The sequence below is a fragment of the Amphiura filiformis genome, chromosome 6 (genome assembly GCF_039555335.1).
Source record: "Amphiura filiformis chromosome 6, Afil_fr2py, whole genome shotgun sequence".
Classification (NCBI taxonomy): Eukaryota; Metazoa; Echinodermata; class Ophiuroidea; order Amphilepidida; family Amphiuridae; genus Amphiura; species Amphiura filiformis.
In genome coordinates this window covers 51,441,542-51,513,630 of record NC_092633.1, presented here as the reverse complement: position 1 = coordinate 51,513,630, position 72,089 = coordinate 51,441,542, and the positions used below count along the sequence as shown (strand labels likewise).

Sequence of the window (72,089 nt, the reverse complement as noted above, 5' to 3'; positions counted from 1 at the left end):
CATAAATTTACTTTTTCTTTTGTGAAATTCCTTATATTCCACGTGCAACTTGAATTTCAAAATTCCCGGGTCAAACGAAGGAGGTGCGTTGATGCAGCATTCATCATTACGGACACCCATTCGACGATACGCTGCAATATTAGACATCGGTGAATTGGACTAAACGGGTCATTTCGGCCCTTTTAACATCTCCGTTATCAGCTATTATTTCATTTTTGCTTTTGCACTGGGCCCCTGAGCCCTCGGGGCCCATGGACTTCGTCCATCCTGTCCACCCGCTTGCTACGCCCCTACAGAAGCCTTACCTACATAACCGCCCAAACTCAACAGAAATTTACTGTATCTTCTGTGAACAGTGGTGAAATTCCATATATCCGATACAATACAACCCCCTTTTTGCGTTCCACGTGTAACTTGAATTACAAAATTATACCCGGGTAAATGGAGTATGAGGGTGCAACATTCCTCGTTACAGATACCCATCAGACGCAGAGCTCTGCATCAGACGTAAACATTGCAATAAGTCGTTAATAGGCTTGAACTAATCGTGGGGCCACTTCAATGGCATCATTCCAATTGCATAGTTCAATAACCTCAATTAAATAATCAGAGTGCAAAATATGACCTCAAGTTGCAGGGTATGAGTTTTTGTACCCAAATTTTCAGAGGTCATTCAATGAATATACAATTAAATGTATTGGGGTTAAAGAACTGTGCCCTGATAGATGTTGTGGATCCTAGTGACTCGCTTTATCGAGAACGACCTGGCACAAATAGCTAGAATTCGAGGGGTGAGGACAGGGTTGCTGAAGGTCAATAAATTTAAATATTGTCAAATATTGTTGGTAAGTGAATAAGTTTAAAGCTGTTATCTAGGTTAAAACGTTTTAACATTAAAAGGCATTTTTGAAAACTTGCTGCAAAACATATTTATAACATAATGTTATGCACAGATCCTGGAAAGTGTTTGCAAAATATTTTGTAAAAATATTCGCCAAAGAATATTTGGAAATAATATTTTGACAACATTTTTAAAATGTTGTTGTGGTGGGATTTGTTTTCATGTAAACAGGCCTGTGTTTGTTGGGTCGGTTGTTCGGAGAATAGGTTAGTGTAGTCGTGGTAGTGGTCTTCTCACGCGCTTCTCACCACTGCGGCCCAGGTTCAATTCCCCGCGTTGCTATATGATATGAGGTTGGTTGCCGATCCATATTCGTCCTCCCAGGTTTTTCTGCGGGTGCTCCGGTTTGCTCCGGATGCATCCTGCTTCTAAAATCGAACCTCTTCCCATATCCCTGTCCGGGATACCTGTCCCGCCATATTTGTAGGCATCCCTTTAATATTAGTTTAATAGCCTCTGAGCACTCTTGGGCTTTGCCTGGCTTCGGCCGAATGTTATAAATAAATGTTCTATTGGTCATGTCATCTCTCAAACCTCATGTCCACGTAGAAATGACGTCAAATGCTCCTCCTCCGGCATGTACATGATGCGTAGTGTTCCTGTTTGTAGGGGAAGCTCTTATTCTTCATGTTCTTTAGACCAACACATGTTACGAAGTGAAGACATAATCTTTGCAGCTGTTACTATCTGAAATTTCTAGTTTGATCTATTTAAATTTTTTCGTGTATATTGTGAGCCCGGATTGTGAGGTTTTGAATTTAAACATTAAACCCACGATTAGATATCCTTATTAATATTAACCAATAAAGCATGTAAAGAGAAGTTTAATTAACCTCACCATGTTAAAATCATAATCTGAGCTTCACTGATTTGCAGTCTCTTTTTGCTTAAAGGAGTATTTCGTGATCATAGCATCCTCTTTTTATGACATTTTTCAGTACATATCCATGAAAAAAGCATATTCCCAAAATTTCAGTTGATTCCGATTTTGCGTTTGCAAGTATATATGCATGATTATGTGTATTACACTGCTCCATAGACAATACGTTGTAATTTCGTTCTGATGCACCAGAACGAAATTCAAATTTCGCGATATCTTTGCTAAACGAATTAATCTGCAAGAAATATTTTGTACATAAACATTATGTAGCCAGAGTATTCCAGTGATATAAAAATCTCAACTTTTTTTGAGAAAAGTGGGGGATGAGGCTGTGGATCACGAAATGCCCTTTTAAATAGTCATATATGTGGCATCACGTGTGTCCGAGTAAGGCGCCCGACTCACTATCCATAGGTTGCGAGTTCGAACCCCGCTTGTGTCAATGTGTTGTGTCCTTGGGCAAGGCACTTTATCCTCATTGCCTACGGTGGATGGGGTGGGGTTGGATGTTTGTACTGTTGTTTGTTTCAATGTTGCAATGGGCTATTCCAGAAAATAGATGCACACCCCCTATAGAGGAGTTCGGATATCCGGACTTTTTGTCCAGTCGTGACTGTTGGAAATCCAGACTTTTAAAGTGCCCAAAGGCAAAAAAAATCCGGCAGAAAAATAGTTTAAAATCAGAAATCCTCAATTTGAGAGCTCATTTTCAACATTTCCGTGATTTTTCCTTCATTTTATTGGATTTCCAAGCTTTTTCCAGTAACATTGGCAACTGGAAATCCAGTTGTTTTCAGAAAGCAGACTTGGAAATCCAGACATTTCTTTGATTGAAAAGTTACTCCTCTATAGGGGGTGTGCACCTATTTTCTGGAATAGCCCAATATTGGCGCTGATTAAGCTGCCGCCTGTAAATTGCATTGTGTCTGTTTAGGTGTGATTAATGTAGTTTCTAGCAATTTGACCTGAGGGTCACCATTGGTGTTTGAATTTAACCTTAATTTATTTATTTATTTATCTGTTATGCCACGGCATTAAATATGTAAAACAAAACATCCCCGGCGACTATTCTGCCATTTTTCTCGGGGCTGAGACCATTTGACTCATTTTGTTGCTCTGTTCCATTTTTACTCAACATTGAGTAATTGTTACTATTATTAAAGTGTTGCTATGGAAACATGAAGTAGATAGACTATAATAGAAAAGTAGAAACAATAGTCTATTGTCTTCTACGATTCCACTTGAAAATGCAAATAAAAGACGTTTTAGGGATTGGCGCTCAACATTCATGTACTAGACTACTCACTAGGCCTAGGTAAGTAAACATAAAGCTTTTCATGAAACCCTTTTAGGTGCACTTTCTCCCACCTCTGCCCACGCATATCATTTTGCATCTTCAAGAAAAAGTACTCATGATACTTTGACATGCTTTGACGCCCTTGCTCGATTGACCTTGAATCAATATTATATCTCTAAGATTATTTCCATATTATGGATTCCATAAATGACAAAAACGGACTGATTCTACCTGCTAAAGATCAGACAAAAATGTTTAAAGAACGTAGGATCACAGGTTGTGCATTATGTTTAAAGCACATATATTCATCAGTACAGTGTCGGCACCTTACTGAAAGTTTTGTGTGTGTAATGTTTATGTCTTTTTCAGACATCGACCCAGATGATTCTGCAAAACTTGCAGATGTAGTTTTAATGACTTCCATGTATCAATACAACAGGTAAAAGTACTTTTATAAAGTTTACAAAGTAAGTGATAACTTAAACTTACTTTCTATTTACTTCTTACTTTACTTGCATATACCTACCTACCTACCCACCTACCTACCTTCCTACCTACCCTACCCTACCTATACCCTACCCTACCATATCCTACCCCACCTAAACCCTACCCTATCCTACCCAACCTATACCCTACCGCTATCCTACCCTACCTATATCCTACCCTACCCTGTCCTACCTGCCTACCATTACTCTACCATACCCTACCTACTCTACCCTACCCTACCCACATCCTACCCTAGTACCCTACCCACCCTGATCTACCCTACTCTACCCTACCCTACCCGCCTACACTACTCTGCCCTGCCCTACCCTACCTACCTGCTCTACCCTATCCTATCCTATCGACCGAAAAATTGGGCCAAAAATATATACAATAAAAAAGAAATCCCTCGTCCGCATAACCTTTTTCGACAAAAACAAAAACGCGTATCCCTTAGGGGTTTGAGCCAAAGGAGCTAAAGCTGGTTTCATACTATCCTGCCGCTTGCCGCTGAGCGGCGTGGCGCACGCGCATTGCAGACAAACGGACACAATCAAGACTTGTCATTGGTTGGAACGCCCTGCCGCTGGCCGCAGCGGCAATCGGCAGGAAAGTATGCTGGGGGCATAAAGCAAATCGTTTTGGGGTTTTTAGCCTCATGTACGTTACCTTGTCGATGAAGCATCCATTGTTTGATCATCTTCATGATCAGTGATGATCTTAGATAATCTGATCACATGTTGCATCATCATTTACCTCGTGACATTACATAATGTAATCGATTTCCATTTTGAATTCCATGCATTTTGAAGGTATTTGGTTACACATCGGAAATTACCCTTAACATTTGACCCTAATGCCCATATTATTAATGGAAGTGTCTCGTCTGCTCACAAGAAGCATGCTTGCAGTCCAGTGACAGATAAGCAGTTGGTTCTCCCAGTTCAAGCGTTTTTCTTCGTTGATTATTGTAAAATAGGTGGTACAAAAGAAAATTCCCAGGGTGTTAAATAGTCACCCCTGGGCAATTCGAGATTTCCAAGGTCAAAGTGTATACAGGGTGAAAATTGAAAACTGGTCCAAGTTTGTCCATTATTATGCTTTGAGAATCTTCCGTCCTATACTTTATACACATTTTTAAAAACCAATTATTCTGGATATTGGCGACCAATTTCACCTGAACACGGAGGTCTCTGCATCAGCTTGCAGTCCACGATCACCATACATGTAGCGTATAGATATCATAACACCGTTTAACGACCCCACTTTTAGGGTGGTTACAGAATGTAATCGAGAAAATTAAAATTTTGACCCAAAATCAAATTTTTGACCAAAAATCACATTTTTGACCCAAAATCACATTTTTGACCAAAAATTATATTTTTGAAAAAAAAACATATTCTCAAAGCATAATAATGATAAAATTGAATGGATCCTTTCGCACGATACACAAAGATATTGGTCTCGCTGTGAGTTTAAAAGATATCGTGCTCGGCTATCGCCTCGCACGATATCTTTTAAAACTCACAGCTCGACCAATATCTTTGTGTATCATGCTCAATCCATCCAATTTTATATCAAACATTTGGCAAATATTCCTTAAAACAGAAATGATACTCCAATTTTGATGAAAATAGATCAAACTGTTCTTTCAGTGATGTCACTTACACGTACATATCGGCTTTGGCTTCTGTCTATAGGTAGCCTCTGTCTATTGGGGTGAACATAGCATTGAGGTCAAAGGTTAAGGGTCATTTCCGATATGTGACCAAATACCTTCAAAATGCATCTTCTCCGGAGGTTGAGTAAGCATGGAATTCAAAATGGAAATATATCAATTTATATTTTCTTTGTATCTTATTGATTTATTTGTACAATAATCAATCAAGTTAATGAGCTAAAATGACTGGAGAAGTTCATTAATATGTAATTTTTGCCAATATTTTGCTAAAATCCTTGCATAAATGTTCAGGATACGTTTATTTTGCATACTTTTGCCTTGAAACTTGGTCAAAGTGTTTCTAAGATGTTCTAATGTATTATATAGTGAAGCTGCCCTCTACTTTGAATATTTGCATAATTAATTAGCATTTATGCCAATTAGCTCATTAATTATGCAATTATGCAAATTAGAGGGCGGCTTCACTATATGATACATTAGAACATATTAGAAACACTTTGACAAGTTTCAAGAAAATATCAATTGATGTATTATGTCTGTTTTACTGCTGTTTTGCTTCAAACAAAAGGCATATTGATCAGTGTATTTTGCCCTACTCAATTTGAAATCTATTGAAACCATGCTCAGAGCAAATCCTGATCTCCAGAAATATCCTCATATAGACGAATCCAACGAGCCAAGTCATGGTCAGGATTTGGTCGGACATCTTTGGGTAGCCGCTAGCACCAACCTGGTGTTTTGAGCGTCCAATTGTGCAAATAAAAGCCGCCTAACACCTAGAGAAGATGCAAGGACGAGGAGGATTAATAGAATAATAGCTAATAATATATATAATGGAGATAATTCCGCAGGTAATCCCGTCGCATCTATTCACACATAGTCCTTTTGTTCGCAAGGTGTAAAACGGGTGATGGAATGCAGTTTAAAATTTCCGCCAAGGCCGAATCATTTCACATTTTGAGTGCATTCGAGCCGACGGCTACCCAACTAAAGGCTGCTAGTCAGGTGTAGGAATGCGTGAATTTGGATTCCTCTATACCACCATAGTTCGATTTATGTATAAATGTTACGGCTAGGGAAAACTATAGAGGCTATTGCAGTCCGTATAGCAGTAATACTTTATATTATAATACCACATGTGGCCAATTACTGAACATTATGTACATTTATAATAAACATATATTTTAATTATGTTTATTATATTTAATTCCGTTAATCATGCCACTGTTTTCCATATTTAAATTTATGCAAATTATAACTAAATATTAACGAAGTAAATACTCATAAATAAAAAAGTAACTGTTTCGTTTAATGCATACTATTTTGTCACTTTGTCATCTATATCATATGGATAAACTTGCTAATATAGTTCTCAAAAGTGAATCTGTCTTTACCCTTACCCAAAAACGAACAACGGCCCATGCAAATTAGCTGCTAGGCAAGAGCTCCCGGTATAGCATTCATATCTACATACTAACAAAGTATGATGTTTTGCATAACTTTTATTTTGCATAAAGAAACACCGCGCGATGTGTGTTGTAAGGGTGCATACCACCAAATTAATGTCCCTCATCATTTATTAGACATTAGTATAATCATCCCTGAAAACAGAAACATACAGTCATGCAGCGTACACTTAGGCCTAAGTGTGAAACATGTGTTTGAACCTGAGGTATACTACTCTCAGGGTTGACCAAGAACACTAATTTATGCAGGATACACCCCATGCAGCCTACGCCTATACGGTAGGTCTGACCAAACACGCAGAAGCTGAAGGTCACTCTGCCCACTCTGTTATTTATCTTCTACCTGACCAGCATGCAAATCCCTCAGAATTTAGACAACCGCAGGTCAAGGCCGTGTAGGCCCTATATGTTGTTCGGTATCGGCCGGTTTAGGGGCAGAATGGATCCATATGATACGGTCACTGTTCTAATATTCTCTACTTTCAAAGAATAATTTATATTATATGTAGCCTAATACTTTAGGATTGTGGAGACAGATACAGATATTGTATGGGCGGCCGTGAGGGCCAAAAGGGTCTCAAAACTACACAAGGGTCTCAAAAGTACAATAAGGTCTCAAAAACACACAAAGGTCTCAGAAATAAACACACAGTAATGTCTCAATAGCACAATACGGTGTCAAAAACAGAGAAAGGTCTCAGAAACAAACACACAACAATGTCTCAATAGTATAATAAGGTCTCAGAAACAGGGAAAGGTCTCAAATACAGAGAAAGGTCTCAAAAACAGAGAAAGGTCTCAAAAACAGAGAGGTCTCAAATACAGAGAAAGGTCTCAAATACAGAGAAAGGTCTCAATTACAGAGAAAGGTCTGAAATACAGAGAAAGGTATCAAAAACAGAGAAAGGTCTCAAAAACAGAGAAAGGTCTCAAAAACAGAGAAAGGTCTGAAACACAGAGAAAGGTCTCAAAAAGAGAAAGGTCTCAAAAACAGAGAAAGGTCTCAAATACAGAGAAAGGTCTCAAAAACAGAGAAAGGTCTCAAAAACAGAGAAAGGTCTCAAAAACAGAGAAAGGTCTCAAATACAGAGAAAGGTCTCAAACACAGAGAAAGGTCTCAAATACAGAGAAAGGTCTCAAACACAGAGAAAGGTCTCAAAAACAGAGAAAGGTCTCAAAAACAGAGAAAGGTCTCAAATACAGAGAAAGGTCTCAAAAACAGAGAAAGGTCTCAAAAACAGAGAAAGGTCTCAAAAACAGAGAAAGGTCTCAAAAACAGAAAAAGGTCTCAAAAACAGAAAAAGGTCTCAAAAACACGTTAAGGTCTCAAAAACACGTTATGGTCTCAAAAACACGTTATGGTCTCAAAACACGTTATGGTCTCAAAAACACGTTATGGTCTCAAAACACGTTATGGTCTCAAAAACACGTTATGGTCTCAAAAACACATTATGGTCTCAAAAACACGTTATGGTCTCAAAAACACGTTATGGTCTCAAAAACACATTATGGTCTCAAAAATACGTTATGGTCTCAAAAACACATTATGGTCTCAAAAATACGTCAAGGTCTCAAACCAGGTATTACAACCGACCGTTATATGTGCAGTACCGCATGCAGCACTATACTGCACACATCAGCAGGCGAAACTACACATTCCGTCACGCACTTCCGCATGAGGAACTACATATCCCAGTTTGCATTTCCGCATGCGGCGATGCAGGTCGGGATGTGCAGTTCCGCATGGGGAACTGCAATATTTTTGGTGTATTTCCGCATGGGGAATTTCGGTATATAGGCCTATGGATGGGTCATTTTGTTCTCAAAATTTTCTTAATTTCTTTTGGAAAATAGACCAACTTTGCATCACTGCAGCCAAAATGTTTCTCAAATTGCTTGCGGTTGTAAGTTGTAAAAACTAAGACAATTTGTGTTAGACAATTTGTGTTAGATTTGACCAAAACTTTTGTCCAAATTTCTTACAAAATTACAAGTTGGACTTAAAAAGTCTTATCATATAATGCGATTGAAAAGAAATTTTGCATATTTGAACACGTTCCTAACGTTTTCCTACACCTTTTAGGGTGTACTATAGAAACGTTGCCCAAAATATATGTGCCAAAAATTGCTTGCTCCCCCCTGCCCCACACTTTCGACCTGCCAAAAATTACTTGACCCGCCCTTTCGACCTGCCAAAAATGCTCCCCCTTAAATTTTTTGCGTCCCCCCTATAATTCACCACCCCGGCCCCGGGGGTACAATTTATTGCACCACCCCTGACAAGTTCAGGCGCCTAGAGGTGTAAATGAATTGAATAGAAATTTAGTATGAAATGGGTCTATTGAGAAGATTTATCAATTTTGTCCAGGTATTTGGAACATGGGATCACTCAGGGTCCACCCCATATCCATGTTGGTATATCACTGTGGAGGATGAATCTTATTCAAAAATTGAGTTTTATTGGAATTCAGCAGCATTGCATTCACTAATTTGGACATTTTCAAAACAACTTGCACCTCCCCTCATCAAAACAAAACTTCACTGAAACCCTCAGTTTTTGGCAAATGTAAATGTAAATGTAAATGTAGATATTTATATAGCGCTTTATGCCGTAAACAGCCTCAAAGCGCTTTACATTTATTCCGCCGTTATAAGAATATGTCGGAACCACGTTTGCTGCCTACAAATGGCGCAGGGTTCATCAGTACAACGACTGTGACTACCCCTAACAGCTTCCCATTGCACCTGGGTGGGGTAAGGCAAGCGTGACAAAGCGCCTTGCCCAAGGGCGCAACACGGTGGCGGGACGGGGACTCGAACCCACGCACGTCAAGCAAGCTCTCAGATTATGAGTCCAAGGCCGTAACCACTGAGCCACCGTGCCCTCAAAAAAATCAATGCCTTCTTTGTGCAAGGGGTAAATGTGAAAGATAAAAAGCATCACAAAGAGAATATTTTGAGGCAATTTATGAATTGTTTTCAGCTCAAAAACATTGACATATTCTGCTTAAAATTGTTTTCCTTATAAATTTGGTTTTTTTTTCTTGTTTCACCCCTTGCCAAAAAAAAAAAGCTCAACAATTAACTTGTCTAATATTGATCAGCCCTTACACCAGTCACCATGAAAACAAACACATAGATACATGTTAAATTGTATTCTTATTTATAGTCATTTTATTTTTCTAAACACACACAAGTATTCCAACATGTGGTCAGTATACATGTATGATTCAAACAAAAATACACAAAGTTGTAAAACCTAAAGCATGTGTTACATTTTTAGAATTATTAATACATCTGTTGTTTAAAATTATCAAATTTTACTAGCAGTGCCCGTATTATTTTGAATATGCATAATTAACATTAAAAGTTGGGTTGTTTGTCTGTCACTTTTTAATTGATTTAAGGAATATCAACAAGGAATTACAAGAATCATAACAAAGCAGCCATGAAAGTGAACATTTTAGCTCTTTTGACCTTGGGAACTCAGGCCTGTACATGGGGGAGTGGGGAGGGGTGCGACCACACCTTCACCCTCAAATTTGCACAAGTATACACAAAGTACCAAAATATCACATTTTTGTGAGCATAGCAAGCAAAAAAAAATCAGGGTTTTTACGCTTTTTTGGTCAAAAAGGTGAAAATTCCACTTTTCACAATATCACCCCCCTGAAAAAAGTGCACTTTCTCAAAATCAGCACCTCCAAAAAATCCTGCGTACTACGGGCCTGAGGGAACTGTGACAAGCCCTCTAAACTTACAGCTAAAGAGCATTACTTCTTGTCATTTATATAAAGCACTTATGATTTAGAGCTAATAATTCTGTTTGTACTGAATTTATTCCTAAAAATCATAGATTCTGAATCAGCACCCCAAAATTGACTAAGAACACTTCTCAAACCTTGTATAGCTCTCTGTGTAGACCCCAGTCCGAAACCCCGTCAGTCCGACACCAGCGCCTTAGACCGCTCGGCTATCAAGGCTTGATGGTGTCATGATGAAAATTTAAAAATATAATCGCAACTTCATTACTTCAACATACCACGTGACAAGCAAATACAGAAAACGTACCATATTTTGGAATTTTATTTGTTTAAAAACATTAATGTGTATTAATAGTGCTCAATTGTTGATAACTGCGTGTTTTATATACAGAAATAGGAATGAAGCTATACACGCACAATAGTATAATCGATTTTGATTCACACGTGCGCTACGAACTTGCCGTATACTAAAAGCGTAGATTATCAATGTGGCGTGGCCTACCATTTTTCTTGTAGCTTCTTTTATACACGTCGATGTTTTCATCAATTACACAATTAATCCACATTAGAACACTAATTTTATTTCAGGAAATAAAAGATTAGATTACCATAAAAACGAAACAGTTATCATTGGTTGGGTCTTACATGGAATTTTCAACGTTTTTTCTATCGCCATTCTCGCTCAATTAAAAAATATTTTGGCGTATATAAAATTGAAATAAAATTCTCTGCCTCATAAAACGACATCAAATGTGCCACAATTGGGTATCACGAATCGTTATATATGATGTGCAGTTAATATTCATATTTTCTTTTATACAGAGGATGCTTCAGTTTTGACAGGAAAAATATTTTCTTGAAAACCCTCTCACTCGGTTATTTTAAAAAGGTAACCACGCTTCCCTACAATGTACAATAATTACAATTAAATTTTTTCTTATTCTAACAGCAAGCGTTTCTAAAATGCAGTATGGCGAAATGTGGTGTAGATATTAACAAACCATCTAACCCAATAAGTATGATAGGGCCTATATTGTGACGAGCTTTAAAGTAACTTAATTTAGCATGTGATCCTAACATCCTTTTTTATGACATTTTCAGTAGATATCCACGAAAAAAGCTTATTCACAAAATTTCAATCCGATTTTGCGTTTGCGAGTTATGCATGATTATGTGTATTACACTGCTCCATAGGCCACTGTTGTAATTTCGATCTGGTATCAGAACCGGTACCAGAACAAAATTCAAATTTTTCATGTCACGATATTTTTGCTAAATGAATTAATCTGCAAGAAATATTTAGTACATAAACATTATGTAGCCAAAAGTTCCCAATGGTATAAAAATCTCAACCTTTTTTTTGAAAAAGTGGGGGGATGAGGCTGTGGATCACGAAATGCCCTTTTAACTGCATGTCAAAGCACGTAGCCATTTGACTTAAACTTTTGATTAATACATCCAATTCGGAAATGTACCACAATATTGCATTTCCCCATGCGGAAATACACCAAACATATTGCAGTTCCCCATACGGAAATACACCAAAAATATTGCAGTTCCCCATGCGGGACTGCAAGCGGATGTTGCAGTACTGTATGCGGTACTGCATATATACGGTCGGTTGTAATACCTGATTTGAGACCTAGACGTGTTTTTGAGACCAAGATGTGTTTTTGAGACCAAGACGTACTTTTGAGACCCTTTTGGCACTCACGGCGCGGCCGCCGGGGTCAAAAGGGTCAACGCCGAGGAATACTATGGGCGGCCGTGTGTGTCAAAAAGGGTGTCAAAACACGTTCATGTCTCAAACACACGTCTAGGTCTCAAATCAGGTATTACAAAGTCAACCGACCGTTATGTGCAGTCTATGTCTCTGAGGTATATGTCTCTGAGACCTTTCTCTATTTTTGAGACCTTTCTCTGTTTTTGAGACCATTCTGTGTTTGAGACCTTTCTCTGTATTTGAGACCTTTCCCTGTTTTTGAGACCTTTCTCTGTTTTTGAGACCTTTCTCTGTATTTGAGACCTTTCTCTGTTTTTGAGACCTTTCTCTGAGTTTTTGAGACATTTTTCTGTTTGTGAGACCTTTCACTGTTTTTGAGACCTTTTCTGTTTTAGAGAACTTTCTCTGTTTTTGAGACCTTTCTCTGTTTTTGTGACCTTTCTTTGATTATGAGACCTTTCTCTGTTTTTGAGACCTTTCTCTGTATTTGAGACCGGTCGGTTGTAATACCTGGTTTGAGACCTTGACGTATTTTTGAGACCATAATGTGTTTTTGAGACCATAACGTGTTTTTGAGACCATAACGCGTTTTTGAGACCATAACGTGTTTTTGAGACCATAATGTGTTTTTGAGACCATAACGTGTTTTTGAGACCATAACGTGTTTTTGAGACCATAACGTGTTTTTGAGACCATAATGTGTTTTGAGACCATAACGTGTTTTTGAGACCATAACGTGTTTTGAGACCATAACGTGTTTTGAGACCATAACGTGTTTTTGAGACCTTAACGTGTTTTTTGAGACCTTTTTCTGTTTTTGAGATCTTTCTCTGTTTTTGAGACCTTTCTCTGTTTTTGAGACCTTTCCCTGTTTTTGAGACCTTTCTCTGTTTTTGAGACCTTTCTCTGTATTTGAGACCTTTCTCTGTTTTGGAGACCTTTCTCTGTTTTGGAGACCTTTCTCTGTTTTTGAGACCTTCCTCTGTTTTTGAAACCTTTTTCTGTTTTTGAGACCTTTCTCTGTTTTTGAGACCTTTCTCTGTATTTGAGACCTTTCTCTATTTTTGAGACCTTATTGTACTATTGAGACCTTGTTGTGTGTTTGTTTCTGAGACCTTTCTCTGTTTTTAAGACCTTATTATACTTTTGAGACCTTATTGTGTGTTTATTTCTGAGACCTTTATGTGTTTTTGAGACCTTATTATACGTTTGAGACCTTATTGTGTGTTTATTTCTGAGACCTTTGTGTGTTTTTGAGACCTTATTGTACTTTTGAGACCCGTGTGTGATTTTGAGACCCTTTTGGCCCTCATGGCCGCCCATAATATTGCTAATTCATTTGTTACATACACAGTCCGCTATATTTTGCCTTTTAAAATATAAGTTACCAATCATTGTGACATGCGCCCTTATTCACAAACACGAACTGCACGGGGTTTCCCAGCAAAACTTGTATTTTTTCATAGTGGCCGTAAAGTATGATATTTTGCATATGCAAAACTACATATTTTGCCGAAGTATGTAGTTTTGCATATGCAAAACTACATAATTTTGGAAAGTATGTAATTTTGCATATGCAAAACTACATACTTTTGGAAAGTATGTAATTTTGCATATGCAAAATATCATATTTTGCAAAGGTATGTGGTTTTGCACGCAGCACCGGGGGATACTACCCGAGGAGGGAAGCTTCGCAGCTAACCGGCGGTACTCATTACAGGTCAAGCAGACGGTGGTGCAAATCCCAAAATGGACACTGCGTTGTTAGGTTCGTCAAAGGTCTGATCATATATTACACACAATTTCTAAAGATGTATGGCATGATGTTAAACAGAATAATAGCGCTATATTAACTTCAATCGTCAATTATGAATTCAACTCATAACAATTTGCATTATTCATTAATCATTTTAATAACAATAATCACAAGATTAACTAGACAAATGAATTAACTACTGAACCACTTCAAAACTAGATTTCAATTCAGATCAATTCTGCAGTTTGATAATGCTGGCCTCTGATATGTGTTACAATACTAAGTATCAAGAAATTAAACTTTGGCTATAAATTTCTTTTTGAACTATTATATTTAGGAAAGAAAAAAGCAAGGTACACCAACTTGATTTACATATTTTGGTGCAAACAATTTTATTTTGCTCACCGTATGTGTAAGATAAACGGTTAAAAACAGACCATTGCCAGAAATAATGTTCGTGTTGTTCAGGAATGGCTAAACGGTTAGTTGGTATGACGACCCTTCGGGTCTCAACCTCAAAACGGGCCTCAAACCAAGTAACATCTCGCTAGCCTGTCCTGAACAACACGCCCATTATTTCTGGTAATGGTATTCCCTTTATCTAACGTAAGAATACTTATTTACATAAAGGGTGAGAAACAGACCATTATCATAACCAATGGATGTTTTGTTCAGGACAGGCTGGTGAGATGTTAATTAGTTGGTTTGAGACCCGTTTTGAGGTTGAGACCCGAAGGGTCGTCAAACCAACTATCCAGTCCTGAACAACACACACATTATCTCTGGTAATGGTCTGTTTTGAACTGTGATCTGACATATACGGCACCAAAATATGTAAATACAATACCGTAGTTCAAAAACAAACTTAATGAATATTTTGTTAAAGATGTATCGGTTCCTAAGCCGATATGTCGTAATGGACGAGAGGCGGATTTTAAATTTTCATAAAATGAAAGTTGTACAAAGACTCACAACTCAACTATTTCCTTATTGTTAATGTTAACATAATAAAGCTGATATGTCAGTATACAGCCCTGTATGTCGTTGAAGAAGTGTACAGACGTGGTTAGTTTAGATACATCAAAAACACGTGTATCTCCTTTTAAACCTAATCTCGCTTTATAGACACATATGTCAAAAGGCACCAACTTGCTCTTGTTAATACGTAGAATTAAATTTACTCCAGATTTCGTTATTTTATTAGCTTATCAAACCTGGGATTAAGCTCGTTAGTACACGCGCGTGGCAGACACTCGGCACGGGGTTTGAATACTCCCTACATGCACACTCCAATATTCTTTAACTAACAGCCGCTCTGCCGTTATACACCTTCAGTGAGCTTGATAGCGAAACAAGCGGAACGTTCCGTATGAAACAATTACTTCTAAATTGATAGTAATCATGGTAATTGGATAGAAAATTAGACCTTACATCATCTTGTAAATACTAGGCTAACAGGGGAATCCCTGGCACATAGACCGCAGGTAATTTAGACTTTATACTGGTCGGAAGCTGAGAAAGGCGATCAATTTATGTCAATTTGGAGTGATTTTCACGACAAAATACATAATTCCGTTAGACTCTCTCCTTAAGGGGATGCTACATAGGGATCAGCCCACGGTTTAACCACTTGGTGTCAGTATTAAATTGGACGTAAAGCCATGGTAATTTATAAGGAGTTAACAAATATAGGAAATAGGACAAATACTATAAGGTCCTTATTAAGTTCAAATGAATAAGAGTTCCCACCCTTGTTTTGACTGCGTTGGCAATCTAACCCTTAATGAAATTAATGAATCACGTGGTGTTTAGGTTATCTACTGGAACTATTCAATTGAAAGGTATTAAGATAAATAAACATTCAGCTATAAATAGCAAAACTGACTTAAATGCGAAATGATGCGCATACAATCATTTTGTGACGGACGGCAGGAATAGAATTTCGAGCGAGTTGATTTAAATCAGATTCATGAGAAACAAGCGGCTACCTCTGGAATATGCAGATGCATAGCGAACTGGGCGGGATGGATGTTGCAATGATAAAATACTCGAGATGTTGCGACGTTCCTTACGCCATATCATGTACAGCGGCGAGCTCGGACCAAGCTGCGGCCCAAGCAATCAGGTGAATGCATTCCAAGAGGAGCGATTATAGGCATTATGTGATGTCTATTATCAAAATGAGACCCACACTGCAACCATGTGCATGCCGCAATATATACGCTAACCTTAACCCTAAACCCTAACCTTAAAGGAGTATTTCGTGATCCTAGCATCCTCTTTTTATGTCATTTTTCTATGTCCACGAAAAAACGGCTTATTCCCAAAATTTCAGTTGATTCCGATTTTGCGTTTGCGAGTGTGTATCATGTGTATTACACTGCTCGATAGACAATGTGTTGTAATTTCGTTCTGGTGCACCAGAACGAAATTCAAATTTCACGATATCTTTGCTAAACGAATTAATCTGCAAGAAATTTTTTGTACATAAACATTATGTAGCCAGAGGTTTCCAGTGATATAAAAATCTCAACTTTTTTTAGAAAAATGGGGGGGATGAGGCTGTGGATCACGAAATGCCCTTTTAAGGGTTAGTGTGGCCCATTTATGGTTGCAGCGGCCGATTATGGTTGCAGAAAGAATTTTTTTAAAGCGTCCCGTCGTAAAGCGCGCGGTGTAAGGGACATTGTAATTCCCGCGCAAATTCTCTAATAATCTGTCGATAAGCGTTCCATGATAAACCACATGAAAAATCATGCTAAATCACACAAAAATTAAATCCAGCTAAAATAATATGTAATGCTATTCTAAATTTGTCTTTTCAAATCAAACCATTTCACGAGTTCAGAAATTTGAATCATTGACGAACGTGAACATAGTTTGTGACGGCGGGAGCCCTTGGAAATGGAAAGCGTAATTATTTGACATTTGTATTTTGACGAGGAGCGGAGCTTAAGTTTCTGTCCTTAATCTTCGTATTATGTTTTTGTATTGGTAGTATAATTAAGAATGTTAGTGTTATCAATATACGTGTTACAGTGCAAACTTTTACAAGGAAATGAGAAATAGATATGACCTAGAAATATGCCCCCAGTTCACTCGATAGTGGCGCCAAGACATGGGAACGAACAATGCGAGGAAATGACCCATCCCTTGCTCGTTTCTTAACATCCTTCGCTCAGTCCGGTCTGACCTACTAGCTGAATGCCCCATGTAGCAATTTGAACCAATAGCTATGTAACAACGATATCGTTGGCCATACAAACCATGACTATAAATACACCGTGAAAGAACCATGTCGTTGGCCATTTAATCAAACCATGGCTATTATAAATATATAACTTGTTAAAAATTGTTCTCTTTTTCAGATGTTTTCTTTTTGGCATGATGATTCGGCATTATACAGTAAGCCAAAAAAATAAGATACCAGTTATGTTCACCCCCTGTATATTCTACACAAAGACAGATATGTCATAATTGGAACCAGCAGCCAATAGCTGCATCTTTTAGCTCGAATTTAAGACCTCATTTGTTGAAATTGTTTTAGAAATAAAAACACGACGATCCAAAAACCAGATGCCAATTTAAAAGCTGCAGTTTTCTCCATTGCATGCACTATTGATTTGTACACAAAGCGTTCGGGAACAAGAGAACTAGCGCCTAGCTTTCATTGATTAGCACGTTAAAACTAGCGCCGTGCTTTCATTGATTGGAACACAAAAGTACAACTTTTGATTTCGAAATTTCTTCATTGGATTTTAGATCACCGTTTCTTTAATTCTCAAACAAGTAAGGTCTTTTAAAATCAGAGCTAATGTGTACAGGTATAGTTTGCTCGTTTTAATTTTGACATGCTTGTCTTTATTTAGGATATACAGGGATGAACACAACTGGTACCTTAATTCTTTGGCTTACTGTAGTTTTTTTGCCGTTCGATTATACTACATCGGCATGGTGCATTGTCAATAAATAGTATAATGCGTTTACAATAATTTTGCATCATCATAGCCTAAGTCTTTTTCCAACAACAACGCACGTCGCACAAGATAGCGTGAGGTGGTGAGCTGCTTCCGTACATTTGACGCCACATAATCATAACAATGTTTCCTAATAAATATCCATCTAATCATATAATTCCCAGTATCATTTCATACATACGGCAACGTTATTATGAATAAATCCCTTCTGTTAATTGTAACAAATTCCTTGTCCTTACTGTGACCTCTTAAGTGACAATATTTGTTATTCTATAATTGCTCGATAATCCGACTCAAAACATAACACAGAATTCGCTGCTTGAAATTAAACTAATTATTGCTCATTAGCGTTGATTTTATTACGTATTGACAGCAGCACCACGTTTCCCGCCTAATACAGGTACTACTATAGGAAACTGGTTTAAATTCAATTCTCGGTAATCGACAAGGCTCCAACCATGCTCTAATCGACAGTAACGCTAAATCCATGAAATCCATTCATAAAACGGATAAATCTGACCGTCGCGTCTCATGTCAACAGAACTTCTGCATGTAACTGCATTATTTTTATATTGAGTTAAATTTTGATTTAATTCTGGCTCCCTGTCTATATCTATTATCTATTATCTATCTGTAACTATTTTCGGTATAGTTCGTAATATCGTTACGTCCCGGGCCCGGGTTATTATCTTCAATAAAAAAGGTTCTTTTAGTTTAAAGAACCATTTGTTCTAGAGGGTTCCATATAGAGGACAAACAAGGGTTCTTTAAGTTTTAGAGTGTATAAATAGTAAATACTATATTAAGGGGTTGCAAATTTCAGGTGTGCCTTTAAGATTTGCACAGTTTTTTGTGGGACCTGAGAGCACAGCACTCAGACACACCAAATTGCATTCTGAATACAAGGAATGTCCGTCTGATATCAAATAATTTTGATTTCTTTTTTAAATCGCGATATAATACAAATTTAAAGATAAATTATTAAAAATTGTTCAAATCGCTATAAGCCCTTAGTAAAGCACCCATGTACGCAGTAAACCAATAAAAACTCAATAAGCTCCAATTTAAAAGGGGTATTTCGTGATCCAGAGCCAGGCTCATCCCCCACTTTTCACAAAAAAAGGTTGAGATTTTTTATACTACTGGCTACATAATGTTTATGTACAAAAAATTCTTGCAGATTAATTCATTTAGCAAAAATATCGTCAAATTTGTATTTGCGTTCTGGTGCACCAAATCATCCTTTAATATTGGCGTAAACTCTGGATCTTGGATCTAAATGCATATGTCATTCAATTTTACTATCAATATTATTAAGCTTACAATAATGCTCAAAATGTAATAATGCGCTATTTCCTCCGTCAAGGCAAATTAGTAAAGGTCTCTCCTTGTATTCCGCACCGGGACCAGCGTCCTCTGGGTAAGTAATTATTCCTTTCCTCTGAGTCCAAACTCATTCTGATCACACTGATGCATCAACGACCTGAGACTTCTTTATTCCATTGTGTTAGTTTGTAACTTAAGACTTATCAATTAAGACCACTTGCAATAAATAGAGGAATAGTTCATTTAAACTAATTTCTCGTCCGGAAGATTAGATTTGACACCATGTTTTGCGCGGCTTTTTTCATTACACAATCAACATGACAAAGGTTACGTGTAAGTGTGTTATTTTTTTCTAGACAAACTGGCACGTGTTTTTGTTTATGGTTCTTTATCATGTACATGGACTTTGTGGATTTGTTTGTTGTCCAATGTATGCCATTGATGCTACCCTGGATGTACATTGCGCAACAGAGTTAAAGTACCAATTATGTTCACCCCTGTATATCCTAAACAAAATTAAGACAAGTAGCCTGTACTCTTTAAGCTCTGATTTAAGACCTCATTTGTTGACATTGATTGAGAATTAAAGAAACGGTGATCTAAAACCTGCGGAAGGGACGAAATCAAAAGTTGCACTTTTATGTTCTAATCAATGAAAGCACAACGCTAGTTTTAATATGCTAATCAATGAAAAGCACGGTGCTATTTCTCTTGTTCGAGAACGCTTTGTGTAAAATCAATAGGACATTGCAATGAAGCAAATTTAACTGTAACTTTTGAATCGAGCATCTTCCTTGGCTTTTGGATCATCATGTCTTTAATCATAAACAATTTCAACAAATGAGGTCTTAAATCCGAGCTAAAAGATGCAGCTATTGCTACTGGGTATATACAATTATGACATATTATTTGCCTTTGTTTAGGATATACAGGGTGAGCATAACTGGTACGCCGCCTAGTGATTTTTATTGAAAAGAAAACATTAATATATCCATGGGCGTCAATACTGGGGGATACCCCCAGAGGCCTATCGTCCAGGGGCGGGAAAGCTGCCTCCTCTAGCTCGAAAAAACCGGAGACAAAATAAACCAAACGTGGTCATGTGCCCCTTCCTTTAGCCAAATTTTAGGCCATATCATGTCCTAATTTTGACCCATTTTAGAGTTAAAATTGCACATTGCTATGCGTTTTAAAGTTCCGGTAAACTTTTCAGCCACTTATTTTTTTAAATGTAGGCCAAATTTCTCCTCCACACACTCAGTTTCAAAACGGATTGACATCATATTTTAAAAAAAAACTAATGTAAGAATAATAGGCCTGATTGTGAAGTTATTCTTTTCATAGACTAATATTATTACTGATGATACCTTCCTAGTACTACTTGTTTAAAAATCAAACCGCATTGATTGTTATAATAATAATGTTTTATTTTTAAAAGAAAATTTATTTGAAGCATATTATAAAACAGATTAAATGGTTTGTTAATTTTCATTAATTCATTGTCACATGGTCGGCTTTTATTTTAAGGACAATGGAACTTTATTAATAATAGTATAAAACTTGTACGTGTGCCTTTTATTTTACTATTAACGAATGTTCTTTGCGATTAAGCAAATAAGACGCATCCTCGCAAACGCACCGCGGTCTAAGGTGTTAACAGCCTTGAGAGGAAATACTAATAATTATATGCGTTTCCCTATTAACTAGTATTTTTGTCTAACAAACACCAAATCTACAAAACACCACCCCTTTTGTTTCTAACTATGATATTGATCCTGAAAACAAGTTAAAAGTCTCTGGCTTTGTCTTACAGTCGTCCTATATTGCGCCCTCACTGCACTCTGAATCACGATTGGCAACTCATTTATCCTGTGCCTTTTAATCTTAAAAATCCTGCGGAAAAATGTACTTTACACCTATGACGTCATGCAGATTGTCTTACCATGGTCTTACCATCGACGAATCACTTAAAAATCTGATACCAGTGTCTTATTGATACCCTGTCCAAAGCAACTAATGGCAAGCACCATATATTCATTTTTCCATTCTTAGCCATTTCGCAGTCAGTGTATATACTTCTTCATACTAGTACCCCAGCAAACACAAAACGTTTTCGACATCATTCGCAAAACGTTATAAAAGGTTGTCAGAAAACGTTTAAATGTCGGGTTATATAAAGGGTATATTAAGAGTATAAAACGTTTTCATAACCTTAAAAACATTTTTTGATAGTCTACTGCTCAGCAAACAAAAATGTTTTACAGAAAACGTTTAAATGTCGGGTTATATAAAGGGTATAAAAACGTTTTAATAACATTCCAAAAACATTCTTGAACACTTGATACAAAACATTCTAAACAGAATGTTATTTTGGGGTTGAAAAAATATTTTGCGAAAAATGTTTGCCCAAAACATTTGCAATAACGTTTTAAAAACATTTTCATGACCTTTATATAACCCGACATTTAAATGTTATTAAAGGTTTTGAAAAAAAAACATTTTAAGAACATTTCTGTGTTTGCTGGATTCAAATATTGTAACATAATGTTATTTAACTATTGACAAAATATTTGGCAAAAATGTTTGCAAAAATAGTTTACAATAACATTTTTGAAAACATTAAAAAATATTGTTGTAGTGTGTTTTCATATAAACGTTTTAAAACGTTATCATGACCTTTATATAACCCGACATTTTAATGTTATTAAAACGTTTTGACCTAAACCAAAAGCCAACATATAACTTATTTAAAACGTTTTTAAAACGTTTTTGTGTTTGCTGGGACGTGAAGACAGCAAAAGAATACAGCTACCATTTATGTTCACCTACAAAGACAAATATGTCAAAATTAAAACCAGCGGCCAATACCTGTACCCTTTAGCTCTGATTTAAGACCTCGTTTATTGAAATCGGTTGAGAATTAAAGAAACGGTGATCGAACCCCCAATGAAGGAACGAAATCAATTATTGGATTTTAACGTTCCTATCAATGGAAAGCACGGCGCTAGTTCTCTTGTTCGCGAACGCTTTGTGTACAAATCAATAAAGCATCCAATGAAGCAAACTGCAATTTTGAATTTGCATCTTCCTTGGGATTTGGGATCGCCATGTCTTTATTATTTTCTTGACCAATTTCAACGAATGAGGTCTTATATCTGAGGATTCCGAGTTAAAGATGCAGCTATTGGCTGCTGGTTCTAATTATGACATAGCTGTCTTTATTTAGGATATACATAGGTGACTACAACTGGTAGCTTAATTATTTTTGCTGTTGTAGATTAGGAAATTAGTCAAAGGCACTAATATTCATACTTATATTGCCATATGTCTTGTGGTTCAAGAAGATATCCCAAAACGAACGTTTCAGGTCCCCCTTCCCGAAAAAGCCATAAAGCCTTTAGAACCCATGCCATTCCTCTTGTGTGTCAGCTTTACTTGTCTCAACAAAGTAATGATACAAAGGTAATAACGGTTTTGTAGTTACTTACTTTTGGTTTCAATACTTTATTCAGACAATGCAAGTAAAGCTGGCACACAAGAGAAATGGCATGGGTCTATAAAGCAAACACAAAACGTTTTACAGAAAATATTTAAATGTCAGCTTAACGCTTTAATAACATTTAGAAAAAAGTTTGACATCGAAGTTAAGCTTCCCAGTTATTTTCACACCTGTATATCCTAAACAAAGGCAGATATGTCATAATTAGGACTAAAAGCAAATAGCTGCATCCGATTTAAAACCGCATTCGTTGAAATCGGTCAAGAAATAAAGACAGGTACATTAGGAAACGAATTTGGAGAAAACCTTCTGTTAATAAAATACTATGCTGAGCCACCAGCCTGGGTGGGTCACGCTCCAGTAATTTCAGATGATTAAGCTCAGTAATACATCAAAGAATGTCTTCCAATTCATGAAAACAAATAGATAATCAGCTTATCGGATTCAAAGCTTAGAGGGAAGGTCTTGCTGCTCAGCGAGTGTTTGTAATTATCAGAAGGTTTTCTCCAAATTCATTCTCTAATGAATCCAAATTCCCAACGAAGATGCAAATTCAAAAGTTGCAGATTGCTCTATTGCATGCCATATTGAATTGTATGCGAGCGTTCTCGAACAAGAGAACTAGCGCCATGCTCCATTGATTAGTACATTAAAACTAACGTCGTGCTTTCATTGATTAGAACATAAAAGTGTAACTTTTGATTTCGCTTCTTCCCTAGGTTTTTTTCAACCACCGATTTCAATAAGGTCTTAAATCGGATAGGATATAGAAAAGATGGATGGAAAAAAAGTGTCACCAACCAAGAACATGAGAGAGGAGAAGAGAAAGGCAAAGACGAAGATGGTGAGACGACGTAACAAGGGCAAGGGATGCACAAGACCATGAAGACAGACAGAAGTGGAAGATTCTTGAAGAGGGCTACGTACAACGGAGGATGGAACAGCCTAGATGATGAGCGGGATAATCATGCTAACATGTACATGGTTATTCTCTAAAAGTCGATCTGCACTCATCCCTCGTACTTTCTCTGCATCTTCATATTTGAAAATTTATCATTTTTGTACTTTTGATATACAAGTAAGAAAAGAAAATGTGTATATAAATACACAACGGGACTATACAAAATAAAATGTGGCATATTGTGACTCAAGCACCGACGCAGTCCGGGAGCGCAATTTCAGTGTATAACATAGTTACAGTTGAATAACCCAACGGTATTCTGAAAACCAGTTTTATTTGCAATGTGCTACAAGTTTGATTTGCTCACTATCTATATAGGTATAATTCTCACTTGTTCGGTTATCATCGGGTCTTAATTTTACGGATTGCTTTGGTGTTTCCTGGCCCGTATAGCAGACTCAAGTCGGACTATCGGTTAAAAGCCTACCTCTGATAACTCTACTCAACAGACGGCTCAACTTGCGTAGATAACACACGGTTGATGCATACGACACTACGAATCCAGATTGATCCATGCTCGGCAAAATCAACCAATTTTGCGCAAAATTGCTTCAAAAAGTGAAAATTTTCTTTGTGGGTCTTCACTGGAGGGAGGCAATTGGGGGGTGGGCGCCGCCACTAAGGAAATGATATTCAGGTACGATTGTATAATTATTAAAGAGATATATGGAAGATAGTCAATGTCTTTAGCGCCAAAATGATATTCACTCAATCAAGTGTTTTTCCAAAAGGGCCCAGCCTCTCCCTTGACGGCAGCCTGCATGTGTATCATCGTGATCAACAAATCAACAAAATTTTGCGGAAAAATTGCTGCACTAAAGTTGACATTTTCGTAATTTTGGGCATTTACTGGGGGAAAGAGTTTTGACTGGGGTTATTTAACGCTTCCCCCAAAGGACTTTTCAGACAAAAACGTTGGTGAAACACTATAGTTTTTTTTTAAATGTTTAAAACCTTGCGAACAATATGTGGGGGACAGAAGAAACGTCAGGGGACATTTTGCGGATTTCACAATCATGTCATAAAATACAGAGATTGCTGAATCTTTGTGCGAGAAGTTGAATCAAATTACTATAATATTTGTAAGAAGGGGGCAGTGTAGCAGCTGGCTGAGGTAATAACTGTCACCCTAAGTATCCCCTAGACTTGAATTTATAGACATCCAAACCGAATCTAATTTATCATGTTTATAAGCTTATGTCGACGGTCATACTATAAGCTTCAATGAATATGAGTTGATGCGTTTTTAAACAATCAAGCAAGAGCCTGACAGTTCTGATTGGTCCAGTCCAGATCAGGATCAGATTAGTGCGTGTAGATATGCCACTTTAGGGGCGCACTTTTGTGGTTAATTGTCTCAGGAGTTTAAAGTGCATTATTATAATATTTAAATTAACACTACCATGCTTGACAAGCTTTTAAAAAAAGTAAATCCATCTATATCCTGAGGTGTGGAAATGGCCTTTATAAAGCTAGGTTGCGTTAACAAAAAGTGCGTTTGAAATAATGTACACAAGTCTTGATTATGATTTCCACATCATTAGAGTGTTAGCTGAAAAGGATGTAGTAGCTACTGTAAAGATGACAATAGATTAGTGGAATACTGATCATCTGATATGTAAGATTTGTTTTGTTTGGGTTTTTTTGCAGTTTTTTTGCCCATTTTCAACATTTTCGTCAAATTCCCCCCCTTGAAAGTTACTTTGCCCCCCCCCACCTGCCCCTCTGAAAAAGTCCCGGCTACGCCACTGTGATAGATCTAGATTTCTTATCATCGGGTGAGAAATACAAAAGGATACAGTGCGCAAAAGAATTACCAGTTATGTTCACCCCTGTATCCTAAACAAAGACAAATATGTCGAAATTAAAACAAGCAGCCAATACCTGTACTCTTTAGTTCTGATTTAAGACCTCAATATTGAAATTGGTTTAGAATTAAAGAAACGGTGATCTAAAACCTAAAGAAGGAACGAAATCAAAAGTTGGACTTTTATGTTCTAATCAATGAAAGCACGACGCTAGTTCTCTTGTTCGAGAACGTTTTGTATACAAATCAATCGGACATGCAATGGGGCTGATGGAGCAAACTGCAACTTATGAATTTGCATCTTCCATGGGTTTTTGGGTCATCGTCATTCGTGTCTTTATTTCCGAAAAGATTTCAACAAAAATTAATGAAGTCTTAAATTCGAGCTAAAAGATGCAGCTATTGGCTGCATCTTTTAGCTCGAATTTTCTGTGCAACTCGTAAAGGAGACCTAAACAATATCTACTACCGTAAAACCTCGTCTGCAAGCATATATAGCGTTTCTGATGAAAGCTCAATTAAAAATATGAAATAAGCATGAATATGCCAATACAATAGATTGGTCTTACAATAATACTTGTTTGTATATGCTTGGATCTGTAATTTATTTGCTCAAACTCCATAATGGCGCCTGGATTAATTTAGCTTTCATCAGAAGCACTCTGAATGCTTGTAGACGAGGTTTTACGGTATTTCATATCGCAAAATAAATAAATTGATAAAATGAATATTCTTTTTAGGTTCGTGACAAACATAACAGGTAAACACAAAAAAACTGGGAAAATATCATGCCAAAATACTCAAAATTGCACTTGAGATAACTGATCACAAATCGCTGATTGACACATGTCCTTGTCACGTAACATCTTCATTATATGACGTCACTCAACACAAAATTGTCCTTCCAAATCCAATACTATATAAAGTTATATGATAGCATGAAGGTGAATTTTACCCGGAAATTTTACAAGGTAAGCCACGATCATTTTTGTCTCAAAGTATTGAATTGATTATCTGTGATTGACAAGTCGACCCTCCCTCGTTTATTTCTTTACTATAAGAAAATGGAGGGTGTCTGCGTTTCGTCTGTTGTGCACCCTTCTCTCCTCGCCTAAACGTCCCGAACTCCTTCCTCTTCGAGGTCCTGTCTGCTCTTTGTTGCTCTTATATTTTTTCCCTTCCCCGCCTTTATCCAACCTTTTTTCTCTGCCTTGGCACATCAATAATAATCAAATTTATGTCAATCTAACTCAAAATCTCTATCAGCGAGTTAAATTTGTCATAAATCCGGGTGTCATTGCTAATTTGTTTCATCTTGATCATTTAATTACTTCAATGTGGTAAAGTCGAACTTAACTGCACGCAATTTTGTCTTAGGACTACAGATCGATTCTAGTGTCTTTGGGGTTTACTCAATAATGCGTAAGGAAATCGAATTTAGGTCACTAATGCTATGATCATCACATTTGATTCGTATCAAAATGTTGGATTTCAGAATAAATCGAATCGAAAAAGGTCAATCGCATCCAATAAAATCATGATTGATCAAATTTTCATTCTCACCCAACATACTTACGGGTAAATTTCCTCCTAGTTAGAATCGAGCTTATTAAGTTTAAATGGAAGCCAGTAATAACAAAATATTCACAGTAATCATGGTAATTGTTGCGAATTATGCACAGATGGGTGATGGATGTAAAATAGCCACTGAAAGATGGCATCATTATTTAACAATTCATTACAAACATGGTACACTGAATCTTACCCTATTAAATCCTATTAAACATGTTAAAGTGATACTGATTGAGTCCATTATTTGTTTTAAAGATAACGTATAGTATTTCTGCGAGTACGCCATCGATTATCACAGTACCGGTGCAGTCGGTCCCTATGTGAGTGGTCGAGTTTTCGTCATCTGTGTCTCCGACTTCATTGTCATGATCATGAGGACAGAGACACATCTGACGAAAGCTCGGCCACTCACATAGGGACTGGCTGCACCGGTACTCTGATAACCGACGGCGTACTCGCAGAATTCCCTACGTACGAGAAAGCCAACCTACTTATCTTTTTGTTTTAAAGATATTTTGAAAATATTTGAGGGTGTTACATTTTATAGATGCAGGAAATTAAGATTTTTGTTTATAAAGAATAATGTGGTTACGTTTCGGCCATAAAGCTATAAACAGCTCATAGCATACAAAAATCTATAGGTCCTATAGCCTGAAAGTTAGTTGCAGGATTGCAAGCCCGACAAAATCTCCCATTATATAAGAAAGAATTCGAATGATGTGTACTAGTTTGCAAAGGTACTTTGCATACCGTAAAACCTCGTCTATAAGCATAAAGTGTGTTTTTGATGAAAGCTAAGGGGCTGTGCAATAATTATGAGCCCTGGGGAGGGTAAAATTAGGGGTGGGGGGGCAAGAAATTTTGGCGAGCCAAAAGGGGGGGCAAGCAATCTTTGGCCAGTCGAGAAGGCGGGGGCAAGCGATTTTGGCACACATTCATGGAGCGCCTTTTAAATAAAACGCTCTAAAAAGGCTTAGGAAAACAGTACGGAAACGCTTTAATATGCACATTTTCCTGCTCGCTGCGCTCGCAACATATATCTACACCATTTAAAGTTTGCAAATTGGGATCCCAAACATTTGGCATGTGCAAAGGGGGGAGGGGCAAAGATTTTTTGGCGGACCGAGAGGGGGGCAAGCGATTTTTGGCAGGCCGAAAAAGCGATTTTTGGCGGGCTGTTCGGAAATTTTACCCCGCTCATAATTATTGCACAGCCCTAAATTAAAATGAGTAAATATGCCAATACAATAGATTGGTCTTACAATAGTATTTCTTTGTATATGTTTGTATCGGTAATTAATTTGCTCAAACTCCGTAATATTATAATTTTGTCGTTGGATGGCGTGTGCATGGATTAGTTTAGCTTTCATCAAAAGCACTCAATATGCTTGTAGACGAGGTTTTACGGTATCACTCGAATTGCTGTGAGGTAGGAGACGGTGGCGTAGCCGGGACATTCTAAGAAGGGCAAATTTGAAGGGGTAAAATTTCACGAAAATGGTCAAAAAATGCCTAAAACTTAAGTATCAGGGCAGCCAGTATCCCATGGGTGGGGGGCTTCTCACAGGGTGTAGCTGCCACCCTTGCTCCTGGCTATGCCACTGCAATGTGATCAGTATGGCGCATGTAAATCCAATCCTCTCCAGTGGTTTACAGACCGCTTTGTAGTCCCTTTTTGATCAACAATCCACCCCAACAGGTTGTCGCCGACCACTACGGCCCACATCATTCCATAAACCATTTTTAAATGGTTGTTAAAACAACCACACAGTGACTTTGCAGCTTCATGAGCGCACACCCTAGACATTCCACAAATGACCATCGCAACCAGGATCAGCTCCCCGAGTTTCGTACGGGTTACAACGAGACAACTAGCAGCAAGTTCCTTGTCCAGGGGAATTTGAAGCTAACTCAATTTTCCACGAGCGGTACTGGCCACCACCAGCTAGGATTGTAACCCCTCTTTTATCCTTTTACCGGATTTAACCTAAGAATGGATTACCCGTAAATATTGGTAAAGTGATATAAGCAAACATTCCAAATGACACTTGTTTCGTGGAACTCCACCTATATCATCGAACCCAGAAGTATAAAGCACAATGGCCTGCGAATTGACAGCTTCATTGATAATGACGATGCTGATGCTGATGCGAATGAGGATGCGGATGATGAGGATGTTGAAGAGGAGGATGTTGATGATGATAATGATGATGATGATGTGATGATGATGATGATTTTTATTGCGCTCACCTTTTTCATTCAAAACAAAATCATGATGAATCCATTTGACATTTATTGAATATTTTCATGAAATTGCGGCCATCAATGAAACATAATGGCTGAAAATGCACCCCGAGTCTGAACTAAATGGTTAAAAATGCACCCCGAATCTGCCGCACATCCACGTACCCCCATTTCCACTAAGAACCCCCGGGAATTATTAACCAAGTCGGTCATCTCATGATGAAGCTGAGATTTATTTATCAACAGTAAGATGTCGGTGCTTTTAATTGCAAAATATAACATATTTCAAAATATTAATGATTCTTAAACTCCAACCCAAAGACACTTAGATTGTCAGGAAAAAAGTACACCCAAACGTCGTTGACACTGTACACATAACACATTGCCTGCCATCATATTGCTCTAGTTTTCATTCATGTGACTAATATTTCTTTTGTGACACCCTCAATTTATAAATCCTTGATCAGCCTCGATGATAGGTGCAGATAGGAAGGGGGATTATGATTGGGAAATGAGCGCGGTGTCGAGTGTCTCGCAGCCGCCTGGCAATATTGTTTCCAATCACTATTTTAGCCTCGGCCACTCCCACAATGTGATTTCCTCCTATTTCCCCGTAGAGAAGTTGGAATTTACTAAGGTGTGAAGACGAGGCGGAGACAATACTTTGGTGAAAGAGATGTGTATCCACCTTTAATCAAGAGTACAAATAAATTGTAATATGATTTGGTGCCTCAACGCTCGGTCTTTGAGAACCAGCGAGCCAGAGAATCTCACGGCCTAATCTTGAAATAGTGATGACAGGGGTGGAATTAGCCATGGAGCCACCCCATGCACTCACATTACACGCATTCACACAACCACCGACCCACCCCCACACGCACCCCGCACACCCCGATCACTCACCAACCCACGCATCCCACTCGAGTCCAGACACCATTATTCAAACAAACAGGGTTTGTAGTGAGGGGCACATAACAGCGTTTTTTATGTTTGTAAGATTTCAATGTCAGTTGTTTGTCAATTCACTTGTTTCTTTAATTGTAATAGACCAAGACAGAATCGGAGGTGCATTTCTACTTCCTCATGGGCTGCAGAATGGTGTATACGTGGTGTACACAGATTTGGGGTCAAAGGTCATTTAATGGATCACATCCGGTCCGCGACTAAATACCTTTAAATGCTTCTTTTGCCACAAATAACATAGCAGAGTGACGCCACTTGTTCACATACATTGCTATTAATAGAATTAGCCATTGTTTATGAGGTGCTATTAGGTGTCAAAGCTCATTATGGGGCCACTGCCGATCCCAGACGATATACCTCCAAAATTCCTCGCACACATGCATTGACATTAGCCAGTGTCTACCCAGCAAACACAAAAACGTTTTTAAAACGTTTTAAATAAGTTATATTTTGGGTTTTGGTTTAGGTAAAAACGTTTTAATAACATTAAAATGTCGGGTTATATAAAGGTCATGAAATCGTTTTAAAACGTTTTGTATGAAAACACACTACAACAATATTTTTAAAATGTTTTCGAAATGTCATTGTAAACTATTTTTGCAAACATTTTTGGCCAAATATTTTTTCAACATATTAATAACATTATGTTAAAATATTTGCACCCAGCAAACACAGAAATGTTCTTAAAATGTTTTTTACAAAACGTTTTAATAACATAAAAATGTCGGGTTATATAAAGGTCGTGAAAACATTTTAAAAACGTTATTGTAAATATTTTGGGCAAACATTTTTTGTTTAGAATGATTTGTACCAAGTTTTCAAAAAATGTTTTTCAAATGTTATTAAAACGTTTTTATACCCTGTATATAACCCGACATTTAAATGTTTTCTGTAAAACATTTGTGTTTGCTGTGCAGTAAATTACCAACAAATGTTATTTAATGTTATGAAAACGTTTTATACCATTAATATACCCTTTATATAACCCGACATTTAAACGTTTTCTGACAACCTTTTATAACCTTTTGTGAATGATGTCGAAAACGTTTTGTGTTTGCTGGGTATGGGCTGAATAGAGATTTGGGATCGAAAGTCATTGAGGAGTGACACTACGGATGTAATGTGTTCGTGGTCTTAGATCACAACTATGGCTAGTTTACTTTTCTGCGACTGTCAATCATTATACTTAAACTCTGACATACTTTGATCGATTTTGACCATACTACACTGACTGCCAATAAACCACTGACCATAAGAAATTGCCATGATAGTAGGGCGAATCCACTACTTCTTCAACAGCCACGCATGACGATTTTGTTCGAGAAAGGCCGATGGACTCAGGCTAAGCACACCATCGGTTGCGATAAAAAAAAAACCCGTTTCTTCTTCATTATGAATCCAGCGTTGCCATTTATCAGCTGAAATGACTCATTTTTACGATCTGCGCATGCTCATTACCCTCTTTAACGTTGCCAGCTCGAGAAAATTCGATTTTGTTTTTGTCAGTTTTTGTTTTCACTGTTTTTTCAATCAGTGACGCTTATCATATTCTTTCAACACATAATATTCAACTGCAAGTCTTACCAAAGTTTTGTACAAATACCAAAAATAACGGGATATATTCAAGGATTTGAGAATATAATCATATCAAAAGAATCTACACCATCAGATCACCACATTTTCTATTTTCATTATAACTAGAAATAAAAGCAATTAATCTCAATATGCAACGGAGGAATGTGATCTTATTGTCCCTGAGTTGACTATTCTACAGTATACAGACATTGAATATATATTTATATTTTGAAAGAAAACTCATACCTTAATTAATTACATCGCTGAGCTACATGTATTAGCGTTTGTTTTTTAGCCAATGTTTGGTTTTTAACCAATCGCTCACCGAGCGCGGAGTATAAGTATAAGCTTATTAATTTTGTAATAGAAGCTACTCTCAGCAGCCGGCGGGCAGTTTGTAAAGACAAGTGTTTTGATGCCTACAATGTATACAAAATAATAATAATAATAATAATAAAGAAACATTTATGAAGCGCTTAAAACATAAGTCGCTAAGCGCTTTACAAAGTATGCCCTAATACAAAATTATACAACAAATTACAAGTACAACAAATATGATATACCGGTAGCGATTTAAAAAGCATATATAGGCCCTTAATACAAATTTTACATATCAAAATAACATAAACTACAGGAAGCATCAAACATGATTATAGCGATTTACAAAGCATACAAAATTACATATCAAATAACATCAAAACTACAGCAAGCATGATATACACACCAAAACTATATTATAACAAAATTATAGCAATATTAAAAACAAGCAATCAATATCATCATAAAATCAATGTACATGAACTAACAAATAATTCTTAACCTGGCGTGGACGATGTGTGGCAGCTACACATGACAGCTATTGCACTTAACCACTTCTGGCACTGAGCAGTCATTATATTGTCATGAAACGTTTTTAGCTTTGTCAAATATTTTTGATTGTCAACTAAATCCCGTCATTCTGCCATATTCAATCCATTTGATTCATCATTGATAGAGATGTTAATCAAAAAAATCGTAATCATGTCAATCACCTGATTGTGTTAGATTTTCCGGCGATAAAACATTAGACCAGTTAAATAATATCCTATAATATTACTGAGCCGCCCTTTTATCAAATCAGCCAGCCTCATATTAGGGGGTCTGGTTTATGTTAGACTTGTTTCAAAAATAAAGAAAAACATAAGTCAGTTGGATGGGTCCCTTCTAACCACGCTAACACAAACCGTATGTTCTCAGATACCAAATTCAGTGATCCGTAGTAATCATGAAACATATCTCTTCGTAATTTGTCGTAATATCCTCTCTATTTTCCCTTGTGAATGGAGGGAACCTGAAACATTTTGTGGTCTCTTGTGTTGATGAAGAATGTTCTTTTACATTTTTCATAATGGAGCTCAGATAGAGTAATACCCATAAAAGTACTACAATGTGCAAAAGAATTAAAGTACCAGTCACATTTACCCCTGTGTATCCTAAACAAAGACAACCACAGTATGTCCAAATTAAAACAAGCAGCCAATACCTGTACTCTTTAGATCTGATTTCAGACCTCTTTATTGCAACTCGTTGAGAATTAAAGAAACGGTGCGGTAAAATCTACGGAAGGAACGAAATCAAAAGTTGCACTTTTATGTTCTAATCAATGAGAGTACGACGCTAGTTTTAATGTGCTAATCAATTGAAAGCACGGCGCTAGTTCTCTTGTTCAAGAACGCTTTGTGCACAAATCAATAGGGCATGCAAATGAACAAACTGCAACTTTGAATTTGCATCTTTCTTGGATTTTGGATAATCGTGTCTTTATTCATGAACGATTTCAAAGAATGAAGTCTTAAATCCGAGCTAAAAGATGCAACTTTGGCTGCTGGTTCCTTATTATTATCATGATTATGACATGTCCGTCTTTGTTTAGGATATAGAGTGGTAAACATAACTGGTACCTTAATTCTTTTGCGCATTCTATTATATTGTAAAATGTGTGACCAAATGCAATGTGTGACTGTAAATTAGACCAGGTTTGTCAAACAAATAGGCTACCAACAACTGTTTTAATTTTTTTTATTCCCTCAACAACTTATATGGAGTGACTACAAAACTACTACATCGGGTTTTTTTCATCATTTTTAATATTTTACATTGTTTTCCTATGTTGTGTTATATTGTCGTTTAATTGTCGTTTTCAATATGGTTTGTTCCCATGACAGGTATGAGGTTGAAAGTACTATTACAGCATTATTCATCTCATGAAGACTCGCATCACAGGTGAGAGATGTCATCTACTGTCTCCAGGATGCTGTGGTCTATAGAGCAAACTTTGAAATTGTGGGAGGGAGATACTATTTAGTAATACAACATTTGGAATCCTTTCTTTTTACAGATGGTATATACTCTTCTAGTTGTTTGTCATGTTTGTAATCCCCGCTAAAAGTACAATCCTGCTGTGTCTACATCCAAAATTATAAAACAAAAATATTTCTCGAAAGGTTTTACCTAGGGCAAAATCGGGCAGAACGCTGCGTGTTTATCGGCATAATTTCCCTTTGTGGGTGGGATTAGTTTACTAGCCCCCTCGCCGTGACTAGAATGAATTTGCTCGGACGAGCCTCATCCTAGTAACAGTTATATTCGGACAGAAAATTGGAAGGCGGGAATCCTGCTGGGAGACCATGGCGGCGTGCTTTCTTCTCACGTCGTTCGCTCACCACGAGTTTCTCTACGTGAGGGAATCCGATCCATCCCCGGATAGTTACGATGTTTTCATACACAAAATACGAAAGAAAAACTGAAGAACAAAATATCGACAACCTAAACTCACCCTTTGCAAGTGATATCTTGTCCTTCTGACATGCAATGCATCAACATGCTAATGATATATTGAAAACTGACTTGTCCAATTTTACGACAAACTATTTTATAGTATTGTAGGCATATGATATGCCATGCCGGGACCCGGGTCCGCGCCGGGACCGATATGTTCCACACATCGAGCGCGTCTGTAGTTTGAGGTGTCTGCGCTATAGCTCCATTTATTTCACCAGTTTCCATGATTTTATTAATAATTTCCAGGATATATTTTCAAAGAGGCTCATATTATTATGCGATCACTCTGCCACCTATCATTTGGATTTACAAATTGGTACTTCAGTCTCACTAAAAGTTGACGTATACACACGTATCAGGTTTAATAATTTGATAAGATTTACTCTTCGTTTTTCAGGACGTACACCAGTACAACAAGATTGAAGAGCGAAGTAAACCTTTATGCATCGGGTAATACAGCCTGTCTCAAAAAAAATTGTGCAAGTGAAAAGCGCCCTCTCTGGCAATTAGAAAATACCGTTGTGACATAATGCTTACATCAACGTCAAGGGCGTAGTCTTAGCTCTGAAATGCCGTTTGTTCTGTTCAATTTGCTTGTTTCAATCTCGACCTAGTTTTAGTTAAAGACGAAAGGGTAAAATCACAATTGTGCCACTTTTACTAGGGAAGAGGGCTTTACATGTAACAGTGAGAGCATCAAGTTTATCAAGAGTTCCTTCGTGAAATCAAAAGAATGCATCAATAACACAATACAAATTTTTTTGACTGTTTTTACTGTTTTATCATGATGCAGGAATGATGATTCTCTTTTTCCACTTAAAAGAGATTAAAAGATAAATAAATATTTCACATTCTGCTGTAAAATTAAATACATGTGCATGTCAATGATTTTATCATGATTTTATCAAGGTAAATGCTGTTCTCTTAGTCACTTAAGACATGTTAAAAGACAAACAAATATTGCGCACTTATAAATGTTATAGGTTAATGAACGCGTATTACTTGTTGGGAGAGATATTAGACAAAATAATGCACGCGTGCTGATGTTGATGCGTCTAATGCTCGAAAGGAGGAGTGCAATAGACGCATCAACATCAGCTATCATTGATTTACATGACCAGCTCTCTTCCCTAGTAAAAGTGGCACAATTGTGATTTTACCCTTACGTTGTTAATTAAACATATCTCGAAATTGAAACAAGCAAATTGAACAGAACAAACGGCATTTGAGAGCTAAGACTACGCCCGTGACGTTGATGTAAGCATAATGTCACAACGGTATTCTCTAATTGCCATAGAGGGCGCTTTTCACTTGCACAATTTTTTTGAGACAGGCTGTAGTTTGTAGTGCTCACTGATAATATACAAATATATAACAAATTATGATATAACATAATAAGTTCTCGAATCACCGTGAAGAGTCGCTTTGAGCTGCTTTGGTATTAAATTACTTTGGTTAACATTAAGGGTACAAAATAGGGACGGGAGTCCCAAATACACAGTCCGAAGAGGGTAGTGATGGCATACATAATGCATAATAATATTCATTAGAGACTCATTTTACAACTTGACATCAAATGACCTTTGACCTTGAACACCACCATATACCTGAAAGTTTCCATAGCACAGCTTGGCCCTTGCCCCAAGTTTGCAAATGGATTTGAACTATTTGTCACTTCCAGCTTATTTTACAAGTTAATTGATCTCAAAATAATGAGCTTTGACCTCAAATGACCTTTGATCTCAGTGTGTGACCTTTTTGGCCCAAGTTTGATTTAAAAGATCGGCCAGTTGTTATAATTGATAAATAAATAAATAAATAAATAAATAAATAAATAAATAAATAAATAAATAAATAAATAAATAAATAAATAAATAAATAAATAAATAAATAAATAAATAAATAAATAAATACCAGTTCGATTGAGCCCAGTATTTATCGGTCGAGCTACGACAACCTACACAATGTTGACATAATTTATTAAAGCCTGCGTTTTATACCTGTCTATAATCTGGGGGTATTTCATTTGTATTAGAGCAGGATGCGCGGCTGGGATATCAAAAAGAAAACCGAATTATAATAAACAAGAAGAGACCCAGCAAATAAAGTGCGCAAAAGAATTAAGGTATCAGTTATGTTCACCCCTGTACATCTTAAACAAAGACAGACATATCATAATTGGAACCAGCAGCCAATATCTGCATCTTTAGCTCGGATTTAAGACCTTATTCGTTGAAATCGTTCACGAAATAAAGACACGATGATCCCAAACCCAAGGAAGATACAAATTCAGAAGTTGCAGTTTGTTCCATTACATGCCCTATTGATTTATACACAAAGCGTTCTCGAACAAGAGAACTGGCGCCGTGCTTTCCAGTGAGTAGCATATTGAAACTAACGTCGTGCTTTCATTGATTAGAACCGTAAGTGCAACTTTTGATTTCGTTTCTTCCTTAGGTTTTAGATCGCCGTTTCTTTAATTCTCAACCAATTTCAACAAAATGAGGTCTTAAATGAGACCTAAAGAGTACAGGTATTGGCTGCTTGTTTTAACTTTGTCATACTTGTCGTTGTTTTGGATATACAGGGTTGAACGTAACTGGTACCTTTATTCTTAGTATAATCTTAATATATGTAGTAATTATTCATGTTCAAGAAAATGGTAAATTTGCCCAATTATTAATTTGTTTTGCAAATTTTGCTAAAAAAACCCAGTGAGAATCGGCACTTTTGAGAAAACTTACCCATCTCTTAACCTGTTTTATGAAAATTTACCTACAAATTATACCAAAAGGCTTGAAATGCACAACAAAGCTGTCGCACATCCCTGTACCCTCCTTTTAACTGAGTACAACTACAATACAACCAGGAAGATGGATCCCCATTATTGCGGGCATTATTGGTTATTGAGAATCCTATTGGTTTCTTTTGAGTATCCTATTGGTTTCTTTTGAGTATCCTATTGGTTTCTTTTGAGAATCCTATTGGTTTCTTTTGAGAATCTTATTGGTTTCTTTTGAGAATCCTATTGGTTTCTTTTGAGAATCCTAATAGTTTCTTTTGAGAATCCTATTGGTTTCTTTTCAGAATCTTATTGGTTTCTTTTGAGAATCCTATTGGTTTCTTTTGAGAATCCTGTTGGTTACTTTTGAGAATCCTATTGGGTTCTTTTGAGAATCCTATTGGTTTCTTTTGAGAATCCGCACCCGCTGCTCACATTTGCAAATCACAGACGAAGCAATGAAGAACAATCAATTTTTGTCATGTTATTGATGAATGTTTTATTATAATGAACTACAGATTTTACATCTAGAAATATTAGAAATAACTACTTCATTTTACGATTTTCTTACACAAAAAATAATCTAATACTAACTTGACAGGATTTCGTTTTGGTAAGAATTGAGCATCTTTTGTGTGAAAAACTACAAGTATCACCTTTTTGATTATTAAGTTTCACCATCATTGGCAGAAATCAGTTACAAGCACAAGATGACCATATAAACCCCAATCCCACTATTGCCGTTGACATGATAAAGCCATCAGGACTGAACTGCAAGTTAATATCCCGAAAGCCGTCGAGCGAGGTGGGTAACCAGCACACAGAAGCACTTCTTCATTATAACAAAATCACATCACTTTATATATAACTTAATAAACGGCGCATTCCAATTCATTCACAGTTGTTATCCAAAGACAAATGTCAGGGCCCAAATGTCATCATTATTATTGTGTACATACATATCAAAAGGATGAATTTGCAGGGTTTTATATATGTGTTTCTTTTTAGCTATGAATAAGTACCAGACTCGTGTTGCTGGCGGTCACTTCAAATCATCCTAAAGTCACGTGGTTTAGGAAATACAAAGATCCCACCTAAACTATGCCACTTGGGGATGATCTAAAGTGACCCTCCACTTGAGACGAGTCTGGTATTTATTACTATATTAATAGACGATATGGATGTAGAAAATCATCATGATCATATCAAGTAAAAACAAATAATTTGTTGACTCTTGCTTTCGATTGATAAAGCATACATCGTAAATAAAAAATCATCTAAAAGTGAAAGGGCCTGGATGTACTCAAACCCTGATGTTGTATTACTATGCTGAAACACGCACTAGAATCCACAACAAGCTCATCCATCAGGGAACAGTTCTTAAACCCCAATACATTTGTACATTCATTGAATGACCTTTGAAGATTTGGGTACAAAAACTCATCCTCTGCAACTTGAGGTCAAATTTTGCACTATGATTATGTAATTGAGGTTATTGGACTATGCCATTGGGATGAGGATCTTGTGGTCCATAGTGACGTTCACTGAATATATTTGTCTGAATACCAATATATCGGTAATCTTTAAATTAATAATCAGATAATATTTTTTTAATGTACGGAGTCTTGTAATGATGTTGATACACATTAATGCCATCGTAGCTATATTTATTATGTCGCCAGAAATGCTGGAATATCAGTAACTATATTCAGTAAGTCATAAATTTCGGCATAAAAACACAATGCATTGTTCAAAGTAGGGGTTTAAATTAACGGTTATCCGTGTAAACGAATCACAATCCGTTCGGTTAACCGTGTAAACGTTTCCGACAATTAGACTTGAATTGGTAACAATTGAAGTCTAACATGCCGCCAATCAATACTTGACTTTAGACAACAAACCACATTTCGAAGTAGGGCCTACTTCATGGTGACATAACCATGACGTTACATGATTATAGGTTAGTAAATGCCTATCACTTGTTGGGAGTGAAATTGTAAAACATAATGCACGTGTATTGAGAAGCTAGAAGTTAATGTGTCTAATACACGAACCCCGTAGGGGAATGCATTAGTAAAAGTGCATTATTTAATTTTTTCAGTACAAAATTAATGTATTGTTCTGTAGAATTTCTCAGGCAACAAGTGATGCACATTTATTAACTCAGGCTATTGCGAGCAAATATAAATGCATAAACCCGCAAGAAAAATGAATGCCTCTGAAAGCACTGTGCGTTTCTAATGTTTGCTCTGATTGGTTCTCGCTATCGAACTGAACTTAATACACAAAACTGTTGGAAATGACATCATACAAGGCTACTATTTTAATTGTTGTCGTCTCATTCCGTGAACAAAAAATTAAACATAATACATAACTACACTATGGATGTTAATTTTCTATCAAGGTGTTTTTGTTTTTCTTTTCTGTTGCAAAATATGCAATAATTTTACAAAGAGGTATATCCACATTATATTACAAAATATCAACATGTTGCACAAGGTCAAGATGCTTGAATCACAGTAATCTTACCGAATACTATTTTTATAGTAGTATCCACGAATCAGATGCACACGTCACCTGAAGAACTGAACTCTTGTGTGTTTTGAATTTTGGAAATACATCTAATACTGGAACTTAATTTTTGCAACTACGTTGCCGTCAGAGTTCATCAGGCAACTGCCCCACTGGACTGGTCACGTGATAGACGGCTAGATATCGTCTTGATGGCACGGTCCCATGAATGAGATAAGTTAAAGCGAAGTCCCCCTCGCTTGCGTATTGAGCAACCATTACTAAAACAAGAGAGGGGGACTTTAACTTATCTCATGCATGGGACCGGGCCATCAAGACGATACCTAGCCGTCTATCACGTGACCAGTCCAGCGAGTCAGTAACTTACCTGACGAAGTCTGGTGGTTCCAGACACAACGTAGCAACATCGCAAAACGTTAAGATTTATTTCCAAAATTCTGTTTACAACTATGACAACGAACATTCACAAATTTCTTATGTGTTCTGTCCTTCAATAGAGTACATGCATGATGAGTTGCTGACATTCATTTAAGTACATATTTACATATTCAGCCAATCGTATGCAGTCTTTTATAGGGAATCACATGTCTATGAATATGCATCAATCATGGCTGTTGCAGTCCCGTGTTTACATATTCAACCAATCACATAATGTCTTTGAATATGCATCAATCATGTATGGCTGTTGCAGTCATGTGTTTACAAACTTTGCATATTCAGCCAATCGTAAAGCAGTCTTTTATAGGGAATCACATGTATGTCTATGAATATGCATCAATCATGCTGTTGTAGTCATGTGTTTAGAAACTTTACATATTCAGCCAATCGTAAGCAGTCTTTTATAGGGAATCACATTTATGTCTATGAATATGCATCAATCATGTTTGGCTGTTACAATCATGTGTTTACATATTCAGCCAATCGTAAGCAGTCTTTCATGTAATCCCATGTATGTCTATGAATATGCACCAATCATGTTTATACTAGACATGGCGGTTGCAGTCATGTGTTCCTTAGCTTTTAACCGTAATGCCGCAATGCTACTGCTTCTTAATTCGGTACTGGCATCGGTATTGGCGGACGATGATGTGGGGACACCGGCAATTATAGAACCTGGATGAGTTGGGGACAGTGTGGACTGGGTCATCATAGCGGGTTGACCGTACTGTGAATCGCATTGGGTTGTTGCACCCATTGTTGTGCCCATATAAGATGGCAAGTGACCCCTTGGTGACATGCAAGATGGACCACCATTAGGCATGTTGGGCATTCCTTGTCCATTGTGGGTTTGGACATAACCACTTTGCATACCAGAGTTGAGATGCGACATTCCGTTCATGTTCATCAATTGGTTATTCGGCCACGTGGAGCCATTGGTTATCTAAAACAAGACAAAAATTAAACAGATGTTAATATTATTTTACTTTGATATTATGGTAACTTTATTTCATTATCCCAGTCCAATCAAGTTTTGATTGACGTTCGCAAACATTACTCAATTCGCGTTACATAACTCCTTGGTAACTGGATCACGCACCTTTTGGAATTATGCCATAGACTTATTTGTGTTGAGATCATTTTGATCATGGTGCGGAACTCAAAAGCGTGATCCAGTTGACATAGTGATAATCGGATTACACGTAACACTTCGTTGGTGAATTCTCTCATGAGAAACCAGATAGCAACTAACTTGACATAAACATGATAAAGGGTGTTGGCTCTTACTAAAGTTGCTCCTTGTTATGCAAATAAGACAGTTTACGCTCCGTATCTTTTACACTGAGATTTCGGGGCTTGCTCTTTGCTATGCTAAAACCTTCCTCTATTCCACGCGCTCAAGACCGTTTCTACGCAGGTGAATGGGCATGAACAAAGTCTACCGCGCGACTATTTAGTGCGGACTAAATGTCATATTAGTGTACTCAGGGAATGGAATGGAATGCATGTAATTAGTCTGATTGTCTGCTTTGTTAGTCATTTTTAAATGACTAAAAATCGTTCATTAGATCCAAATGAGGTACAACAGTTAACCGAGTTTAATACCAAACAAATAAACAATATCGGGGGTAACAATGATAAACAACTTACTATTCTTTACAAAACAATAACTATTGAAACGAAATCATTGCTTTTAAACAATGATAGTCATTATTGAAAGATTTGCAATATAACTCTACATGTAGTTAGATCTTTCTGATACATTTGAACAAGTAATAAGCAATAATGCAAGTCACTTTGTCGTTACACTTCCCCGTTGGTATATAATCATGGCCGTGTTAAAAATGCAATGTAGACGACGAAGAGAACGATTGACAGTGAATTACACTTAATGAAATATTAAGTGTCCGTAAAGATATAATGGATTTACCAATGTGTACGAGTTATTAGCTCATCAATGAATGATGTAGATGGGCACAAGAGAGGGCATGCGTTCATTAAATCATAAACTTCATTAGTGGAGTATCCCGCTGAATGCGGTACATCATTGTTGTGTAACGTATATAAAGAGTACAAGTTCACGTTTAAGGACTCGTCGATTTCAATGTTTCTTTGAAATATCAAGGTACTTCAGCAATTAGGGTTTACCGTTTTGGTAATTATTAATTTAATCAAGTGTGTAATTATATTGGTTTTACTTTTATAGTGATCATTTCATTCAATTTAATTCATATAATATCATTTAAAGTGTACATGATTTTATGGGATTCCTGGCAGTTGCCTGAAGAGGCAAGTCGAAAGCGCTTCTACAATGTAGTCATATTTTGGGAACAGCCCACTAGCCAGAAAAGGGTTAAGTTTATAGAGGTTAGGACATTTTATGTTAGGATTAGGGTTAGATTTGTGGATAGGGTTAGGGTCAATGTTATAGAGTCATAGTGGGTGAGCCCAGTAGGTACGGGGACCTAAAGTTGACATCATGGGCTACACACAAGTCACTTGACTATGTCTTACCTGAGAGAAGCTTTCTGGTCGTGGTGCCATTGGCATATCATATTCATGATAATTACCATTGGTGGTCATGGAGCGCATGTTGGACATCTGACCAAAACGTTCACGTTTTCTCCACTTAGCTCTTCGGTTTTGGAACCAAACCTGGGAATGATAAGACAGACAGAAAACAAACGTTATGTACTGGATCGATAAAATAATATTGACGGACGGATGGACAGACGAGGCTGATCCTATGGTCTTACTTCTTTGGCGTAAGACAATTTAAATAAACATGAATAAACTTTAAAATGATAAGTTATAGTACTTCTACGAGTACGCCGTTGGTATGCACAGTACCGGTGCAGCCGGTCCCTGTATGAGTGGTCGCGCTTTCGTCAGATGTGTCTCTGACTTCATTCAGTCCTGATGAAGTCAGAGATACAGCTGACGAAAGCTCGACCACTCACACAGTGACCAACTGTACCGGTACTGTGAATACCAACGGCGTACTCGTACTATAACTTATTTTGAATTCCCGTCGAGAAAGATATCTACTTGTTTATTTATTTAAAATGATATTGATCATCGCATTACTGATTTTCAGTAGTCATGGTAGTGACCAAATCAAGAACGGTGGTTACAATGGAAATTATGTTAAAATGCATTTCTAGAAAAATATGAACACCACAACTCGGTGTCAGCAGAATAGTATTTCTTTTCAGATTTCGTAATAAAAGTTGTTAACATTATGATTATTATGAAGAAATATTCCAACTTGGACGGACCTGGTGGATGAACATTCATGTTTACTTGTAAAGCATATAGTTACTGATAAAACCAATGTGATATTTCATATTCCCGTGGCATTATTTGACTAGGTAGCAAAATACATAAATACTTTCCCGGTATTCCCTGTGATCTCGTCATTTCGATATTATTTTCAATTTTCTTTGCGGAACATTTTACTCGTTCCGCAATGTTCCATATCATTGCAATCATTAACTTGATACATGTGTCAAATTGCTGAAAATCAAAGTATCATGGTGCCACATGTGCGCATACAAAGTGGAATGAATTAAATGAGTTGCCCCGAACGAAGGCGAGATGAGCATGAAGAGGATAATAATTGGTTTGGGAAAGAGCGAGTTAGTTAGCTAGCTGTTCAGAAATATCTAGGTCTCTTTCAAAGCTACGTGAAAGCTAGATATCCGCTGTAATTACTTAGGGGTATCATGCTACGTTTGTCCTAAGATAACCGTGAACAACTATGCCCACTTACCGGTTCACCTGTGTATAATCATATGAAACAATAATTTACCTATGATTTGCCAATTTACACAGTTGGTTAATAAACGCATGGTTTACTTTTTATAACATGTATACACCATGATGTTACATGATGTTATTTAATGAAAAAATGTTTACGCTATGAGTGCAATGTGCGCATCCTGCAGGTCCTTAGTTTGTAAAGCCTTTTATAGATAGCGACAGTTGCTGGTGGGTTGTATAATTGGGTCAAATTACTACACTTTCATATTTTTTTTGCCGTATCTGTTTAATTTCAGCCTATAGCATCTATCTTTATTCACTAAAGATCTATTTTGGTTAACAAGTTTAAGCAAGGGAAACATCTAATCAATGCGCGTAGTGGTTGAATCTGTATGACTTTATCAGCATCTTAATATTTCCAATTATTTCATAAAATTTTTTTAGAGTAGTTTCAAATACTTTTGGGTTAAATCTCTACAGTGTACCAGACAGGTGTCGTGCAGAGATCAATCGTATTATAATCCCATAGAGTGACTGTTTACTGATCATTGAACTCCAGATCCCCATGTTTTATAGAAGCCAATAGATAAACAGCAAGATATTAGAGGTTGCATGAATGAGACAGTATCAAAGACTTTGGATGTGTTGTTGAAGACCATGCCAAGCAAGGCGGCATAGTTGTTCTCATATCCCGCATTCTTATCAAATTAATCAGATTGACGGCCACAGCAACCTGGTCATATCGTCAAGGCTCCCCTTGGTTTCTGACATCAATTGCTCTCTCTCTTTCTCTCTCTCCCTCCAATCTCATTTTTACTGCTTGCCAAATTGTTTGTCATCTTCCCAGACCAGGTAATCTATTCTACTGACCTTTGAAAAGAAGTGCATTTGGAGATCAAAGACCTACGAATTGACAGATGCTTTGACAAACCTTCCCCAATGTGAGCTTCTCGGATGACTAGTGCACACGTGGAGAGAAATTACTTGGAGAGAGATTGTTTCCCGTGCGCTGATACAGGACACCATGCCTAATCAGACTGTTGCACTGGCATAAGTTAGAAATTAAGTCAAAATTTTAATCCTCCGCAACAGGTTTGACATCATATTTTTGTCACTGTAGCTAGCATAAAGGGACGATATTGCTCCGAAAAATATGGCGGCGACTATCATGCGTATAGATGGTCACGTTATGTTATTAAACTACATTTGACAGACATTGTATCTCGCCCAAAACTTCATCTGATAGAAAAGCTGAGGGCCGAGGGTTTCAAGCATTTTTGTCAGGATTTGCTGAAAGTCCCCTCTAACCATAGACCATCCACAGACCCAGCTATGCCTTCCCGGGTATGCCTTATAACTTCCTCATTATAAATTACTCCGAAGATCAGAGTATCATAGTGGGTTGCCCCTTTTGCACAAATTGTCCCTCTAACTTTAAGAAACTGAACTCTGATAAGAGCCGTTTATTATAGTAGGTGCCCTTTTCAAAAGCCTATCATCAAGCAAAGATAATAGATTAGACGACCGATGACATGACATGGCATGGATATGATGAACTCTGGATTTCTTTATTGGAAAATTTAGACTATAATTTATGTATTGAAGAGACGCGCCTCTCTATGTGCCCGCTTGATTCGGACACAGGCAGATAGTCCGAAGCACAGATGCATGAGATCCGTCCCAAGTCAAAGTCGCCAGCAGGCTCAAAAGAATTATGGGGCCACCCCACCACATCTTAATTTTGTGCATAATTGTTACAACCTTTTAAAATGCGCTTTTACATCGAATTCAAAAACGCATAGAACAGTGTAGCAAGGAACTATATTCCTTAAATTAAGCAATATAATTTTGTGGCTATAGTATTATAATCTGAATAAAGAATTGATAAACCATTTAGTAAAATATGCTTTCTGAAAGAGTTTTGTTCGTAAGGTCGTGTCCTTTTCTCCAAACATTTCTTTCACTTTTTTCCCACAGATAAAAACCTATTTTCGTAGATTTTAGCCAAAAAATAATTTCCTCAGTTTCTATTTCTGTGTCAAATAAAAGTTAGTAACCTATCACTAGGATCCCCAACATGCTCATCTATCAGGGGAACAGTTCTTTATCCCCAATACATTTGTACATTCATTGAATGACCTTTGAAGATTTGGGTACAAAAACTCATACTCTGCAACTTGAGGTCAAATTTTGCACCATGATTATGTAATTGAGGTTATTGGACTTTGCCATTGGGATGAGGCTCTTGTGGTCCATAGTGTATCGCTGACTGTTAACGGAGACCCAGGAATGAAATAGCCAGCGTTTGATTGTGTGGGGCACGATACAAGTGGCGCAGAACAGTGGGCGACGAAACCGTACTCCATTCACCTGTATTGAAAAGCGACTTGGCACACACGGCAAATTGACAATGACAAGCCCGACATCAAACCGATGCGGTTAACCCGGCAAACATACTCTTTGGTATGGGTGCACCAATTCCAGTTAAATGTCATGCAGATCGGTGGCTGCTCATGCATCATTTGACCATCAGATACATGATGAAATAAAATAATATCATTTTACAACTAATCAACTTTGGAAATGTCATGGAAGGCTACCGTTCACGCCCGCGTTTGCATCATTAACGAACACAACATGGAAGACAAATAACGGGACAAATAATTTATCAAAACATCTCCATGTCACGACTGTAGGGCCTATATAATTATGCTCTTCTATGGGAATCGAACCTACCGTTTACGTCCAAAGGAACTTACGGAGATTTACATTGTCCCTATAAAAGGTTTTCATATTGACCAGTCTGTCTCCGAATCCCGACTGATTTTTTGGACCCCTCCTGATGGGAAACCAAAACCACCTCAATATCCTGACACCATTTAGAGTGATATTTATCTACAACCATCAGAGATCCAACAAATCATGAAAGAAAGGAGAGTGTCGGCCCATCCCTGTATATTTCTGACGCTTCCTCTATTCCGTCCATGCACGGACGATTGATCATGCTGGGGTCTCCCCGTCAGTCCGAAACACCGTCAGTCCGAACCACCGCTAGTCCGAAATTTTAGGATTAGGGTTAGGTTTAGGATTAGGGTAGGGTTAGGGTTAGGGTTAAGTTTAGGGTTATGGTTATAGGTTTAGGTTTAAGGTTAGCGTTAGCGTTAGGTAAGCTTAAAATTCGGACTAGCCACAGATTATATAGAATCTGTGGACTGGCGGTGGTTCGGACTGACGGGGTTTCGGACTGGCGGGGTGTACCCGATGATGATGACCATAAACAGATAAAGCATTCACAATTCGAGGACGAGTTGATGCTATAGTTCAGGGGGTCCCCTGAATTTGTAGTGCAATATAAGAGAAGATATCGCTAGTATCCATGATCCAATATCATGATAGTAATTAGAGGTCTTTTGGGACAGACAAGTAGCTTGAATTTTACCACAGATACATGCGTTCCAATATCTGTGATTTTACTCTGGGAACTTACTATTTTCAAACAGAAATCGGAACATTACTTTAACCTACAACATACTTAAGACATATTCAGCATGATCAAATACAAAATTCTGAATTTTGATTCTGCTTTTGGTTCAGCAAATCGCTGAACGGGCCTTTTAATTCCACATCAAGACTCTTACTTCAATACTCTTAAAAGTACAGTGTAAGGGTTTACATCATATGTTTATTGTAATCTTAATATGAACTTGATACAATGCCGAAGGATATTTAGCCGGGATATTTAGAGTGCGCAGCGAACGTGTTTTCCGTCAAAGATGATTTGCGCCACTTTTGTGTTGTAAGATATTTTGTTTCACAGGACTTTATTTAGAATCACAGTGTAAAGCAACTGCTGACTTTGGTGACTGTTCATCAGCCAAAATGGCGTAGCGTGAGTCATTTTATGGGGGTGAGGTGGGGCAACAACTAGGATAGGGGTACAAGCCATTTTTCGGTAATTTTTCCCTATGTCTTTTGACAGTGTCCACGGCAAGCCAAAAGTGGAAAGTAACGGCACTGGAAAAATGGCAGTCGGAAATTTATGTAGTTGCACAAACCAAAAATATTTTACATTCGATGTGTATCAACACCCAAATAAATTAACCATTTTCAAGTTTATGAAAAAGTACATATTCAGAATAATCAAAAGGAAAACAAGAAGTTGAACTTGAACTTGTTCAGATATTTCATGTTCCATATGTGATCTCCCATGGGTATATTGTGAGTTAGCATTTACTGTACTCTCGTGGCTCATAAAATCAAAACCGGAATCTTGTTCTCGGTTATGATTTGGGGGAGCTTGCTCAACCTATCAATCATATAGACAATCCACAATGGCCTCATCCCAATGCCATAATTCAATAACCTCAATTAAACAATCATAGTGAAAAATTTGACCTCAAGTGGCAGAGTATGAGTTTTAGTACCCAAATTTTCAAAGGTCATTCAATGAATGTATAAATGTATTGGGGTTAAAGAACTGTGCCCTGATGGGTGAGCATGTTGTGGATCCTAGTGATATAGACAATCCACGTTTGTTTCACATTATTTCATATTTCCTTTAAATCATCTCCACGTATTTTTTACCTTTTCCTATCTTTTGATTTAAAAGAGTAATCAAAAGATTATCAGAACTGAAGTAAGTCACTTTTGACATCCCTGATGCTACTAAAGATCAGGGGTCTTTGAAGGATCCATACTTTCCAACACAAATGTAGGGCCTATAAAGCCCCTGAGACAATAATTTTTGGTATTCTTGTCTCAGCCCTAGCCTATCTCAGATAAGAATAGCTCATTTCCTATTGAAGATAGCAGTTTTAGTTTTCAGAAACCGAGGGATGTAACATTTTTTGTATCAGGCCTGCAATTTTTTGTAGTAATTTAAAAGTTTCAAAAACTAATCAAAGCATGGACTGTTAACTTTTATGTAATAACTTAAATGTAATTTAAAGCAAAATTCTACATTAATTAAGTAAGGTAAATTTTACTTAATTATTTATATGAGGTTATAATGCTTTACCATGTTTACACGCTGTGTAAAAATGTCAATTATTATTCAACTCTATCAGATGGTGGCGGTATAACAGCTACAGAGCCAATCCTACTCAGACGGGGCCAGATCGGCAACATCACAATTCAGACAATTTATTGGAGAGAATTTGCTGCACACGTACGCGGCATGCCTACATTGTTTTGCAAATGATATGACCCAACCGAAATTACATCTTGAGATAGTGAACGTTTTATAGCAAAATCTTTTTATGCCATGGGTGACGAATAGGTCTACGTTGGTGCAAAAATGGCGGGTAGTAAACAGTTAAACAAAACAAACATAGGCCTATGCCATATTCAAACCGGGGGTTTTCGAGGCTATAGCTGTCCATGTCAGGATTCGGCAAGCCGTCAATTCGGCATATTTCTATGAATTCAAAATTGGTGTCGCCGTGAGGCTAAATACTAATTTTGATTTTCAACTTATAACTTCACGAAACAAAAATAAAAACTACCTATAGCTATAACTTTGGACGCAATTTGGCCTGCAAGGGACCTGCCGAAATTCGAACTTAAATCAAGAACTCGGCAAAATGATTTGTATTTCTTAACTTCCTTAAATAAAACTACCAATGAATTTTTTTCCCGATCCCGCTTACTTCTAGCAGCACCGTTTTCGGCACGCAGGCGAGACGAGAATATAATTGTTTCGCCAATTCTCAGTCTCAATGATCAATCCTACCAGACTTTCTCGTGCTGTCTACCGTGATGTCTACGGAAGACTCTGCGTACAGATGTAGTGGCGCTTTCCAATGGCATGCCAACTGCGCACGTCAGATATCGGAGTGCCGAATGCCGGTAATTCGGTAAAAACTCGGATCGAATACCGGCATTTCGGCAACCAGGGAATTTTGGCGTGACAAATGTCAATCGAATTTGAAAATGAGGAAAATAATAGTAGTCATGTAATGTGCCGTCTTTTTCATTCACGGCTGGGTGATCAATGTACCTTATTAGACCCTACAGTTTGTTTTTCATCAACAAAAATATCGCACACAACAATAATTCTACTGGGTAAATCATATTAACTCGGAAACATACTCCCAAAGTGTAATAACTATAATGAGATAACATTGTTGCCAAATTGGAAAACATCCATTCCAATCAGGCAAACATGCCATCAAAACATTGGAATCTTTCATATGTGGCCTGTCAGAAGAATAGGGAAAAGGCACGTAAAATGGGCCCGCTTGGATTTGCTTGATGTACGATGTGGCGTTAGCTTCACTATTTACGAGTGCAATAAAACAAGGCACAGTTGGTGCTCATAAATACATATGACAAGTACCTTGTTTTTTGAAATGGAAAATGACATGTTTCGAAAACTATAATTATTCAAGTTATGAATGTTCTTGTTGTCGACAAAAATAGTTCATGTGACCCTTTATATAGAGGTTGCCATTCTTCACAGAAAATATTTATGCAATAGTCAAAGGGAGTCTCTTCAAGCAAGTCTATAACTTCGGTTCACTCTTCAAAATACCGAACCTACCCCTTCACTTTGGTTGACTCTTCAAACATTACTATAAATTTGTTCCCCATAAAGCCATGAACTTTGTCGCTGCTCATCCCTTTTTAAAGGATTTTAAAGTGAAGATTCACCTTCTGTCAAGTATGTCCAGTATAAAGTGAAACATGACCCCATTAATTAATCTTTGCTATCTCATACTAGTGGCAATTCCCTGCTCATTATATATATATACACTCTGTCCGAAATAATGTTCAATCTTTCTCTGAATGATCTCTAGCAACTAATGTATGTTCTACCATAAGTTGGTAACATGACCTTTGTCTCATTTGTGTACAATCTATGCATTTTGGCGAAGGTCATGTTCCACCTTATACTGGATAGAGATAGTTCAAGATTGGATCGCAATCGTAACTGGTAATTTGGCGATATATGCCCTACTAAAAGGATGTGTGGGTGGGTTAACTTTAGGTCTACCACTGATAGGCCTTAAATATCAGTCAAAATCGGCTCTAAAACGTGTCCAAATTCATCATGTCGTGCACGGCCACGGTGCACAATAATTTAAACGATTAATTACGCTGCCTTTCTTCTTTTGTTTTCTAGTAAATCGTGACCTACTCTGGTCATGCTCCGATCGTGACCATGTCCAATGGGAATTGTATAGGCGATGTTGGACGGAATATTGAGTGAAATATGGACTCAAAAACGGTATAGGACCAGGGACGTGATATAGGATCATGCACCAGTAGGGCAGGTTAGGGCAGTGACCAGCAGAATCAAGAAGGGTCGGTGTTCTCGCGGTCAAACAAACCATGAACAAACGTATAGACACGATCGAGTGAAAACCACATTGGAAAGACGAATTTCAGAGATAAAACAATGTAAAACAGGATATAAAGGGCAAAAAGCAAAGTTCACCAGAGAAGAAGAAACGTGTCATTCTTTCTCCTAAACCTTAGTATATGTAGACCTAGGACCTACAATGTCTGATACAAAAAACGGGAAAATTTGCACGCCAGCAGCGGACGCGGACTGCACACAATTTATTTAAAAACCCAAAACTTTAGAAGATGGGTTTATCTGTTAAGTTGAATATGTAGGCCTACATGTGTCAGTCGTTTAAACACTTCCAAATACTAGTAAGCATGGTAAGCTCAAAATAGTACACATGCACCAACCCCAAGAAGCCTGTTGAAGTTCTAGTATACCACTATAGTACGGTGAACTTGACTATTGAATTATTATCGCCTTCTGCCAGACATTTGCCCGCGCTTCTCCCAAGAGGTTGCTTCAATTTCACCTTGGCGATCTGTTGAATGAAAAACAAGTAGTCTCAGGAGAGAACATGGCGGATTGTTCACAGTCTTTATTACACATACCGCTACCCCCATCCCCCGGTGTTCGGTTCTGTGTCCACATGTTAATTTCCATTCAACGTCAACTTTTAACTATGTCGCACATGAACTTGGTACTTGGGACGAATAAATCATGGTATGATGCGCGGAATGGCTCACAATGGAGTTGTGTGTGTTGATTGTTGATGTTGTTCACATGAAAAACCTACTGAGCAAAAATATGGAAAAACAATCAAGGCAATTACCGAAACATCCCCGAATTAATTACAAAAGAATTGGGACTATTATTTGCCAATTAGATCGAAATGGGAAACGGTATTTTGGCATGAAAACACTGGCATGTAGACTAAACTAGGCCTACGAGTATACTTCAGTGGACCGGAACATTATTTTCGTGATAAAAACTGAATGGATTCAAAGATTTCTATTTCCACCTTGGTTTAATGATCTTGACCTGCGGACTTCAATGCGGAGTACTGGAGTGTCGTGCAAAAAGTTGAGATGCGGTTGTTGATCGCCGACCAAAAAGTGGGGATGCGGTTGTTGAGCGGACCATCCTCTTTGTAACAGATCATTTACATTTACTTATAATTATGAAAAAATCAAATTACATAAAACCGAGAATAAGACACGTGTAAACCAGTGTAAACATGGTAAAGCACCCGTTCCACATGATTGAACATTATTCCACCGGACCCAACCAATCAACCCGCCACTGCGCCAATCAACCAACTATCCAAACTCCGGGAACACTACCCTTAAAAGGCGGAAGGATTAGAACATGTGCGGTCATTAAAGATCCCCATCTTCAGACCACTAGTTGGAACATGGTTCCCAACAGTTCACAAACCAAAAAAAAATCAGTTCCCAAGATTTCAACATTTTTTAATCAGTTTTCAACATGTTCAATTCAAGATCCATTTCTTAATCAGTTCCCAAGACACAGTTCGATCCCCGGGCTTCGATCACACTGTAGGTTCAAAAACAAAAGGTTGGGGGTTCGAGTCATATTGAGATAACGTAAGTGACCACGATTTCAATTAAATTAGGAGGGCGTCGCCAACTGTAGCCTATGATAAGAAGATCAGCCTTGGATAATATAAGGGAAACACCATAGGCCTGAATAAGAACAGGACCACGAGTAGAAGTCTTAATATTTTACATGCTTAAAAAGTACTTTGCGGAGATGCGCCAAAAGTCATTTACGTATTCAAAACAGTTGACAAACCGCGGTATGCCGTTTAAGACGCAGCACCTTAACACTTTCAACAATCTGACAGAAATCAGTATAAAAGCAATTGTATCAACCTTGGGTCTTTTTTTTCAAGTGTTATTTTTGTGACAAAAAAATGTTGATTTTCACCTTAACATCTGATCTATCTCTCCTGGCTCGTCAAACCAGGTGTTTAACAATGCATAAAGAGATGCGCGTCCTGATTATGGTCAGTGTCCTGTTTATACAATACATTTTCAAGACATATGCTACGCTTTAAATCATGACACTGTACTTTTTAAAGCATGTTTTATACTTTTTGTAAAGCTACACCTCATTTAAAGGATCACGTGACCCCTATTTTCTACCACACATGGGCGGATATCATCACTTTGGTAAAGGAAGACACACCTAGGACAGCAGATTATTCCTTGGAAGTTCTAACTACGACAATATTAATGAATCTAACGGAATCTTTCCTGATTTTCTTGGTTAACGTTGGCGCCACTTTTAAGGGGTAGGTCACCCACCTATGCATTGTATTATTTATGTGCTTGAGAGTACATCAGACCATCCCTGATCTGACACACTTTGCATTCTGAATATGAAGATGATATCAAATAATTTAGATTTTTTCAAATTCACGATACAATACAAATTTTTGGTGTGTCTGATATGCTCTCATACACCTAAAAAAAACCACTGTGAAAACGTTGCTATCCGATCCCTTAATGTTGGCGCCACTTTAAGAAAATGAGCATTAATGACATAGGTCATTGACCCTTGTATGAAACGGAAGTATCGCGCGGTATCATGGGATTATTTGACAGAGTGTTTGTGGAAGTTGTCTTACACCTTCATTATGTTGGCTATTACCAAAATACATACTATACGTCAGTTTAGAGTAAACAAGACATGCAAGATTATGATGTGTGAACGGGGGCTTGATTTGGTATACATAAAATGATGCGTGCATATTCTTTTCAGTCAAGAAAAAAACTACATGTACTAGGCCTATGCAGCTCTTCTTCAACGGCCAGAAATAATTTGTTTGTTTGTTTGTTTGTTTGTAGCATCTTTAGTTCTGTTTATTTTTAGTTAGATGCATAGTAAAAAACAATCGTGAATGATCATCCATGAAAAAACCTGAAAAGTTTTAAAAAGCCTGAAAAAGCGCGTGAAAAAAACGGGCTGGAGTTAAAAGAAAGTGCGGAAATTTGGACCAAAATAAACCAGAATTCAGGCTTAAACCTGAAAATTCTCATGCCTGAGAACCTGCATGCTGGGACTTTTCTTCCAAGAGCATGAAGAGTTAATTTTTAAGGTAGTATAGGAGGTATTATGGAAGTGGTCTAAGCATGTTTTTAACAGATTAATTGAGTAGAGCAAAGCACACTTAGCAATATGCCTTTTGTTTGAAACAAATCGGACATACGGTTTTCAACATAGGCCTATATCAATTTATATTTACTTTATATCTTTTATTTTTATCAATAATCAATAAAGTTAATGAGCTAAAATGACTGGAGAAGCTCATTAACATATAATTTTTGCCAATATTTTGCTAAAAATCCATGTATAAATGTTCAGGTTCTTTTATTTTGCATACTTTTGCCTTGAAACTTGGTCAAAGTGTTTCTAAAATGTTGTAATGTACCCGGTATTATATAGTGAAGCCGCCCATAATTTGCATACACATAATTAATTAGCAGTTATGCAAATTAGCTCATCTCGCTTTTCTTTTGATGGTATTCTCCCTGGTACATGTATACTAGATGCAGGACAACCACGAGTTGATGCAATATTTTGAAACATGATCTTCATCCATGGCGTTGTCTTTTTTAAAGACAGTTCTTGTTTTCCTGGTGTGAAGAGCCAACAGGTCATTTTGAAAACCATCTAATCGATCGTGATTAGAGCCAGAAGGCCCTTCCTGCAATAGCTGCCCTATGTACATCTTTACATTTTCTGTATTCTACATTGTACACTATCTAAAAATTGGCACCTGGCAGCTATTGCAGATAAGGCCTTCTGATCTAAAACCCTCGATATCGTCCACACCTGATGACACTACAGCAACTACTGAAGAGATTTGTGATCGATCTTTTTTATGTAATTATTTACTAATTCAATTCCTAACCCTAAGCCTATAATAAGCCTAATCTTAACCTTAATCCTAACCTTAAGTTGTCCCTAACCCTAATTTCGTGGAAAATTACATAAAGGAATAAGCAGAATTTATAGACTTGATTTTATTTTGGTTTTTCTCTACATGAGCGAGGCTATATCAATCTGAATAACCACAATCTAAGAAATATAGGTTCTATAAAGGGTCTAATCAGGAGAACCCTTTTAGAGAGGAGAACCCTTAGAGGTTCTCTAAAGAACCAAAAATCGAAAATGGCCCCAAAAATGTGATACAGAACCGTTTTCGGTTCTGATCTTTAGAGAACCTTTAAGGGTTCTCCAAAATTAAAGAACCTTTTTGAGAGGTTCAAGAGGGAGGGCTCTCCTGGCCTGAGAGGAGATCTATTTATAACCTTGTTTCTTAGAGATACACCATGATTACTGACCTGTACTCTTGCTTCAGTTAGATCACATCTCAATGCAAGTTGTTCCCTACAATACACATCTGGATAATGCGTCTTCTGGAAGATTTTCTCCATCTCATCCAACTGAAAGCTTGTAAACGTCGTTCTGTTGCGTCTCTTCTTCTTGCTGTCACTCTCGGCAGAACCTGGAGAAGGGTAGTTGTTGTTGTGCTCTGGTGACGCCGATCCTCTGGATTCGTTATCGTCGCTTCTATTGAAGCATTCTAAAGTCCTTGCAGTGTCCCTTGGCGGACAACTGCCTTTATCGAACACGTCGATTTTTAAAGGTGCTGCTCTTATTTCGGCCATCTCTTCTGGACTGCTGAGATCCTTTGGAGGTTGGTGTCTGTTCAAGAGCTCTGGTTGTTTTGGTCGAGGGTTGGGACTGGTAGCACCTTCACTGTGTGGGGATTCAGAACCTGTAAAAGAGATAATGTATGTTGAAGTTAAGACTTGAACAAAGTGGTTATATAACTAGCTCCCCATACAAGCCCGTACGCTGGGATGAGCTGCAGGTGCATGCCGGGGTGCATGCAACTTGCAGGCGAATTTTTGTTGTTGAAAATTCAGCACAAAAATACTGCGTTCGGACCTGTAGGCTTATGTAGAGGCCCCTATATAACGTTATAATCCACGCGATCTGAATGGCGTCCAAGAATTAATTGCCTTTTTTTCTGAAAGAGAATATACATTCCAACGTATGATTTTAGTTTGCCTACGGTTTTCCGCGAAAAGTTCAATCATGCATGGGTTATACAATTTGTCAGGATATAGCCTAATGCGTTACTTGCAGAAAGACCCTTGCCGGGGACCCTTGCAGCTGCAGCCACCGGCTACATGGACGCCAGCGATTTGCTATGGCTTACCTTTTTCAATTTCAATGCAGAGTTTAGAAAAACTTTGATTATCTATAAAGTCCAATATAAACACTCCAATATGTTAAACCCGATAATGAAAAAGTTACTTTTTGAAGTCAAATATGGCTAGATCTCGAAGATCTCCTATACTGAGTACGACGCGAGACTTTCACTTCAACACTCGTTGACAAACACTCTCAATTCACCGTCTTCACTTGACATCCAGCTTGCTACTATACGTTACCACGATAACAGAGTTCTCAAATAAACCAGAGGTCTAAGTTCACCGGATTTTCCTATAAAATGACATGGGAGTAATAATCAACTTCCCAGCTTGGTGTCTATTTATTTGGCGGGCAACTAAGCCGCCCAGTCGAGTGGTTTGATGGGTGATAGGCAGGGGAATATAAACGCAATCCCATAATTCACTGCGCTCCTCGCATTTTACCAGGAAAATAATTTCAATGGAACCCTGAATGGAACTATGAATCGATCCATAATTTGTTCTTCGGGGCCCAGGTCTCTGTTGCAAAACAACCCAGGGGCACTCACTAAGGGCATGTGCGGCCACATTGACCCCCAATTTTCAACTCCCTCTCACCCAATGGCCCCTATTTTTGTTTTACTGAACTCCCTCTCACCAATGACCTCCTTTTTAGTGTTTTCCTATCACCAAAAGACCCCTAATTACTGATAATCTCTCACTGAATGACACCATTTTTCATTATTTTTCTTCAAATTTTCCAAACATTTAAAAAATTTTTGTCAGCTTTTCCACAGTATCACGGAAAGCCCCCCCCCTTTTTTTCGCGATCGACCTTCTCACTGGAAGCCTTTTTTCGGTGTCTAGGCTCTCACCGAAAGTCCCCTATAGTTTCAAACTGCTGTCCGCACATCCCGTCACTTCTTAATTCGAGTCAGTGTCCCCCAGGTAACAAAGAGTTCCCACTGCAGTGTTGAGGCCCTACCCCCGACCCGCATGTTCTGCTTGAATTACGCCTATATATTTTAAAATGCTATAGGCCTACGCATGATGCCCGGTAACAAAATGAAGTTCCATGAATATTAAAGTTTGTCCTTAAAGTTCAACGTTCCGCGACCCTTTAATAATTTTGAACCCCGGTGTCCACAACTTCTCAACTGGAGAGAATGCGTTGTAATTGGATGCATAAACTAGTGCATTATGGGAGCACATTAAAACACTCTCCGACGAGTGTTAGGCATTCACAGGAAATGACAACCAAGAACCAACATTAAGCTTTATGTGCACTTGTTTTGTAAATATGCTAAGACAAAAAGACTTTGTTGACCAATCATATTCATTCATAAACACCTTGAGAATTTGCAGGTCTCTGTCCGTGCGAAAATAACTTTTTTGTAAACCAGTATTTAATATATAGACTGTCTGCTGTATTACACAGAAATGACAATCTTCTTAATAAACATGCATATTCATGGTCTAAATTATAGGCAAGTACCTTCGGTAGACTCAAGTATGGATATCAGTAGACCGCAGTTCAGTTTTGTACTCTTCGTGCTGGCTAGAGATATTTTCTCAAAATATCAAGAGCTATCATACATGTCATAAGAACCACTGAACCAATATCATTGTTTGTACTCGTTTTAATGCATTTTTCATGCCGATTCCAAATGGTCATGAAAATTTATAATTCTGAAATTTTTGAATAAACAAAAAATTGGAACTTGTCGTTAGTCGACGCCCGTGTGAAGAGGGTTAACATATAAATATTATTGAAGACCGAATTAAAAAGACTAGTTTGCGTATGACGTACTATCAACCAGACCAAAAATGCTGTACTGCGCAGGTCAGCAACCAATCATGTCCAGTCAATTTAGTTAAAACAATGTTTTGACCGGTAACAGAAAGATTTTCGGTTGAAAGTATATTGTTTAAAACCATACCATAATGTTTTCTTCTAGTGGTCGTTCTATCATCATAAGGATTAGAAAAAGAATAGTTTGAACTATATGCCCGCCCTCACGGACTTAGCGAGCGCGTAGCGCGAGGCCAGTCCGAAGGGCTGGACCGAAGCTCTCTGGATATGGACAATATCTGTGGCCTAACACTCTATTCTGCATACTTGGTACAAGTGGTACAAGTTCAGACTTCAGCAGCAGGTTGTTGATATAGAAAGTGCTCGTAACCTCATAATGGCTTCATTTCATGCTTCATAAGTCTTGGCTCCCGAACCCTGAGGATACGGCGAAGCAAGGATTGAATAATTCCTATACACGCGCGACAGACGAGTCGGTATGCAATAGCATCCTGATCCTGTCAACACTGTGTAGTTCAGATCAAGTTATTCCAGATATTTCGCTTCAATTACACACCTTCGTCAATCGACATAGTATTATACTATAGTTCTTGCACTATACAGAAGCGTTTACAAGTGTTCCACCTCATTTCTATCACAGATACTCAAATACTCAGTAGTCACAAAGGACAACATTCAACTGAAGGTTGCTGGATAATAAGCAATAATTTATAGGCAACTGCATCATCAATGGTGCAATTGCTCAGCTGCGTATTATTAATTGATTGAATAATATTATTAATTTAATTGATTAATCAACTAAGCTTTCAAAGGCCCTTTTATTTATCAACTAAGTTTTCAAAGGTGAAATGTCTTGCCTGAACTATGTTCAGAATGGTCACTGGGGTGTGTCGGGGTGTAGGTGTATGTGTGAGGGGGGTGTAAAATGATGGTATATAAGGGTGGGTAGGGTGGTAGGTGTGGTGATGTATCGTGGTATAGTGTAGTGGGGTAGGGTAGGGTGGTAGGTGGTCGGGTAGGGTATGATGGTGGGAATAGTGAGGCCAGGGGTGGGATAGGGTGGTGGGGTAGGGTGTGGTTGGGGTAAAGTTTAGGGTGGTGGGGATAATGGGGTCAGGGTGTTGGGTACGATGGTGGGTAATTAGGGTAGTAAGGTGGTGGTGTATGGTGGTAGGTGTAGCATCAGGCCCTCCTCCTTAAAAGAAGAAAGTTTGAATGTAATGAAAACTATTTGTTTTCCTCTTTTTAACTTAAACAATATCAACTTTTAAAGTTGTATTTCAACACTTCATAATGACAACATGTCACACGCACATTCCTTTTTAAAGGAATTTTTTGGTTTTTTTGCTTGGCAGTTCTTTACACACACTGAGAAGATACAATAAGCAAGCAACTCTGGACAAAACATCAGCCAAGACATCGTTTTCCCCCAATTTTATGTCCAGATTGCAGGCCTTCTCTATCCAAAATGATGCCAACAGTGATTTTTTTTTATCTTTGCCCCCTCAGACAACTGACCCTGATACGCCACTGAACATGTAAAATACCTGAGCCAACCCCCTCCCCCCCCCCCGGATATTCATACAGTTGATGATCAAGCTGAGGTTTGCCTGCCTCTCATATTTGGAGAATTGTATCATCTTGAATCCCAGCAGGTGATGTTCTGTTGAACTTTCCGTCATCGTGGTCTGAGATAAGACATGAAACAGATCGATGTTTTAAACATGAACAGTCACTATGGACCACAAGAGCCTCATCCCAATGGCATAGTCCAATAACCTCAATTACATAAGCATAGTGCAAAATTTGACCTCAAGTTGCAGAGTATGAGTTTCTGTACCCAAATCGTCAAAGGTCATTCAATGAATGTACAAATGTATTGGGGTTTGAGAACTGTACCCCTGACAGATGAGCATGTTGTGGATCCTAGTGAGTCAGCAAGCTGTTTAAATGGACCTACATTTAAACATATCGTAGGAGTAATGTATAGAGCCCCCAACATTTTGGAGGATGAACAAAAAGGAAACAAAGTGGGAAAATCAGTTAAGCACTGGCTTGGAATGACAAATACGTAATACACCCCGGGGTAATACAGGGAGAGGGGTGGTGGGTGTGGTGTGGTGGGGAACACGTGGATCTGGATAGCCCCTTCATTTTAGCCTCGCCCATGACCCTGAAAAGGTAAATTTGACCCTGATGAATACTCTTCCAAACAAGGGCGAAATCAGGTTTTTGAAGGGGAGAGCGCGCAAATGTTATGGCAAATAGCACTCTTATTTGCCATATTTCGGCAAATAGCACTCTTTTTGCCATATTTCGGCAAATAACATTCAATTTACCATATTTCGGCAAATAAAACTCTATTTGCCATATTTCGGCAAATAACACTTTATTTGCCATATTTCGGCAAATAGCACTCTTTTTGCCATATTTCGGCAAATAACATTCAATTTACCATATTTCGGCAAATAACACTCAATTTGCCACATTTCGGCAAATAACACTCAATTCGCCATATTTCGGCAAATAACACTCTTTTTGCCATATTTCGGCAAATAACACTCTATTTGCCATATTTCGGCAAATAACACTCAATTCGCCATATTTCGGCAAATAACACTCTTTTTGCCATATTTCGGCAAATAACACTCTATTTGCCATATTTCGGCAAATAACACTCAATTTTCCATATTTCGGCAAATAACACTCAATTTTCCATATTTCGGCAAATAACACTCAATTTGCCATATTTCGGCAAATAACACTCTTTTTGCCATATTTCGGCAGATAACACTCTATTTGTCATATTTCGGCAAATAGCACTCAATTTGTCAAATTTCGGAAAATGACACTCAATTTGCCATATTTCGGCAAATAACACTCTATTTGCCATTCGGGGGAGCCTCAGGCCCAATGCTTCAATCCTAATTATGGAGGACAAGACCATAATTACGCATCAATTTACAGTTGGTGGGCGTGGGGTAACGCCGAACCCTCAGCAGACTACATCGTAATAAACTGTCGCAGCCTAGCCTAGCTTTATGCCTATTCTCGGCTTTCTCCCTGTATAGAAGGCAACATGACGACATCTATTATGATTCATGGTTAAAATGGGCCTGTTATTAGTTGGTAGGTCGTTAGGCCTACCTCACTTTGTCAATCATCGTACGTGCAAATATATAAAGGGTAAAAATGACAACCCTCACGTTTGAGATTGAGTGACTCCGTAATGGCCTGACAAACAGCCCTAATGACAGATATTTTATTAATAATGTTGATCGTATCAATAATATCAAAATAATCTAAAGCAAACAGTACTTTATATAGTACCTGTGTAAAACGTATCATATTAAACAAACAGTAAATTATCTCTAAACAACGGATAGAACATGGGCTTATGAAGAGGATCACGGCATGTCCCATTCCCCCGTCACAGCCATCGACCCACCCACACACCGGGTAGTCAAGATCTACCGCGGGATACCGGTCGCTTTGGACCGTCTATCCCGCAGTTTGAGATAATTGAAATGTCGCTGTGGGGTAGGGCCAAACGAAAACACACTCCCTGTGAGGAGCTAGGAATCATCACAAACCATGCTAAGATACATGCAATATGAATCTGTCCATACTAGTACTTTCAATCTCAAAGGCTGAACCGATTCTAAACAACACCTGATACAACGGGAAGACGCGAGCGGTGAACTGGTATCTTTTACCGCCCTTGGTTTCAGCTGTTGTTTGGTTGAACAACCAGCTCACCTGTCCATCTTTTGTACAAAAAAATAGGCCTATCTCATGGGACCTTTGCCCCCCCCCCCCTCATTCCAAAATTGAACTAACTCTATTTTAGGCCTACCCACAGTCTTAACCCTAACCTAACTTTCGGCACAACTCTAATCAATAATCCTATAAAATCACAAGATACTTAGGACAAGGGAAAGGCACTTCAGGAATAGCTATGAGTTTACACCATTTTTTAATAATTATCTGCATCAAATTATTGGCCTGGAACATTTTAACTTCATGTTCATGTATAAATGTATATTTTTCGTTTTTCTCCAATTGCATTTGAAAAGACCATTATAGAAATCACATTCATTTGCTGCTGAAGAATGCGATTTCATTTAATATTGGGCAGGACAACATGCACTGACAGTACAAGTCCACTGCCTATATCACATGGCTTTATTTAACAAGCCGCGTTAAATATTTTGCTATCAGGGGTAGATAGCAGAGAGATAGTCCCGATATCGCGATGTGTTTGAATGCACCGGACGATGGAAGGAGGTATGATAAGTTCGGTTAGTGGTAATTCAAACATAAAAGATTAAAATTTGACTTAAATAAATCCAATATTTAAAACAAAATAATAAAACTGTTTTGGTTAACGTATTATGCAGGCCTATAACCCCTCTCAACATGAGTCTAAAAATAAAATGAGCACAAACTATCCACCGGATTGTTGGCGCCCATACCCATGTGTGCGTGCTCGGTAACCTCTGCCCCCAAAGGTAAGCCATGACACAACCACCCTGGAGAACAAAACAACACCCATGAAGACACAGAAAGACCTAACACTATGGACCACAATAGCCTCATCCAAATGGCATACTCCAATAACCCCAATTAAACAATCATAGTGCAAAATTTGACCTAAAGTTGCAGAGTATAAGTTTTTGTACCCAAATTTTCAAAGGTCATTCAATGAATGTGCAAATGTATTGGGGTTAAAGAACTGTGGCCTGATAGATGAGCATGTTGTGGATCCTAGTGAAAAGACCTAAACACAAAATGCACTAAGTTTTTTGTGTATTTCATCTTGGTCCAACTGCGGCTGGAATTTCGCGTCCAATGTGCTTTTTAGCAGGACATCAAGACCTCCTTCCAGTAAAGGAATTTACGTCTTGTTGCGATGGAGTGTTATGGTGCTTTTTTTCCTGTTCCTGAGCAGGTTCAATCGATGTGTAAATGGCTAGACTAGTTGCACTTTCATTCTGTGAAAGGTATAGGCCTACCTACACCTTGCATTTCATAATGAAAAACATCAGGTAGGGTGAGAAATATGTATTGTACTCATTAACTAGCACGTGCCTGCTTGGACAGTTGGACCTGTTCAGAATTTCAGATTTGATTCTTAGAGAACTCCCGGACTATTAAGGTTCGCTGAAAACAAAATTTAATAAAGAATACTTGTTGAATGAATATTCCGCGTCGATTATTTGGAGTAAATACGTGGCCCACAAATTAAAAACACTGAACAACGAAGTTCCGAATCTTAGACATATTATTATACATAATTTTTCGTCAACCTACATAATTTTCGTCAACTAACGAAAGAGCAGAAAGTATTTCTATAGGGCCTATACCGTAAAATTCCGTCTACAAGCATATATATGCCTCTAAACGAGGTTTTTTTGACACAAGAGACAAGAGGCAGACACTCTCAACAAAAACGTTATTTGGAGTTTGAACAACTATATTAGGCCTACTGATAAAGGCGGCTGTAAAAACATGTATATTTGTAAGACCAATCTATTGCAATGTTTTTGAGAAGGGTATTGGCCTTTCATATCTTTCGTTAAAAAAAACCCTCGTTTAGAGGCATATATGCTTCTAGACGGAATTCTACGGTATAATTTTTTAATATTTTTATCTGCATATTATAGCTCCTTTTAGATTCAGGATCAGGAGGTGCACATATATGAGAGCAAGGATCACCCAAATGCGACGTATGGTGAAATTGTTTTGCCGCATGCATGCACCCATTTCATTAGCACCCAGCGGAAGCGTAGAGCGAAACCAAGCAGAAAATTGACCTGTTGTATCATCTGTCGATGAGATGCGAAACATCTTATAAACAACATCTGACCCACAACAGGTGAATCTGGATGGCAGACCCACATAGCAATCACAGTACAGTCCGAAGATCAAATCAAAATCATGTTGAATCATATAGATAGTAAAGCTTCACATAAACATATCAACATTCACTATAGGTTTCAGGGTTTGGAAAGACGACGTTCTTATAGGACCCACAACATCCTCGTCTATCATATCAGGGCATTTTTCTAACCCCAATACATTTATTTATGTGTTCATTGAATGACCTTTGAAAATTTGGGTACAAAAACTCATACTCAGCAACTGGAGGTCAAATTTTGCACTATGATTGTTTTATTGAGGTTGTTGAATTGTGCCACTGAGATGAGGCAATTGGTGTAGGCCTATAGAGTGATGCCTTATTGTATCATATTATCGTGCATGTAGTGTAATGTGCAAATCGTAACTTAAGTTACAGATAGGCCTTCTTCATGTAGCATTTGCAATGTGTGGAAATTACGGATCATGCACTGAACAATTAGGCCCTAAAACCGGCAAGATTTAGGAATGGGTATTAGGATTCTAAGGAACTTACAAAAAAGACTAAGGCTTAGATTAGATTTGGGGTTTGGAGTGCATCCTGGGGTGCATCCTGTAGGTGGATGGCGTCCCTTTTTAAAGATCAGGAGATAGTGCCCCAGATACTATAGACCCTATAGTGCCCGAAACCAGAACAACAACATCCAGTCCAGTCACCTCAACCCACATAAGGAATCAAACAAGTAGCTGTCCACATCAACAGACTTCCTGCATCATCATTCATAGACCTAAAAATAAAACCAAATGCGGCACGGAATAGGCCTACTAAATTAGTTTTGGGAATAAGAGACATCTTGGCCTTTAACCCCCCTGATGAATGTCGGTAAACCCATTAAAGACGGGACTCTAATCAAAGAGGACGAAAACAAAGAAATCAAGACTGTTTCCTCATTATATGAGATTGAACTTGAACAAGTTTACGTCGGTTACAACAAACGTAAATGCGGTCCAATTTCCTCCGAGGATTTTGATATTGAATTGTTTCACAGATTTCCACTAGGATCCACAACATGCTCATCTATCAGGGAACAGTTCTTTAACCCCAATAGAGTTGCACATTCATTGAATGAACTTTGAAAATTTGGGTACACAAAATCATACTCCGCAACTTGAGGTCAAATTTTGATCTATGATTGTTTAATTGAGGTTATTGAACTATGGCATTGGGATGAGGCCATTGGGGTCCATGCTATAGTCAGTGTCTAACAACCGGAGGGAGATTGACCCCGGGTACTGCTTGATACGCAGAATTCACCGACCGGGAGAAGCTTCTGATAAAAGTCGGGGTAAAATGTTGGAATTCTGAGTTGATAATTTGGAAGTGTTACATTAGAATATCTTGAAGTTTTGTTGAATGACGTGAACCGCAAAATGACATTTTGGTAGGAGGAGTTGGTATTACTAAACCAAACAGACGCGAATACCATGAGAAATACCGGGATCAATGAACTTCAACTTGCTACGGTTAAATCGTAATCGTGCTTGAGATGAAAATCAAAAAGAAACATGAATATCACTTCCTGGATCTATGGTTAAACTTGCGGGGCACTTAAGTTTACGTTTGGCCACATTTAAACAAAGCAATAGACTTCAGTATTTTCGAACATGGACCGGAGTTTTTGCATATAAAACGAAAAAAAATTACAGAAAAATAAAGTTTAACTTGACATAATCATCCCAAAATCAAAAGTCGTCACAAACTCGGATTTGTGCAACAAAGATGCAATGTCAAAGGCTGACACTATATTGCAGGTCTTTGCTTACGTCGCTGTCAGTTTAGAAAAAACACAGGGAGTTGTTGCAGGTCTTTGCTTACACGAACCTCGCTGTCAGTTTGGAAAATCACATGCCACGGTACAGTTTTAAGCATTATCTAAACCTATTTATTAAATACGTTGCTCTATTAACATAGGCCCTGTGCTGTAATCATTCGTATTAACAAGTCCATAAATACAAATTTTACGATATTTTTGCCAAGCGATTGAAGCAAATGAATCTGCAAGAGGAATGAAGGGTGAAAAGAATCTACTCCAGAGACACATCAATTGGACTGCATGGTGGTCAGTGATTCCATGCGCACACAACACTTAATGAGTTAATTTAATAATGCCTAATAAAAGACAACTAATGTAATCACATTACTCAATCAAAGTGTCGCGTGCCAGTCAATCTGATATGTTTAGTTTGAATTACTGTGTGTTTAAACTAATCTAATACATGTAGTATTATGTTTTTGTATGGCTTTCAGAGTATAGTTATACTACATGTACGATATCCATCACTCATTCGCCTGCTGTCCAGGGCCGGATTTCGACCTGCTCTTCTTTTCAGGGCCCTGTGCCAGGCTAAATATCATAGGCCCTGGCTGTCCGGATCCATGTGTTTACAAAACACTCCTCGTGTTTCATTCCAAAGCAGTTATTCGCTCAATTTTATCCAAACTTCCCTTGATTTTTTAAATTTTTTATTTGCTTTCTTAGCAATATTATTTTTAGTTTTAGGGCCGATTTCTCGAAGAATGACAAGTGGCCTGGCTTCTTAAGCCCCGGGCCTAAAGCCATCCAATTTTAGCATACATCACCACCATGACCAAGAGATATAAATCAATAAAATGGATCCAAATTGGCAGGGCTATCCTTTTAGCTTAAGAAGCCTGACCACTAGCCAAGCTTCGAAAAATCGGACCATAGACTCTACCTGGTTTTCATCAGCGAATGTTTCAAATGAGGGAAATAGTTTCCCTTGATTTTCATATCATTATTTTGAAACGTTGAGTTTTATAGTACCATTTGAAAGATGACAAGCAATTGAGCAAATTGCTTTATCATTGAAAATGCTCTGTACCAGATCAAACAGATGACACTATGGACCACAATGGCCTCATCCCAATAGCATAGTTCAATAACTTCAATTAAACAATCAGAGTGTAAAATTTGACCTCATGTTGCTGAGTATGAGTTTTTGTACTCAAATTTTCAAAGGTCATCAAATGAATGTGCAAATGTATTGGGGTATAGAACTGAACCCTGATAGATGAGTATATTGTGGATCCTATATGATTATGAAGCGTTAGGAGACACTTTGCATAAGTTGCACTTGACACATGATGTGAATTCACACCTTTTCCTTCACATTGTTGACTTTTCTCACGATACATTTTTGACGCGATTCAAGGGCCTGAGACTGAAACCTCTGCAAACTACCTCAAAGACCTCGAATCCGGACACAAAAATTAACAAATAGGGACGAACATTTGACTTTGCCCCTTAATATGACAAAATAATTGACAAAAGGGGACGAAAATTTGGCTACGCCTCTGCCGTGCACCAAACCTTTGCCACTAATCACAGCTGATGATCAATTAGCATAAACAATAGCCACTGAAAACGCCCCTGTGGCTATTGGTTTATCTAAACTTCATGAGATGGTTTACTTCCGCTTTATCTTCTCCATGCAATCAACAAGATCAAGTGTTTGTTTATTTTACTCTAATAGTCTTGGGCAACAAAGGTACATCAAAAAGGCCATGGGGCTATTAATAATATCATCCCCGGTCCCCTCCTATATAACATCTTCAGAATCTATGATAAATACAAAAGTGGGTAACTATAAACAAAAACCTTTTTTTTTTTTCTCGCAATTCAGATGGAAGGAAAATTTGTCAGGTATTTTGACACCAGGACAAGCAAATTGCTTGAAAACTAGTTTACCTAAGTTGTGAACATGGGGAAAGATGCTAGGCCTACATGAAGCACAGATCCTGCACGAAGTTAGCCCTACCATAGACCTTTTTATACAAGTCAACTCCGAGAACTGGTTTTGGGGTTTTAGTTGTCACTCACTGGGTTTAGCAGTTCTTTGGGATTGCCATGATCAACCTGACTGGACCATGATACATGTAGTACTAGTAGTAGGGCTACATGAAGTTGGTATTCAGAAGGCCTTTGACTCTAGAGATCACAATCATGCATTGACAGACCAGGGAGAACAGCCGTATGTCTTTCATACTCACAGGTATCGACGCATCGTACAGGTGCATGTGTAGTGACAAAATCTAAGGTTATTTCCTTGCTTACTGGCGCCTATTTACTTAATTACGTAAGTCTTTTGTTTCATCACGTCACTTTGCTGTTTGACGAATATTAGGGACGCACCATTTGATACTCAGGGGGGGGGAAGGAAGTTGGGGTCGGGGGAAGAAATTTTTTTCGCCGCCAGAGGCGGCGAAGTTTGAGTTTTTTCGCCGCCGAAGGCGCATGTTTTTTTTTTTTTAATTTCATGCATTATACACAGTTAGGTGGGGAAAGGTTTTTTTTTTTTTTTTTTAGTGTTGGTGGGGAAAGTTTTTTTTTTTGCTCATGTAGTGGGTGAAGTTTTTTTTTTTTTTTTTACTTCCTACCCCCACCCTGAGAATCTAATGGTGCGTCCCTTACCCTTCTGTGGACATGGTCATGATGGTGGACGGATCAATGGACGGAAACCCATGTCACTTCAAACTTGTTCTTGGAAGTGTGATATCTGTGCATGTTTGTTTGGTTCTGCAGATTTGATTGAAATTTGGCCAACATCATATACCTATATCATGTTAAATTAAAGAGATCCCCTCTTATGCAGGCGTCAAAGGGAGTCTTGAACTCCTCAAGCCCTTCACCTTGATTCACTTTTCAAAAATTATTTTTAGGCAAAGATTCACCTTCTCTGTCCAAAAATATTAGTTCAAGATTCACCACAAGAAAAAATTATTAGGTCAATATTCACCTGATCTGTGAATGTTTGCTTCTATATGCAAAAACATAACAATCTAGGCCTACATACAAGATTCACTTTTGCGATCATTTGTTTGGTTGAAGATTCACCGTATCTGAAATTCATTGGGTCAAGATAAGATTCACCCAATGATTTTGTCCAGCAAGGTAAAAGATTAGACACATTTCGCCAAAGAAATGGTCTATTTCAGAAGGGTCGGATCGCGTCACAAGAGTGTTGGTCCAAACATTCAAGTGCTCAAGTGGATTTTGTAATGTCAGAGGGGGTCTGTCATGGCCCCCTGTGCACTGAACAAGTGCTACGTTCACTCGTTCACTGTGTAGTGTGCATGTACCCCATGCATGTACCCCGGGTACATAATATACATCCTTGACACATTACTCAGTTGATTTTTCTCATCTTTTCGGTAAGGGTTTTGTACTTTTGATTGTTTTGCACAAATACCAGTGATGAAATGTTTATGACTTGTGTTTCAGGACCATTTGTTCCATAGGTCAATCAGCAAAGGTCGGCTTCAAAAATACAGAATGTGCATAGGCCTTCATCGTCGGCATGTTCAATGATATAGGCCTTGGCCTGAAATACATGCATACAATCATGAAAAGAATGATGAAAGTTGCGGGGGATACAGAGAAACGCAAAGAAATAATTATGTTGTTTAGATTTCCAGGGTCTATATTTAAATAAAGTCAGTGTTCTACAGGGTTTATCAAATGATTGGTACCCATCAGCTTTGTTGAAAGATTCAACATTAGATCCTCAATTGATTAAAATGTATAGTTTTATGACCTTTAATAGCATAAATCTGCAAATACGGTGGATGTTAAACTGCATTTTGATAGCACATACTTGTCCATACTCACTGGATATTGATGGGTACCAATCATTTTGATACTCCCTGTAATGTATTATATATCTCATGAAAACATATTTCTGGTATATCTCATTGTATTCAACTATTAGTCGCATCTTTAATACCACAGACATAACTCAAAACCGGCTTCAACATGCTCTACAAGGGCGTGTCATTCATAAAGACATGGCTTGCATAAGGTATGTCTTGGCATCTCTGGACATGTCTTGCATGAAGTCCTACCTTCATTTATGTCGCGTTTTATCATAGAAATGTACATATCTCAACTGGTCCCTGAAAGACGCTCGTCTTTCACCCGTGGCATAAATGCCAGACATGTCCTGGCATCTCAAGACATGTCTTGCATGAAGTCCTATACCTTCATATGTCGTGTCTTATCATACCCATGGCCGGCCTCAAAGACGTGTGTCTTCTGTGCTTTCATGATATAGGCATAGCCAACACATGCACACACGCCACAAAATCCAATATGGAATAAACAGTTTCCTCACATCTGGATACCATGCATCCGATGGATACAACAACACTCAAACGTCGTTTTTCACGTGGAACAAATTGTTCATTCACTTACATGAAGAAGGCCGAACTGAAATTGAAGTATTTTGTTTGATCATTTAAGAATTCTTTAAGGTGTTTCTCACTGAAAAAAGAAAGAGTACTAATACTACTAACCTTTCAAGGAAACATCTGCTGGACTTCTGTCTTCAGACGACAGTGGTGATCTGAGGTACTGCTGGTGTGGTTGTTTGCCCAGGATACCATCAATACTGTACTGCCTGCGATAATGAGATGATATCGAAGATCCAATCTCGTCAACTCTTCTACCCAAATGGTCCACAGGGCCAATCAACGACACTGGACGAGGTACTGATGATCCTCCATGACCATCGCGCTGTTGTAGACGCGGTGATGGTGACGATGACGGGGTGCTATTCACGTTGTCATCTTCATCATGGTCGCGACGATGATGATGATCATCACGGTCGTGATGGCTCGCAGATGACATCAATGGTGCAAATACCGAACCTGTTGTCTGAGACATATTATAATATTGTTCCATCATCGCTGAAAGGCTGCTAACAGACATGCTTAATGACACCGAAAACTCAACTTCAAATGTCCTACTGCTGCAATAAACAATGCAACCAAGTTTTTCTCACCCTAGTTCTATGCAAACACACGTGGGAACTCCGAGACCAAACTTCTTATGATTGCGTCGAAAAATGTTCAACACACGTTGAATAAACTTGTGAAGCAAACGGCGATAGTACTAGTAGCTGATAGTTTTTTCTGGTAGAAGTCAGAGATGTTTTGCCGTTTGTAACTAATGCATAGATAGTATTGGATATATGGCTAATGTATTCTCAAGCAACAATAATCAGTACCCTGAATGATGACCAGTGTCATATACCAATGTTTCAGGAAACATTTAATAATCATGAATGAGCTCAAAATGACCCTCCGAATACGACCCCGCATCCAATTACACTCTGTAGACCGTTTTACTTTGCGGGATGCCTAACTCTCGACCAATCACCACAGTCGAGATACAAGGACTCGGCAGGCTGCGGCACCAGGGTGGAGCCCCTCGGGCTTTTCATGTGGTCACACAAGCAATTATTATTATTCCATCTCAGTAAGTTCTGACTCTGGTGCATAGCCGAAAATAGTCACCCCGTTGAGGCCCTCTCGCAAGCAAAATTCCTGAATGAAAATAAAGTTGGTGCCGTTGTTATGATTATTAAAATCGCGTTACATTCATAGGGAACTCCTCATTTTTGTTTTATCTTTTAGGCCTTCAGGAGATGCAAAAAGTACTGTACGTAAATAAAGCGAGGCAAACAAACTTCCTCCCGTTTTGTTGTTCATGCAGGCAACCCACATTTTTTGTTTACACCAGTCAAGTCAAGTGTATGATGCTTTCCCGGGGAGGGCACTCTTTATTGTCCCGGGTACTTTATACAGGTGACGGGTGTTTGTCAATAGAC

The 72,089-nt window shown here is 38.0% G+C and overlaps 1 protein-coding gene across 1 annotated transcript; it reads right to left on the bottom strand.

Annotated features, from left to right (window-relative positions):
* Positions 1–39,768: 39,768 nt before the first annotated feature.
* Positions 39,769–71,691, bottom strand: LOC140155569 (uncharacterized). Its single transcript, XM_072178456.1, has 4 exons — positions 70,774–71,691; positions 55,871–56,307; positions 42,962–43,102; positions 39,769–41,390 (listed from the first exon to the last, which is right to left on the bottom strand). The coding sequence occupies exons 1-4, from the start codon at positions 71,186–71,188 to the stop codon at positions 40,965–40,967; spliced, it is 1,419 nt and encodes a 472-aa protein (XP_072034557.1). The 5' UTR covers positions 71,189–71,691; the 3' UTR covers positions 39,769–40,964.
* Positions 71,692–72,089: the final 398 nt, after the last annotated feature.

What these genes read in the sequence shown, in the direction of transcription:
- LOC140155569 (XM_072178456.1), bottom strand. Translation starts at nt 71,188, where the DNA reads ATGTCTGTTAGCAGCCTTTCAGCGATGATGGAACAATATTATAATATG. An exon ending in AGCAGATGTTTCCTTGAAAG is followed by an intron (nt 56,308 to 70,773) that starts GTTAGTAGTATT and finishes TCTCTTTTACAG; the next exon opens with GTTCTGAATCCCCACACAGT. An exon ending in TAACTGAAGCAAGAGTACAG is followed by an intron (nt 43,103 to 55,870) that starts GTCAGTAATCAT and finishes TATCATTCCCAG; the next exon opens with GTTTGGTTCCAAAACCGAAG.